Below are 61103 nucleotides of genomic sequence, written 5' to 3'. Positions count from 1 at the left end.
TCAAAAGTACATCATTGACTGTAAAGCACTTTGTGATGTCCTGAGGTCATGAAAGGCGCTATATAAATATCTAGCTTATAGGGAGAAAAGGCAGGAAAATGGAATCAGATAGCTGTAGTTACAGAACTAGCTGAGGGACAGGCACAATGGTCCGAATAGCTACCTCCTATCCTGTAATTTCTGAATCTATAAGCAGTACAATAAATGATAAAGCAGATGTTATGTGCTCTTCGGAAGGAATAGGCTTGATGGCCCGAATGGTTTTTCCATGCTTTTTTGTGTTTTGTTTACTGGATGGTTTCCAGGTAAATATGCACATTCAAAATGACTTGCCTATAGTAAGGTAATGGTTCCTCTAGACACGACTATCCCAATGCTATCCTCGCCAGGCTCCCCAAAATGACTTGCCTATAGTAAGGTAATGGTTCCTCTAGACACGACTATCCCAATGCTATCCTCGCCAGTCTCCCCAAAATGACTTGCCTATAGTAAGGTAATCATGGTTCCTCTAGACACGACTATCCCAATGCTATCCTCGCCAGTCTCCCCAAAACGCTGTTCAGGCTAGTTCATTTGAAAATCTCAAAACTGAGATTGATAGATTTTTGTTAGGCAAGCGTATTAAGGGTTACGGAATCAAGGCGAGTCAATGGAGTTACGATACAGATCAGCCAGGATCTAATTGAATGGCAGAACAGGCTCAAGTGAGTGAATGGCCTTCTCCTGTTCTGGTGTTTCCACCTTGCAGCCTCTGTAAATTTGAGCTCATCCAAGACTCTGCTGCCCAAGTCCTAACTCACACCGAGTCCTGTTCACCCATCACCCCTCTGTTCGCTGACCTACATTGGCTCCTGGTCCGGCAACACCTTGATTTTAAAATTCTCATCCTTGTTTTCAAATCCCTCTATGGCCTCACCCCTCCCTATCTCTGGAATCTCCTCCAGCTGTACAACCCTCAGCTCTCTGTGCTCCTCCAATTGTGGCCCCTTGCGCATCCCTGATTTTCATCACTCCACTATTGTAGGCTGTGCCTTCAGCTGCCTAGGCCGAAAGCTCTTGAATGCCTTCCCTAAACCTCTCCTCCTCTCTACCTCTCTTTCCTCCTTTAAGATGCTCCTTTAAAACCTACATCTTTGACCAAGCTTTTGGTCATCTGTCCTAATATCTTGTTATGTGGCTCGGTGTCAAATTTTGTTTGATAATGCTCCTGTGAAGTGCCTTGGGACATTTTACTATGTTAAAGGCACTATAAAAACACAAGTTCTTTTTGTAATATAACCTCTATTCACTGGAATCCTAATGTACCTCAAATCAAGGGGTTTTGTTCCTAATTGCAAACAACATTGCTTTGTGTGTTTAATGCAACAAGATTTACAAACCTGTTATTTTCTGTGCAATATCTTTATTAAAACAAGTAATTCAAATGCTTTGAAGCATCCTTTGTGGTAAAAGCCAACTGTATTGGAGCACATTACAGGACCCTTCATGTTACCATTTTTTTTCATTAATGCAGCATCTGTATTTTTTGATTTTTAAGCTTTATTTTCTGTACTGAATTTGGTATGATTTCATGCAGAATTTGCATATTAATCACAAATGATAAATTAATCAACTTGAATACAAACACTAATACGATAGCAAAATACTGTGGACGCTGGAAATCCAAAATAACAACAGAAAATGCTGGAAAGACTCAGCAGGCCAGGCAACATCCGTGGAGAGAGAAACAGAGTTAACGGCCCAGGAATTCGGGTCGGGGGCTTCCCGCTGGTGCAAGCCCCCGACCTGCACTTACCTAGCGCGCCGGCCGTTGAGGCCTGGGCCTGCGTGCATTTCCGGTCTGTGGCCCGCTCCAGCTCCCAGCACGCTGTGCTTGCGTGATCCAGCGGCCTATTTCTGTGCTGCAGACTCCATGTAATTCTATTGTGATAGATCTAACAATGTGTTTGTATTAAAGGTGTTGCTATGGGTACCCGCATGAGTCCCAGCTATGCCTGTCTTTTCGTGGGATAGAACTTCAAGATCTTAAAACAAACAGTGCTAAGTTATATTGCCAGATACAGGTCAAGCCTGAGGCTGTCATGCTGAAACTAGAACGTGCTCTGCTAGGCCACACATTAAAATTCTGCTTTTAGTTCTAGCCACTGAGGCACAAGGGAGCCATCTGAGCTCTGGAAGGGGGGCAAAGAATGGCAATAAGGCTGATCCCTAATGTCACAGTGTTAGGAGGAATGGTTAGAAAATGTGGACTCTAGCCTTTAAAGAGGGTGTATGAGAGACAACCGTATAAAGGTATAGAAAGCACTAAGTGGAATTGAAAAGGTTAATATTGAGCACTTTCAAATTATACCACAAATCCACAACATTGGAGCCTAGCTACAAAATGGTAAAAGAGGATTGATACTAGGAAGCAATTCTCCACACGAGCACTGATTAATAAGATGTCAGGTTAGTCTAGTTGGTAGTACTCTTGTCTGAGTCAGAAGGTTCTGTGTTCAAGCCCCACTCCAGACTTGAGCAAATAATAAAGGCTGATACTTAAGGGCCATACTGAGGGAGCGCTGCATTATTGGAGGTGCTGACTTTCAGATGCAACATTAAATTGAGGCCTTGTCTGCCTGCTTGGATGAATTTAAAAAGTGTCTCAGTATGCAGATACACAGATCATTAAAGGTGGCAACACAAGTATACACAGCCGTAAGGACGACAACCTGAATTGTTTGTTTTGTACCTAGAGGCACAGATTACAAAAGCAAGTAAATTATGTTGAATATGTATAAGATCATAATTTAGCTGCAGTTGGAGTATTGTGTGCAGGTTTGGGCAATTATAGGAAGGATATAAAACCAATGTAAAAGTTACAGTATAGATTCACTGGAATGTTATTGGGAATGAGCAGATATGGTTACTTGAGAAGTTAAGGCTTTTTTCACCCCACTAAAGCTGAGAAGGTTAAGAAGTGATCTGATAGAGGATTTCCAGATCATGAAGGGCTATAATGCGGTAGATCATAAACATTGTTTCTACTGGTTAGAGAGATTAAGATAATCCAACAAAGAATTTGGGTGGGGTGGGGAAGGGGGGAGAATGTTCTTTCCACAGAGGATGCTTAGATTGTGGAATATGGAATGCTCTGTCATAAATCATTGTTGAAGCAGAATCCATAAATTCTTTAAAAAGGGAATTAGATAGTTGCTTGAAAACGAGGAGTATTAAAGGGTACGGGGGGTGCGATTAGATTAGGTGGCTCCCCTCTCCTCTACCAAACTCCTGCCCCCTCTGACTCCCTGCCACACCTGCCCCTCATGCAATTTTAATGTTCTTTGATAGATACTGGCAAGGGGACTTGCCATCTCCTCAGCCAATTCCACCAGCATCCTTGGATAGAAATTGTCAGAGTTCTTCATTTAGTTTAAGCATTCTTTAACTTGTTGACTATGCTTTCCATTGTGATGCTAAAGATTTCCAGTTTGTCCTGTCCCATATGCTGTGCCCTCAATTCAGGAATCTCCTCCACCTTTAGTAGTGGTAAAAGTGACCACAAAATAATGATTTAATAATTCTGTCACTTTTCTGTCCTCAGCCACCACTTCTATACTGCCATTGGTAAATGGTTCAACTTCACTATGCACCTTTCTCTTGATGTTGATGTACCTAAAGAATGTTTTGTTGTTGTCCTTTATATGTTCTGATGTATCCTGCCCATGCTTCCTCTTTGTGTCTCCTCTTGGCATTCCTCACATTGATTCTGTAGTCCTCCCTAACCTGTTCCTTCCCTCTACAGTTAGAATATTTTCTTGGAATAAAACAAAGTCCTGAGTAGGCAAAATAAGTATTAATAGTACTTCTCATGCTTCTTGATAACAGCACCTGTCATATCCCTCATACCTGACATCACCTGTCATATCCTTCAGGTAGGAGCTTTCATATGAAATATGTAAACCATATGCTCCATGCATAGCCATCAGAATTCAAAAAGACCTACAGAATCTGAAGATAGACTTTACTTTTATTCTCTTTGTTGTGGCGAAATAAAATTAATTAAATCCGCACACTAGTCTGTAAACGGTAAAAAAGCCAAGCAGTTTATTTAAAACACAAAACTATTCAACAGTACAATACAAACAGTCCGCGGCGGTATCTAAAGGCTGATCAGGGAGTACAGCTAGAGCTCCTTAGCTCGTTCCTGGCTGTCTCCTCGATTGACTTCAGTTTCTGTTATTTAAGTGTACAAAAGCCGTGGATACCTCATGCACAGCTCATGACATTGTTCTAATTGGCTTAAAGCCCACATGCACAATTTGTTACATTGTTCTAATTGGCTTGAAGCCCGCATGCACAATTGCTGATTGTCACATGATCTTTATGATCTCATCAGTTGTTCCCTACGTGATTTTACTTCCCTAGTTCGCGGCTGGTGCTTCTGTCTCCGCTGTCATCCTGTGTGCAAGCTGCACTGTTAACCCGTTAAGTCCTGAAGGGCACCTATGTTACCCTTCACTAAAATTCCACTTCACTCTTATTTTCTTTGAAGAAGAAAGGCAGCTGCTTTAAAGCTAATACCAAACAAAAATACAAGGGAAATGATGCTTTGTAGCTTTAGGACAGTCCATGCCCACATTCACACATATTAGTTAGCCTTTTAACCACAAAGAATCTGCATTTGAATCCAATATCACAATGCTGAAATTAATATAAACAATTCCTAATTCTGAATTTAATGGCTGGGGCTACTTTACTGTGTCCCATCCTGTTAACAAAGTACTTTGCATTCACACTTACTGCATTAATCCAGTAAATTAAGCAAAGAAAGAACTTGCATTTATGTAATGCCTTATCGTTTCCTCAAGACGTCCCAATGCACTTTACAGCCAATGGATTACTTTTGAATCACGGTTATGTAAACAATCGTGGCAGCCAATTTGCCCACAAGATTCTAAAAACAGCCAATGAATAACCAGAGAATCTATTTTTTGTGGGGTTGGCTGAGGGAGTCTATTGGTGACTACACTGGAAGAATTTGCTGTGTTTCTTGAAATAGTAGCATGTGATGTTTTACTCCCACATGAGCAGGCCTTGATTTTAATTTTAATTTGAAAGCTGTCACCTCTAACAATGCAGCACTCGCGCAGTAAGTACTGCACTGAAATGTCAACCGAGGTTATGTGCACAAAACATAATGGGCTTGAACCCAACATTTTCTGATTCAAAGGGGACAGTACAACTAAATGAGCCAAGCTCAGCTTAACTTTTAGCAGGATTGCCAACACAAAATCTGTTTCTATAGAAACCGATAAAGGCCATAAAGTAGAGAAACATTCTGAGGAATTCTGCATTTTTTTTCTTCTTCATATATACAGTTAGGTCAGTGTTGTCCAATAGAAATCGCTGATTACCCACAGGTGTGGCTACGGTGACACCATTTTAGCCACATGCACTAATTTTAAAAGAAAGACTTGCATTTATATAGCGCCTTTCACGACCTCAGGACATCCCAAAGTGCTTTACAGCCAATGAAGTACTTTTTGAAGTGTAGTCACTGTTGTATTGTAGGAAGTGTAGGAAACATTAGTGGAAAACACCTTACACATAATATAAGTAGATGTACTCCCGCATCTTTGCACTCTTTCTCTTTCACCAAAGTTTGGAGTTCTGATATGAATTTACCAGACACAGTACATCTTAGTGCAGCTTCTTGGAGCTGTTCTTCCAATTCGTCAAACTGACCATGTTGACAGCTCTCCTCTTTATATAATGTTGCTGGTGTTTCCCGTGTTGCACAACATTTTAGCGGATATCCAGTAAATGGTAACTAAGGAAGTAAAGCACACCCAACAATCAAAAAACACTTGCACACTCTGCTTTTAGTCTTACCAATTTTATCAATACATGTCCAGAAAGGTTAAAGTACAAGTGCATACGTTGTGTGGATATGAGTATTGAGATGCCCAATAAGGGTGTCTATTTATTTTTTATTTACTAATCAAAAATGCAGTTAGCTGGATTCCCAATTAACCACATGTGGCTAGTGGATAACATATTGGACAACACTGAACTAGGAGAACTGTTATTTTCACAACAAAGGTCATCTCCAGATATTGCCCTTAAAATAGAATGTGCTATGTGCCTGATGATCTTTTCCACTTGGCTGCGTATAGGTCCTCAACTGGCTACATCCTTCTTCTGTTGCCAGCAGCTGCTTCAACTGTTGTATCAGAAAGAGTTGTTGTCACTAGGCTTATTTAGCACATGGTTACCAATACAGGGGAAGTGGTACTTAAGGCAATACAGTTTAACATTGTGAGATATGCTCATTGTGCAATGCACTTAATCACCTAAAATGGCTCCTGTTCACTACTACCGCTAGTGACAGACCTATAACCACAGTACTTTATCTTAATGTTGTGCAATTGAAAATATTTTCTCCAGATGCAACCTAAGGGCAACCGAAGGGCAAAATCTTAATTGTACTATTGGCAATAAGAGACCAGAGTACATGCACGTTTCATATACCCCTTAGCAGAGGGGTCAAAACCAGGGGGCACAGATTTAAAGTAATTGGTGGAAGGTTTAGAGGAAATTTGAGGGGAAATTTCTTCACCCAGAGGGTTGTGGGTATCTGGAACTCACTGCCTGAAAGGGTGGTAGAGGCAGAAACCCTAACCACATTTAAAAAGTACTTGGATGTGCACTTGGGATGCTGTAACCTGCAGGGCTATGGACCAAGAGCTGGGAAATGGGCTTAGGCTGGATAGCTCTTTGTTGGCCGGCACGGACATGATGGGCCGAAATGGCCTCTTTCCGTGCTGTAACTTTCTATGATTCTATGATACCAACTCTAGTGCTTCACTGAAATCCTACTGATACCAATGGAAAGTTTGATTTCCATCATGTACTAGTCACAGATTTTTCAGGCTTTTTCTTAATTCTGCTGTTTTTGTTTTGCAAGTTTCAATACGTTTAGGACCCCTTTACTGGGAAACTTGAGAAGGAATTTCTGGAGGCAGTGGCTTCCGTTATTATTACTAAGCTCTTCAAGCAAATGGCAGGTTCTGTTGGCAGCTATTGTCTCAACCTCTGCACCATGCATGATACAGACGAGCACTGACATCAGTGTTTAAAGTCATTAGATGGTCACTGAGTCTGATGCTGAAGAACCAAGTCAATTCACCTGGGGTTTAGTGTTTATTATCCTGAGCTACCAGTGCTTATTCTATCTTGAAACATGATGAGGAAGCAGGTGAGGAAGAAGGGGAATATACCCTCTGAGTAGTCAAGGCAGACGCAGGCAACTATTTTGCAGTACATTTATATTCTTGACTCTAGTAACATTTCCTTTAACTCTCTCCCCAGTTGTGGATCCAGATAGTGAGAGCCCTTCTTTAAGAAATCATTTCCTTATTTTTTCCTTCTGTCGTCTTCTGAAGCCACTCACTTATGTTGGAGTATAGTTCCATGAACACCAACTGTGCTCTAGTATCTTGTCCAAGTAGCCATTCCTGATGTGACCCTAGATAGTAAATGTCAACAGATTATTCAACTATAGGGACATCATAATGAAGCTTTATCCTGTCTTCACTCCACATTCACAACCATGCACTTTTTAGCAAGAGACTCTGGATAATGACCAGGACTGGGGATCGAGGCTAATATTTTTCACTTCTCCAGCCTAAAGGCACTGAGGCCAATTGTATCGTCCCTTATGATGCCCTGGCTGAAATCCCCTAACTCACCACAAACCAGAAATTGAATCTGGACCTTCCTGTTGGTCTGACTTAGTGACTCAGCATTTTTACCAACTGAGCTAATGAGGAACTTAGTTGACCTATGACCTAATGGAGATTCTGCTGTGTCAAGTCTTTTCAAGCTTTCAACTCCCTCTTCCGATGTGGGCTGTTAAAATTATTATTTCTGCCTAGGCTGCTTCAGCGGCAGCAACTCCTGACAGTTTGTATCGGAATACTATGATATCAGAAGGAGGCCCTATTAATACAACCTATTGCTGAATATCCAGTGGTTTTCCATGTTTTTATATAATGTTAAAAAAATCTGGCATGCAAAATGTCTATGACTTTACCTTCTGAGACTGTGTTGAAATGTTTTGGATTCATGTGGTCGATATATTCAAAGGTGCATACACTTTATTCAAGGACTTCTGGTACAAATTATACATAAGCAGACTGCCTAAGAGGGTAGCTCTAGTTCAAGCTTCTCTGGTTAGTCATAGCCAAATTGGTTAAGCTTAAAACAAAATTATGCCTGGATGTTTTAGACACAAGTACCTGAAGTTAGAACAGCAGCTCCTGAGTATTTCAGGTTCTCACTTGAATTATCTACAATGCTGTTAAGCATTTCTACTTACAGGGAAGAAGGTAATCCGCAAACAAGCCCAGTCCAATTTACAGCTCTAAGCAACAGCTCTAAACAACATATGCAGAGTGTGAATGCTAATTGTGGCACAGGGCCCAAGTCCAATCCAGATTATTATCTGAACGACAATAGATTGGGAAAAGGGGAAGTGCAATGAGACCTGGGTATCCTTCTGCACCAGTCGCTGAAGGTGACACATGCAGGTGCAGCAGGTGGTTAAGAAGGCAAATGGTATAAGAACATAAGAAATAGGAGCAGGAGTAGGCCAATCGGCCCCTCGAGCCTGCTCCACCATTCAATAAGATCATGGCTGATCTGATCCTAACCTCAAATCTTCTATCACTCTCCATCCACCCGAACCCATGTGATCTCCTGGGAGAGGCGAAAAACCAGATAAAAGACCCAATGGCCAATTTGGGAGAAAAAAATCTGGGAAATTCCTCTCCGACCCATCTAAGCGATCGAAATTCTTCCAGGAGATCACTCTGTCCCTATATTTTCTACAGTACTTAACTTCTGTAAAGGCGATCTCCACCCCAGGCAGGAACAGGAATAAAACCATCTCCTGAAATCTAACACAGAATTAGAACACAGTAGGAGCAGAACCAGGCTACACGGCCCCTGTGCCCACTCCACTACCCACAGGGCCATGACCATTCCGAACCTAGACTCATGTCCAATTTCCTGCCTGCTCCCCGTAACCCTTAATTCCCTTTACTTCTAGGAAACTATCTATTTCTGTTTTAAATTTATTTAATGATGTAGCTTCCACAGCTTTCTGGGGCAGCAAATTCCACAAACCTACCACCCTCTGAGTGAAGAAGTTTCTCCTCATCTCAGTTTTGAAAGAGCAGCCCTTTATTCTAAGATTATGCCCCCTAGTTCTAGTTTCACCCATCATTGAGAACATCCTCACCGCATCCACCCTTCACAATCTTGTATGTTTCAATAAGATCGCCTCTCATTCTTCTGAACTCCAATGAGTAGAGTCCCAATCTACTCAACCTCTCCTCATATGACCACCCCCTCATCCCCGGGATTAACTGAGTGAACCTTCTTTGTACTGACTCGAGAGCAAGTATGTCTTTTCTTAAGTATGGACACCAAAACTGTATGCAGTATTCCAGGTGCGGTCTCACCAATACCTTGTACAACTGCAGCAATACCTCCCTGTTTTTATATTCCATCCCCCTAGCAATAAAAGCCAACATTCCATTGGCCTTCTTGATCACTTGCTGCACCTGCATACTAACCTTTAGAGTTTCATGCACCAGGACCCCCAGATCCCTTTGTACTACAGTACTTTCCAGTTTCTTGCCATTAAGATAATAACTTGCTCTATGATTTTTCCTGCCAAAGTGCATAACCTCACACTTTCCAGCATTGTATTCCATCTGCCAAATCTCTGCCCACTTATGTTGGCCTTCATAGCGAGAGGATTCGAGTACAGGAGCAAGGATGTCTTGCTGCAGTTGTACAGGGCCTTGGTGAGACCACACCTTGAGTATTGTGTGCAGTTTTGGTTGCCTTATCTGAGGAAGGATGTTCTTGCCATGGAGAGAGTGCAGCGAAGATTCACCAGACCGATACCTGGGATGGCAGGAATGACATATGAGGAGAGATTGGGTCGATTAAGCTTATATTCGCTAGAATTTAGAAGAATGAGAGGGGATCTCATTGAAACTTATAAAATTCTAACAGAACTAGACAGACTAGATGCAGGAAGGATGTTCCCGATGGTGGGGGAGTCCAGAACCAGGGGTCACAGTCTAAGAGTAAGGGGTAAGCCATTTAGGACTGAGATGAGGAGGAATTTCTTCACCCAGAGAGTGGTGAACCTGTGGAATTCTCTACCACACAAGGCAGTTGAGGCCAATTCATTAAATATATTCAAGAAGGAGTTAGATATATTTCTTAAGGCTAAAGGGATCAAGGGATATGGGGAGAAAGCAGGGACAGGGTACTGAATTTGGATGATCAGCCATGATCTCATTAAATGGCGGAACAGGCTCGAGGGGCCGAATGGCCTACTCCTGCTCCTATCTTCCATGAATCTCAGTGCCCCAGTCAAGCAGTGCCTGAAAATTTTGGGGGGGTGGGGGCGGTAATTCCTGTGTATCCCTGGAGCCAAGGGGGCCAAACAGAGTGGATAGCAATAAGCCGGGTACAGTGTTTGAAGCATTTTATTTGTCTGTCAGTCAAACTCATCCACAAGTTTCTTTGAAGGGAACAACGTTTTACAATTTTTTCTTGCTCCCACTCCAAATGCTTGTTTTTTTTAATCCAGTTATTTGTGTTTCTTAAATCCTGTTCCCCCTCTCACATTTATTTCTTTATTTTTAAACATTAATGTTCCACACTTTAACTATACCATCACAATTAATACATCCTGCATTAAACCATATAATCCTCCTCATCAAACATATCCTCCAACTTCCCATGAGAAATGTTATGACAGATCAACAATAACAACAGCAACTTGAATTTATATAGCACCTTCAAAATAGTAAAATGTCCCAAAACGTCCAAAAATCCACACAATATAAAGAAAACGTATATGTTTACATTTTATCATACTTATACTGTCTACTCCACTTAATTCAGATTTGTTTTTTGCTAGTAATTTGAATTAAGCAATGTAAATGAAACTGCACATGACATTTTGTGCTTGAAAAAAATTCTAATAAACAGATAGTTTGAATTAAGTTTGAATTAATGGTAGGTGTATTTAATTTTATGTAATTTCACAGTGATAGGGCCATACCAATTTCTTCATTTTTCTTCAACAGCGATGCCTAGTACTTAAAAAAAAAAAGATAAATGTTACTATTTTCAAAAAGCAGCAAATGCTTTAACTGTTGGGAGATGTGCCTTGCTGCTCGCCTGGTTCATAACATTGTTGATTCAGAGCTATCCTAGAGGAGCTCTGTTGATTGTAATGAGGTCCACATCTTTGGCCCAACCTGGGAACTGAGCCTAAACCATCACATCCAGGAAGAGCATGCTATCAGCTGAGTGTGCAGGCCAGTCTGAAGTTAAGGCACTAGCTGTTTTCAATTGAGCGACTCTAAGCACAAAGAATTGATTCCTGTTACTAACAGTACCAGAGCGGAATATTAGGTGCCTCACCTCTTCTGGTCTTTGTTTGAACCCTCGTTAACTGTACCCTTTCTTAACTTCACCATTTAGGCACCATCTGGTAGAGTGTTTGGCTTGCATACTTCACTCATGTCCTAAGGTAAAATAGCAAAATTACCGCAAGAACATGTCAAACAGTATGTATGCCTGATCACATGTTTTATGGAGGAGGCCGGTAGTTTTACCCCTTTAACTTAAATAATGAGCTCCAGTAAAATCTCACCTGACATATTTCAGAGAGCTTAGTTATAGCCACCTCCTACAAGCGATGAATTGGCACAAATTTTGGATAATGGGTCTTTTTAATTTATTTCTAATCAGAAACTTTTAAAACTTTGAGTTTTTATGAATTAGGGATTTTGCCTAATGTATGACGATATCTACATGAAGGGAATAATTATAATGAGAGACTAGTTACATTTGGGTTATATTACCTGGAGGTGAATACAGCTAAAGGTGATTTGATCTCAGTGTTTAAAATAATGAAGAGAATCAATAGGTAGAGAGGAAATGATTGACCTTTAATAGGAGAATCCAGAACAAGGGAAAAGAATCTTAAATTTGAGCAAAGATTATTTTAGTGAACCGAGGCCAAACATCAAACAACGGGTTGTGAGAATGTGGAAAACACTGCCACAGAAGACCATAGATGCAAAATTGAGGTTTTTAAAAGTCGAATAGGTACTTGGGAAGTAATGGAATTAAGGGATATGGAGAAAGGGCAAGGAATTGTATTTAAAACGATATGCTGCCATACCTAACAAAATGATAAAGCAGACTTCTGTTCCTGTGTATCTATCATTGCTAATCATGATCATCTTATGCAATTTTTTTATTTCGAAAGCCACAGAGAGTGAAGCTAGGGACATGGACCTGAGTGGCCTGCCAGTAGACGCTGAAGATGATAACAAGGAGGACATTGAGAAACCATCAGATCTACTGATGAGCATGGACATTGTCAGAGACTGCCTGGCGAAAGATCCTATAGACAGAACAGATGATGACATTGGTGAGTCAGTATGAAATTGGGAATAGGCAACGAGATCTAAATTTGAAAACGAGGATAAATTTGGATGATCAGCCATGATCTCATTAAATGGCGGAGCAGGCTCGAGGGGCCGAATGGCCTACTCCTGCCCCTATCTTCTATGTTTCTATGTTTCTACCCTAAAGCCCTCCCCCATTACAGCATCCATTTGGTTATTAAACAGTTCCAGAGTTTTCATCTCCAGTACTCTATTTGAAAGATCATTACATGTATTGATCACTCTTGAAGTGAAGAATAACTTCCTGATATCAGACTGAACTGTACTTTTTCTAGTTTGAACCAGTATCCACTTGTCTTACTCACGCAATTTGCTTCAAAGTGGTTTTCTGGAATTAGTTTTTCCATACTGTTAACTATGTTACATACTTCCATAAGTTCATCTCTTAGATGTTTCATTTCCAGATTGAAAGGCCCACATTGCTCCAATCTTTCCTCGTAGCTCAAGTCTCTGACACCAGGAATCGGCCTTGTGGCTGTTGGCTGCATTGCCTCCAATACTTGAATGTCTCTATGTTTCTTGGCAACCAAAATGGACACATTACTCAAGTTGTGGTCTGACCAGAGCATTGTACAGTTGGATCACATCTTCCTCTGACATATTCTTCTATTTCAGCTATGTAATTCAGCATTCTATTGGCTTTGTTGACTGCTGCTCTGCATTGAGTATTGAGGCTATGAAGGCTCCTAGGCCTCTTTCAACCTCATCCGTAACTATTTCAGTACCATTCAAGGAGTGTATGTGATTTATTCATGTGTGAGCTTTGACGGTGAATGGAAAGTGACTATTTTAACATGGGGATATCACAGCCAAGCCTGATCCTGTTTTCATCTGATGTCCACATGTGTGTACTTCCAATATGCCCTTTATGAAATGTGTATCCTCACACGAGCAAATATACAAAAACCAAATGTAAAATGAATTTCCTTAACACAGTTTGTAGCGCAGGTCTATACCAGAATACACACAATCTGGTTTTAAGTTTGGGTTGGGAGCAAAGTGATTAAACTGTGTGTGGTGTGATGTGATGCAATGTGTATATATCAATTTAATTAGTTTGCTGCCAAGTATTTTTCTAGTATATGTTTATTTTCTCCTGTCTGTGTGGTGCATTAATGTCCAGAAAGAGTTAGGCTGCGATTTTACAAACCTCAGCGAGACCGTGGCGGGTGACATCGGTGGCGGGTCCCGACCCTGCTGCTGGCTCCATCCTGGCCTCTGAAATTAATTTCCCCTGATTGGGCTTGTTAAGCCAGCCCAGCACGTTCCCCGGCCAATTAGAGGAAGCGGGTCTGGTGACTTCATTTGATGACGCGTCATCAGCCGGTTTCCTTAAAGGGACCATGGCCAACTTTATTTTGCCGTTGTGCTGTCAATGTTCTACAGCATTGAGGTGCTGCAAACACTGACAATCACTGCACAGAGGTGCAGGGCTACACCAAGGCTCTCCCATGACTCCCTCCATATGCTTATGGAGGGAGTCACAGCACGCAGGGAGGTCCTCTTCCCTTCCCATGGGTGGTAGAAACCTCCCCAGGAGATCAACACATTGCAGAGGAGGGCACAAACAGGGACGTGGTCAGGAGGACCTGGGTGCAGTGCCGCATCAATGATCTTATTAGATCACAAAAAGCCACACTCAACCTTATCCTGCTGTGCCTCCCATCACTCCTTACTCACACCAACTTACCTTGCACCTCCACCCATCCCTCTCTACCTACATTGTCACATCCCCATCTCACTAGCCACCTCTCACACTCACCCTCATCCTAGTGCAATGATACCAACTAACAACACACAAGGGTAGGCACTTGGGTGTTTTATGCAATGTTCATGTAAAGTTTCTGTTAATGTGGTGTCAAACATTGAAACCTTTATTTTCAACACTTTATGTTCTTAGACAGATTTGTGTGCTCCTTTGGAAGTGGCTTAGTGAGTTGCAGTGAATGGTGAGACATAACGGTACCCCCTGCAATGGTGATGAGTGTAAAAGGAATGGCTTGGGCATTGTAGGGAGGCTTTATGGTGTTGGTGTGGGGTGGTGCCAACCTGGCACATCATGTGGCAGCCAGGGTGTACAAGTGTCAAGTGAAGTAAATCTGGCCATGGTGAGGCCATCCCTGGCCTGCCGGGCAGCAATGTGGTCGGGTGCTGATGCCCTCTGTCCTGTGCAACATCAGATGATTACGGAGAAGGTTGGTGGTGGTGTTGTTGGTGCTGCTGGTGTGCCTGGTGCTCCTGATGTTGGGGCTGATCGTGGTGGGATTCTGAGGACCAAGGTGAGAGGGTATAAAGGGCAACCATGCTGATGGAATACATGGCAGGTGAAGCAGAGATGACAGAAGTGATCTGTCAATGGTGAGAGAGGTAATGAGGTCAGACTGGATGGAGACTTGTGTAAAAACTTGCAGCATAGTGAATCTGTTGTGGAAATGCAGTGAGGAAGAGTTTGTGGCTGAGGGAAGATATCTGTGTAAGGTGGGAGCTTTTACTATACATTTGAATCTCTCAACTCAACAACTGATTCAATGGCCACTGACCTCCTGCCTCAGCTTGACAGACACGGTCCACGACTCATGGACGAGTTGTCAAATGCAGGTGGTGAGTAGATATTCATTCTTAAGTGGCTCTAAACAAGCCACTAATTACCTGAATTGGGTCCCTGGCTGCGAACCCGCCGCTGCGTGTCGGATCTGCCCAGCGCTGACAGACCCGACACTGGGGAAAGGCGTGTGGCGGCGGGTTCACAGCGGGGTCCTGACCCATTGGGGAAAAAAACACTTTCCCACCCGAGCCATTACTGATCGCGCCCGCTGACCCCCCGCAAAATCCAGCCCTTAGTAATTGGTGAACATAGCCGAAGATGATCTAAGCCTAAATGCTAATTCTATGTCTTGATTTACTGTATGTACTTTTATTTTTCAATTATTTTTTTCATGTCTTTCACAAGTTTAACCAACAGCTAACACCTCTTGCCTTGATAGCTCCACTCTTAGGCCGGAATTTTGCCAGTCCTCAGAGTGCGGGATTGGAGGCGGGACTGCTGTCAACCTGCCTCCAATCAATCTTCCCAAGTGTCGGGTCCCCGATTTGCGCATGGACCCGGCACCTAGTGGCGGGAAGAGGATTATAGCCACTTACCTTCCTGTTAACAGGTACTTGATACTTGTTAACAGGCTCTTTTTCAATTTTGCTGCTTCTGCCTCGGGTTCCCCGATGTCCGGACACCACGCCAGGTAAGTGTGGCATGTTGTGAGTGTGCTGTAATGTTTCTGCATTGATGACAGCTGCAGAAGTGTTGTGAAGGATCCAATGGTGCACTGGTGAGTTTCAGAGGTAAGAAAATGTTGGGAAAATAATTTTTAATGCATTTACACTTTTCTGCAGGTAACAAGTTTTGAATTGGCTGTCTAGTCCCACCTCATTGGGAGAACCTCTCTCACCAGTGACAGATTGCTTCTGTAACCCCACTTGCAGCTGCCATCTGTTCTAGCCTATGGAGGGAGTCATTGGCAAGCCTGGGTGCAAGAGCTCACCTTTGTACAGTGATTGTCAGTGTTTGCAGCAGCTCAATGCTGTCAAACACTGAAAAATGAGCTGTCAAAGAAAAATTGTGCATGGTCCCTTTAAGAAAACTGGCAGATGATGCATCATCAAATGACATCATCTGACTGGCTTCCTCTTAATTGGCTGGCAAGCCCGCAGGGTGGGCTTAACAAGGCCAATCGACGTAAAATCATGTCCGTTAGCCGGATACAGTTGGGGGCGGGACTGGAACCCGGAAACCAGCTGACCTGCTCCCAAGCCATATCCATTTGCAAAATCGTGGCCTTAGTCTTTCTTCATATATTGACATTCCTGGCCTCACTGTCTCCCTGACCTCAAATGGAACTTCCACATCCCTTCCATTTTTAAAGCTGCCTCCGAGTAGAGGCTTTCCTCATTCATGGCTAGCATTGCTTTTCGTCTTGACCTTTCTTCACTTTTTATAAAGCCCATGTCTGTTCAAGACTTGAATACGCTGTATGGAGGCTCTTCTTGTGCCTATCTCGCATTCATTACTAGAACAACAAAAAAAGCCTGTCCTCTGATGGGCATTCCTTCTCTTACATCTAGCTTCTGAACTCCCTTTCTTCATCAGAGCCTCTTCTGTCTTTATTTTATCAACACTATTATAATTTATGCTCCTTTATCGCTTGTTCCTTTTAAAATGGAAAGATGCTGTCGAACACACTTCTCCTGTGTTTCAATCCAGATTAATCGCACCATCTTCTACTTTAACTCATTATTTTCCTCGGAGTTCAAAACTGTGGAACACCTTTAGTCTTTCACTCCACCTACATTCTGTAGGCTTTTAAAACTCGAGCTTGGCATCACCCAGTTGCTACTTCCTGGTTTACTTCATCTTTTTAATTCTTTTTGGCCTTGGTGACCTGCACTATTGATCTTTACCCTTCACTTTTGTTTCTCAGTTTTGGGGGGGAAAGTCCTAGAAATTGTCAGGTCTTTGTACACTTTTTTTAAATGTTCTATTTTTATGCGTCACAACATCACTGCACAGTGAAGTAAGCGATTACCAATGAGAAGAGAAACACTACCCATGAGAATGGATGAGTTGTGTGGTGGGAAATTCCATAATTAGAGATTAGCAACTGTGACTGGGGTCGCAAATGATATGTGTCCTCCCTGGTGCCAGGGTAAGAGATGTAGTGCAACAGGTGGAAACATTTCTAGAAAGGCAGGGAAACCAACCAGAAATTGCCCATCAAAATGATTTAGGGAAGAGTAGGATGGAGATGTCGGACAGATGTAGAATGGAGTTTGAAGAGTTAGGTTCCAGATTAAAGTGTAAGTCGTTGAGAGTGGTAATCTCACGCTTCTTTGCCATCTCATATGCTGAATGAGTAATGGAGGAGCAATTAGATATTAGAAAGATGGTGTAGAGGGGAGGGTTTTAGATTCCTAGGACATTGAGGCAAGTTTGGGGCAGGAGGAGGCTTTTTGAGATAAGATGAGAGTCACCTAAACTGGATGAGTACCAATATTTTTGCAGAAAGGGTAAATGAAACAGTGGGGGAGGATTTAAACTAGTAAGGCAGGCCTAGGACAAACAAAAAAAAGGAAATTAATAACACTATCAGAAAGGTCAATTAAGAATTTTTTAATATTTATGATGCAAAGAGCATTAAGAATAAAGTAAACAAAAAATAAATGACAGCAGTAGGGTTTAGGGATAGGAGTTAATAAAATTGTGATGATAGAGAAGCCTAAAACAACTCCCATTTATGTAAGTGCCTCCCCTTAATCATCGCGACACGACCAAAATTCAGGCTGGGTCTGGCTCACCTGTAACTTGAAAGGGTTCGATTTCATTAGGCCAATGGAATTGTGGGTTCAGGCAAACCAAAGCCCACAAGTGTCTCCCCTGATAAGGGAACACCACTAAAATTCAAGAAGGGGCTGGTCCCACCAAGCTGATTTGTAAAACAAAAATAACAAATTAAATTAGAACAGTAAGGCAGACAGTTGGCTTTTAAGAGTCACCCGAGCACAAACTATAGCTCAAAAATGCACAGTAAAGAGTTCTTTTTTAAGTAGGTGAGTGAAGTCATAGGGCTAGATTAGCTTTTCCCCTATGGGATCTGTCCAAGTTCCTTCCCTTAAAATGGGCAATACCAAAAAAAATGAAAGAGTCCCCAATGGCAGAGACTAAAAAAAGAAAATGATTGGTGGGTGGTCATATTTATATTGATCATATTTTGAAAGCATCTGGTTAGTGTGAGGCATTTGGCTAATAAAGCTGATCAGATGCTGGGTTACTTCTGAAGTATATTATGATCAATGATGAGGGCAACTCTGGAGTATGATGTGCAGTTTTGAACCACTCTATGTCAAAGAAAGACCTGAAATGCTTTCGAAAGGATTCAGTGAAGAATGGTCAGAAGGATTGCAGGCCTCCAGGGACTAAGTCATAAGTAAAACTCAAGCACTAACTTATTGTCACTAGCAAAAAGACAGGAGGGATATGAAACAGGTATTCAAAATAACAAAAGGCACAGGTGAGGTGGAAGAAAAACTGCTATTTAACTTGGAGTTAGTGTTGGACTGGAGGACACAAGTACAAAATTCACAACCCTAGAAATTAGCAACAACAAAGAAATTCTCAGATTAGATAGCTTATTTCAGTGCAATTTGCAGATTTAAAAAGGAGCTGAATCGATATTTGTGAAGAAGCAGGATTGACAGTTGTAGAGACAATTAACAAAACTGTCAGGAGAAGTCGGGAAAGAAATTTAGTGCTTCCTTAAACTGGGGATCAACAGGTGATGTGGGAGAGAAGTCCATGATGGAATAATTGTAAATGGACTGTAGATGGAGTGGGCTTGATTGGCTGAAAGTCCTTTTCTTGCTCTAGATTTTCTTATTTCTGCTTTGCCACACTGATATTGAGGGCCTACTTATGTTCTTGTGAATTATAAAGTTCATAACATTGGTGATAGTAGGATATTGTAACATCCATCTGTTGTGTTCTTCCCTAGGGCAGGTCCTAACACATTAGACTCTTGAGCCACTTACTGGAGAAGAGTAGCTAAGGTGGTTTCTCGTTGTGATCTTCATAGTTTTTATCTTCAGAGTTCTTTCCATGTCAGCCGTGGCTACGTTGATAGCACTTTCACCTTTGAGTCAGAAGGTTGTGGGTTCAAGACCCACCCCAGAGATTTGAGCACCAAAATCTAGGCTGACACTCCAGTACAGTACTGAGGTAGTGCTGCACTGTCAGAGGTTCCATATTTCAGATAAGATGTTAAACTGACCCCTCAGGTGGACGTAAAAGATCCCATGGCACTATTTTGAAGAGGCACTGGGGAATTCTCCCCGGTGTACTGACCAATATTTATCACTCAATCAACATCAATTAGAAAAAGATGATTTGGTCATTATCATGTTGCTGTTTGTGAGTGCTTGCTGTGTGCAAATTGCTGCCGCGTTTCCTACATTACACCAGTGACTATACTTCATTGGCTGTAAAGCGCTTTGTGACTCCTGAGGTCGTGAAAGGCGTTATATGGCCTTAGAGAGAGTGCAGAAAAGATTTACGAGAATGATTCCAGGGATGAGGGACTTCAGTTACGTGGATAGACAAGAGAAGCTGGGGTTGTTCTCCTTAGAGCAGAGAAGGTTGAGAGGAGATTTGATAGAGGTGTTCAAAATCATGAGTGGCCTACACAGTAGATAGAGAGAAACTGTTCCCATTGGCGAAGGATCAAGAACTAGAAGACACAGATTTAAGGTGATTGGCAAAAGAACCAAAGGCGACATGAGGAAAAACTTTTTTACGCAGCGAGTGGTTAGGATGTGGAATGCACTGCCTGAAAGGGTGGTGGAGGCAGACTCAATTGTGGCTTTCAAAAGGGAATTGGATAAGTACCTGAAGGAAAAAAATGTGCAGGGCTACAGGGAAAGGGCGGGTGAGTGGGACTAGCTGAAGTGCTCTTGCAGAGAACTGGCACGGGCTGAATGGCCTCCTTCGGTGTTGTACCTATTCTATGATTCGATATAAATGCAAGTTTTTCTTTCTCCTAGGTGGGCTGCAACCAAGGCTAAAGAGCCCCACATACACTTTACAATGTTGGGGGGGGGGTAGTTTGGAGGGCCACATGCACCCATTGGAAGCTGGGTGTCAATTCAGTATTCAGATCAGTGCTCTGGTCTTCGCTCCCCGTGGCTGGCTGGAGTGGGGCATGAATCCTTCACCTTCTGACTCAGAGGCAGGAATGCCAAAGGCTCACTCCTACTCAGACATACATCCATAATTTATTAAAATTCCTGAGTTAATACTATCACACCTACAAGTCCATTGAAATCACAGGGCAACCCTGTAACAGTGACGCCTTTTGTTCTTTCTTACTCCACAGGTACTGCTGTACCCCCTCTCGGGATGTTTAAAAAAAAAATGTATTTGTTTATGGGATATGGGCATCACTGGCAAGGCCAGCTTTTATTGCCCATCCATATTTGCCCTTGAGAAGGTGGTGGTGAGCCGCCTTCTTCAACCGCTGCAGTCCGTGTGGTGAACGTTGTGATTGATCTTCAACCACCACAACCATCTTCCTTTGTGCTAGGCATGACTCCAGCCAGTGGACCGTTCCCACCCCCACCCCCCCCCCCCGCCCCCGATTCCCACTGACTTCAGTTTTACTAGGGCTCCTTGATGCCACACTCGGTCAAATGCTGCCCTGATGTCAAGTGCAGTCACTCTCACCTGACCTCTGGAATTCAGCTCCTTTGTCCATGTTTGGATAAAGGCTGTAATGAGGTCGGGAACCGAGTGGTCCCGGCGGAACCCAAACTGGGCGTCAGTGAGCAGGTTATTGGTGAGTAAGTGCCGCTTGATAGCACTGTCGACGACACCTTCCATCACTTTGCTGATGATTGAGAGTAGACTGATGGGGCGGTAATTGGCCGGGTTGGATTTGTCCTGCTTTTTGTGGACATGACATACCTGGGCAGTTTTCCACATTGTCGGATAGATGCCAGTGTTGTAGCTGGAACAGCTTGGCTAGAGGCACGGCTAGTTCTGGAGCATAAGTCTTCAGCACATTAGCCGGAAAGTTGTCGGGGCCCATAGTCTTTGCTGTATCCAGTGCGCTCAGCTGTTTCTTGATATCACGTGGAGTGAATCGAATTGGCTGAAGACTGGCTTCTGTGATGGTGGGGACCTCAGGAGGACGCCGATATGGATCATCCACTCGGCACTTCTGGCTGAAGATGGTTGCAAATGCTTCAGCCATGTCTTTTGCACTCACGTGCTGGGCTCCACCATAATTGAGGATGGGGATATTCATGGAGCCTCCTACTCCCGTTAGTTGTTTAATGGTCCACCATATTCACGACTGGATGTGGCAGGACAGCAGAGCTTTGACCTGATCCGTTGTTTGTGGGATCGCTTAGCCCTGTCTATATCATGCTGCTTCTGCTTTTTAGCATGCAGTCCTGTGTTGCAGCTTCCCCAGGTTGGCACCTCATTTTTAGGTATGCCTGGTGCTGCTCCTGGCATGCTCTTCTGCACTCCTCATTGAACCAGGGTTGGTCCCCTGGCTTGATGGTAATGGTAGAGTGAGGGATATGCCGGGCCATGAGGTTACAAATTGTGGTGGAATACAATTCTGCTGCTGCTGATGGCCCACAGCGCCTCATGGATGCCCAGTTTTGAGCTGCTGCTGGACCTGTTCTGAATCTATCCCATTTAGCACGGTGGTAGTGCCACACAACACGATGGAGGGTGCCCTCCGTGTGAAGACGGGACTTCGTCTCCACAATGGCTGTGCGGTGGTCACTGTTAACAATACTGTCATGGACAGATGCATCTGCAACAGGTAAGGACGAGGTCAAGTAGTTTTTTCCCTCATGTTGTTTTTCTCACCACCTGTCGTAGGCCCAGACTGGCAGCTATATCCTTCAGGACTCGGTCAGTAGTGGTGCTACTGAGCCACTCTTGGTGATTGTCATTGAAGTCCCCCACCCAGAGTACATTCTGTGCCCTTACTACTCTCTGTGCTTCTTCCAAGTGGCGTTCAACATGGAGGAGTACTGATTCATCAGCTGAGGGAGGGCGGTAAGTGGTAATCAGCTGGAGGCTTCCTTGCCCATGCTTGGCCTGAACCCATGAGACTTCATGGGGTCCGGAGTCAATGTTGAGGACTCCCAGGGTCACTCCTTCCCGACTGTATACCACCCCTGGTGGGTCTGTCCTGCCAGTGGGACAGGACATATCCAGGGATGGTGATGGAGGAGTTTGGGACATTGATTCTGTGATTATGACTATGTCAGGCTGTTGCTTGACTAGTCTGTGGGACAGACTCTCCCAATTTTGGCACAGGTCTGTAAGATTTGCAAAATTTCTGCATTTCCCCGAAGGCTGTTATTAATAAACGGGACCCTGCGTGGACATTTTAATTCAAAAAGGGTACCCAAGATGGCGTCTGTGCCTTGTGGCAGAAAGCCTGTGAGATTTTAAAATGGACTCTGCAACGCAGACAGCTTGTGGTTCAAAACCAAAGCTGCAGGCTTCTGTGAAGAGAGACTTTGTATTTTGGAACCAGACAGGAATCTGAATTATGCATTAGGCCGAATTGGAGACAAATCTAAATTCAGTTTAGGCCTATAGTTAAGGCCATCAAGCAGTCTACATATATTATCGGAAACAGATTAACAGAGCCATCGAGGCCGGACAGGCCCTTCAAGGTACTTTCAGGACAATACAAGTCAATTATCGGGCCGGTAGATGCGAATACCGGCCATCTAAAAACAGTTAGTATGGATTGCTACCATTATTTAAAATAGCCTCCCAAGATTAAAACAAAGAACTAACCTGATTTGGCACGCAGATAAGGGTTTTCGATGAAGGTATAATTGAAGGACCCCGGGTAGCAATTGGTGTGGTCGGTGGTGTGTTCTTTGTTGGTTGGTGTGCTGGTGCTGCTGCACTTCGGTCCCTCGCCCTCGTGGCTGCCGCTCTTTCCTCGTCCCGTGCTTACCCCCTGGCCTTTGCCCGTGCCCTTTCCCACTCCATCTGGAACTAGCCCCGGCACCGGGTCGGGCGGACACGGACAATTCAGGCCAGGCAAGGCGGGACGCGACGAGGGGAGGAGGGAAGACCACCGGAGGGAAGGCCACCTGAGGAAGACCAGCTGAAGAAGACCAACTGAGGAGACGAACTGAGGGGAGGCTTCGAATTATCGGGCCTTCAGCCTCAGCCGACCTTCGAATATCTGCACACCAACTCAATCTGGCGGCTGGCGGCGAAGAATCATCCCTGCAAGGTAAAGTACCCAAACAGAGACTTTAACTTTGGGGTACTCGAACCTGGACAACACCCTTGCAGCACCTGGAGGCCACGTGACGACGGCAGGCTCCAGAGAGCACCAAGAGCGAACCCCGAACCCAACCGCTGTTTTGAGTCTAACAACCCTTTTGATTGGTGAGCATGAAGTTCTGACCCCTCATAGCTTAATCTAGTTAGGTATAGGAGGTGGGATAAGGATAAGGGGATTGTTAAGATAGTTGTTTTCCCTCGATGTGCCGTGTGTTCCCCATTCCCTGTATAATTATAGTTATTCTTCTTCTGTATTTTTGCCTGTAGAAGTGTACACTAGTAATTTTTCCCATAAGATTGTATCAAGTTTTTCCTCTTCAATAAAATCTTGGTTTTTGTTTACATCCAACCACCTGTCTACTCGAGTCTTCTCTGTACCGCCGCCTTGTACCTAAGTCCGGTGTCTAGAACCCAGGGGCGTGGGAGCGATTCGAACCGCTCACAAAACAGTCAGGGGCATAACTGACTGGGCGCACGTGCCAAACAACACCGCCACACCCTACAGGTCCCCAGATGTTGCTGAGGATTTTGCAGGGTCGATCGGGCCGGGTCAGGGTCGGTCGGGGCCGGGTCGCTGGGGTCGGCCGTTGCCATGTCTGTAATCCGTGCTGGGTGGTCCGTCCAGTTTCAGTTTTATGATTGTGTTTTGGGCAGTTTGTTACAACTGAGTGATTTGCGGCCATTTCAGGGGCAGTTCAGAGTCATCCACATTGTTGTGGGTTTGGAATCACATATAGGCCAGAACAAGTAAGGACGGCAGATTTCCTTCCCTAAAGGACATTAGTGAACCAGATGGGTTTTTACAACAATCCGATTGTTACCATTACTGATACTTGTAATTATTGCAGATTTATTTAATTAACTGAATTTAAATTCCCCAGCTGCCATGGTGGGATTTGAACTCACATCTCTGAATCATTAGTCCAGCAGTGTTGTGGATTACTAGCCCAGTGACATTACCACTATGCTACCATTCCCTAGATGTTACAGCAAACACAACTGAAAACATACTATTGCCACTATCTAACCATGAGCACTGCCACAGGAGAAATAAAGAAATTTTATGATTTGTTAATATAAACATATAGGCCTAGAAATTCGGTTGGTAGCGCCAGCGATTAGCGCCTAAAGAGCCCGAGAATTGGGGCGTTACCCAATTTTCGGGCGGGCGCAGTGAATATAGCGTATCCTTTTAGCGCCGGCGCTAACTCTTTGCGCGCGCCCGCGGGCGCAGGCAGATCATGACGTCATTTCAGTCTGCAACGCCTTTTTGGCGCCCCGGACCAGATATTCGGTGGCACCCGCAACCTTTCCGCCTGGCGCTATTAGTGACAGTTGGATGGAACGTTCCCAGGCCCTTCTCGGACTCGGGGGGGCGCTATTTAAAGGGGACAGCACTAGTATAAATGCTGCAGCCATTTGGGCTGGCCATTCTGATCGTTGCTGGAGAGAGTTGCTGACCTTCTGTTGGACAGTAATTTTCTCATTGAGCCTTCAGAGGCACTGGCACTGGCAGCTTGAGGGCCCGGCTCCCGAGCTGGTGATGCAGCATCTGAAAGCAGGGATGTGGAAGAGTGGCTTTAGCAAAAGGACAGCTTGGCAGCAAGGGATGCCAGATTGCGGCAAGGCTATGACATGGGTCCACAGTGAGAAAGCATGCTGGTGGGGGGAACAAGTGGAAGGAGATAGTTGTAAAAGGTGAGAACCTTACCATCGCTGTCAACAATGGGGTCAGCAGCTGCAGTGGTTACAGGACCACTCAGACGTCCTCCAAGAATCTGGTGGACTCTCTCCTCGAGATCCGTCAGAGTGACCACTTGTGGAGGTCCTCCACCGGTGCCAAGCTGGTCTTTGCCAATCCTCGCCAGCTAGGACTGCAGGAGAAAGGAGGGGAAGTTATGTTACCTGATGCCCTGAGTGATCATCTCATGCCCCCCATGGTGGAAGAGCCCTTACATGATGCCCTGAGTGATCATCTCATGCCCCCCATGGTGCAAGAACCCTTACATGATGCCTTGAGTCAAAAGTGCATGTGTGTGCCCAGAAAGGGCCATGGGTGCTTGCTGGCAGATGGCCAATGGGGCACAGGCCACCCCGTAGCCATAAAGTCAGGTGCAAATGAAGGGATGCAGAAGTTTGCAGAAACAACACCCACCCTCACGACCCGAGTGAGGTCGTTGAATTTCTTTCTGCATTGGACAGGGCTCCTGGTCACCATGCTGCTGGAGTTGACCCTCTGGCATACATCCCTCCAAGCTCGTCGGTAGTCCTTATGATTCGGCCTCCTGCCATTGTCTGGGTAGAGAACATCTCGCCGGCACTCCACTGCGGCCACCAATTGCACCAGAGCCTCATTGGTCAAGCGCTCTGCTCTCTGTCTCACCTTCTCCATCTGGTCCAAGATTTTAGCGTCAGAGAAGGGCCTGCGCCGATTCTGAGGCCTGCAAGGCGCAGAATGTGGATGCTGAAGCTGACTGACCCACCCCTTTAAGAGCTGGCCGGCGCCTGGAAGTCTCGTGGTCATCAGTAATTGAGAGCACCTGCGCTGCGCCCATCCGCTCCGATATTGGGTTGCGCCGGAAGTTTTGCTCCTTAGGAGTCCCGTGTAACGCCTGAATTCGCGCCTCAATCACCTTTAGGGGCGATGCAACCCAATATCGCGCCAGGTGGCGATAAGTTGCGTCTGGCTATAAACTTTGCGCTTTGCCAATTCTAACGCTCCAAGCGGGGCTATACCCAATTTCTAGGCCTGAATCTGTAAATGCATAATATCTTAGCACTCTGCACCAGACATGCCTAATACTGTAACACTTTCTGTGCTCCTTGGCAATTGCTGTGCATAGCCCACCAAGACTATTGTCGAATCCTCAACCAGGTGGAAAAGAATATGCGGAAAGTCGAGAAGGAGGGAGAGATTGTTATACCTGTAGTAAAAGAACACCGAGAGTTGGATCGGACTGGAACCAGGAAAGGCGATAAAGTCATAAAGGTAAGCAGAATGTTTAAATACATCAGAAACTAACACTGGTCTAAAAAAGGTGCTCATGATGCCCATTGTATTTCTCATGTAAAAGTTTATTCTGCAGCTCTAATTAAATGTAGTTTTACTAATGATCTGTTCCATTGAACTATATTAGGGAACACCTGAGCAGTTAACAATGCACCTGCTGGAAGTGCACTCAGTGGTGGATCCCACATATATAGAAGATTTTCTTTTAACCTGCAGAACCTTCTTATCAAACCCAATGGAAGTTGGGAAGAAATTGCTGGAGTGGTTTAATGACCCAAGTCTCAGGGACAAGGTTAGCCAAAACTTTTAAGATTGTAATAATTCAGTACTTAACAAGCAATTTATTTTAACCAGTAAACTGTGTGGTGATCTTTCCCCTCACCAGCTGTTAATATGACAAGAATCCAATATGTACCTCTGAGTAACTAAATATAGATGCACATAAATTGGAAAGAAAAAGGTTCATTTGTAATTGTGTTCATTGATAGTATGCCTTCGGCAGGGAAAAAATCTACACCGCTTCTTATTTGACTTGGAATAAATATTCATTTGTCATGACTTTTAGCCTGTATCTATATCTATATATATATATTATATATATAGATAGATAGATAGATAGCTTTATCACTCCTGTGCAGTATTCGCATTGATCAGTCACTTGGCAGCCATTTTCAGGAATTATGCAACCCTGTTTTTAAATAATGTGCATGTCTCTTGTCATTACTGTAAAAGTTGTAGAGCTATTATTTACTCTGCATTAAAATTTAAAAAAAATAACAAAATAATTTCATCCGTCTACCTTCTGTCCTAAATTAAACCGCAACTTCCTTCATAAGACCCTAACCTCAAACTAAAAGATTTCACTAAACTTCTAAAGATAAATTAAGAGTAGGAATAAATGCTTCTGTAATTGAGGCAATCAAGCTTCATTTGCAATAAAAACAGAAAATTCCCGAAATACTCAGCCGGTCAGGCAGCATCTGTGGAGAGAGAAACAGAATTAATGTTTTAGGTCGATGACCTTTTGTCAGAACTGAAAAAAGTTTTCGAGATATAACAGGTTTTAAGCAAGTGTAGAGACAGGGAAAGGGGGGAGGGGAGGAAAGAACAAAAGGGAAGGTCTGTGATAGGGTGGAAGGCAGGAGAGATTCAAAGACAAAAGGGATGATGGTACAAGGCAAAAGGAGATGGTAATGGGACAAGTAAAAGAACAAAAGATGGGTCTAGAAGAAGAGTAAATGGGAATAAGAAAATCATCAACAGCTGTTGTTGGAAAAAATGGGGGCAGAGGTTATGGTCTGAAATTGTTGAACTCAATGTTGGCTGTAAAGTGCCTCATCGAAAGACGAGGTGCTGTTCCTTGAGCTTACGTTGAGCTTCATTGGAACAGTGTAGGAGGCCGAGGACAGAGAAGTCAGAGTGGGAATGGAGCGGAGAGTTAAAGTGACAGGCGACCGGAAGCTCGGGGTCACGCTTGCGGACTGAACACAGGTGTTCCACAAAGCGGTCATTCAATCTGCGTTTGGTCTCCCCAATGTAGAGGAGACTGCATCATGAGCAGTGAATACAGTCGACTAAATTGCAAGAAGTACAAGTAAATCACTGTTTCACCTGGAAGGAGTGTTTGGGACCCTGGACAGTGGGAAGAGAGGAAGTAAAAGGGCAGGTGTAGCATCTCCAGCACTTGCACGGGAAGGTGCCGTGGGAAGAGGAGGGGCTTTTGGGGGTGATAGAGGAGTGGATCAGGGTGTGGCGGAGGGAGTTGTCCCTTTTGGAATGCTGAAAGGGGAGGGGAGGGGAAGATGTGTTTGGTGGTGGGATCACGCTGGAGGTGGCGGAAATGGCGGAGAATGATCCGTTGAATGTGGAGGCTGGTGGGGTGGAAGGTGAGGACAAGGGGAACCCTGTCATGGTTCTGGGAGGGAGGGGAAGGGGAGAGGGCAGAAGTGCGGGAAATGGAACAGACACGGTCGAGGGCCATGTCAAGCGCGGTGGAGGGGAATCCTCGGTTGAGGGAAAAGGAAGACATATCGGATGCACTTGTGTGGAAGATGGCATCGTCAGAACAGAGGCAACGGAGATGAAGAAACTGGGAGAATGGAATCGAGTCCTTACAGGAAGCAGGGTGGGAATCAGTGGGCTTAGAGTGAATATTGGTTGATAGCCTATCCCCAGAAATGGAGACAGAGAAGTCAAGGAAGGGAAGGGAAGCTTCATTTGCACATTCTTAATTCTATACATTGAAGTTAAGTCAGCATATGTTGCATACATCAAGCATACAATGCCTTTAATGGTGCAAAATACATTTCTCTGAACACTTTCCAGGTTACACGGGTAGTATTGCTGTGGGTAAACAGTCACTTCAATGGTTTTGAAGGCAATCCTGCAATGACCGCATTTCTAGAAGAACTTGAAAACAATTTGGAACAAGAGGTTAGTTATCTCATTTAAGGTAGTTAACACCTGATTATTTTTGAAGCCCCCTCTCTTAAGAAACATTAAACAACTATCATCAGAAGTTGAATTTCAGTTTGTAAATGATATTTTTTTATGTTGTGTAGAAAATGGGTCATCAGCTCAGACTGTTGAAAATCGCTTGTACAGTTAAGGCCAAACAGCGGCTAATAACTCTAATGAAGCCATCACAAGAAGCCCCTTTGCCATTTATCCTGTTGGGAGGCACTGAGAAAGGTTTTGGGATTTTCCTCGACAGCGTAGAGCCTGGTAGCAAAGCTACTGAAGCTGGGCTGAAACGTGGTGATCAGGTTTGTCTTGCTTTTTCTTTAAATAATTTTTATGGAAAAAAATAATTTCTGCCAACAAATGTATTAAATGTCTGCACAGAATGTCAGCGGCAAAACTTCACACCTCATTGCTGTTGACTGTTGAATAGTCTCTCAGACCTTGTTGTCTGGAGCTCTGAGCTTTTCTGATGCAGAATTAAATATTCCATTGATGAACCAGAATTACTGGAATATGCATCAGTCTATAAGATAACTGTGACAGCCCATTGATACCCAAGCATAATTTTACCACAAGTTTCTGTGCTCCTGCTAACTGTAAGTATGAGATTTGAAAGACGTCATCCCTTGTTATCATTTTCTCCAGGGATGGTGTGGTGAGCTTGTGAAGGAATAAGCCACAAAACCTATTCAGAAAAATACACCATTCAATGAAAGAATTCTGGCCTTATTAAAACATGACAAACTGGGTTTGGAAATCTAGAAACCTTAACTATGGAAAAGCTGTGATAGCATTCTGGCTATAGAGACAAGACAGTTGTTGACACTGAAACAGAAGGTTAAAGGGTCCTGACAGTCTGAATCTTTGGAAACAAACAATGGTTCACCCTGTACAAAGTGTTCTAATTTACACTTCGTAAAGAAGCACAAACATCTGCCTTAGTAAAAATGACATCAAATAAAACGCACCTGCTGTTACACCGTTTTTTATGGTAAACTTACAACACCTAGAGAAGAGACATGATTCTGTATTGCTACCAGCTGAGGTGACTAAGAATTGCAGAAGTCAGCAGAAAAATGACTAAAGATAATTAGCTTACATCAGCAGAAAACCTTAAAGGAAATACCACTGGAAAAGGGTATAAATATTGAACTCTCAAATGGGATAGTAGACTCGCTGTAAAGGGGCAAAGTGATTCTCAACTTCAGAGGCAGGCTCTGTAAGTCTACAACTCTTTGTACCTTGGGGATCAAAGGTACTGTATTTGATTTTGGTGGATATCCTGAATAAAACGAAGAACTACAAAGCTGTAGCAAAGTTAAGATCTGAGAGTAAGGATCTCTGATAAGATTGTAAAGCTTTCTCTTTTTGGAACTGTTAATGTTGCGATTGATTCACCAACTGTAAATTACATGTCGGTTCTTTAATAAATCTATATATTTTTAGAATTGTCTCATATAATACTTCTGTATCAAACTCGTGAACTCAATCTCTGTACACTCTTTGGTGAGGAGTTACAGAATTCTGGGGGAGTTTTCCGGACCCTCATAATATCTGGAACGTTACAGTCTAGCTAAACTTATTAAAAGTGTCCGGATGGTAACATTTTCAGGTTGTTCCTTTAGGGAGAGATAGTCCGGACCTTTAGACCCAATTAAGCGTCTTTAGGATTTGGCAAGCACAAACTTTAGTTGAAAGTGAATATCCGAGGAATATGCCTGATCCGGGGTATGACTAGTAATTATCCCTTCAAGCTGACCATTCACTTATCAATACAGGAAACTTTTTTTATCCGGCACGGACGGGACCGACGTGGTGCCGGTTCATCAAAAATTCCGGATAACCGAAAGCTATAGTAAAAGATACGGAGCTGAGAGCTCCGTATAAAGCAACAAACCCTGTTGCTTCAACAGGTTCAAAACAATGGCCACAAGTTGCAAGCGTCTCTGTAGCTTAGCAACAGCTGCAGCCACACCTTTGCACAACAACACATGGAGGAAGGCAAGTAATAAAAGTTACCTGAACCTACTCCTGAATTTTGCCGGTTAACCGACATTTCCTGTTATTTAGGTGCCGGTTAATCGAAAGTTTCCTGTATATGTTTCCCTATCAGAAAGGTGTCAGCATCGACTATAGGCTCCTGCGCGCCATGTCAAGTCTTCATTTACTAAAGGTCATTTACAAAAGAATAAATGCCAGGGCAAATGCCCAGGAGGATACAAATGGTTGAAGGCCTGGCAAATTTTGGGACTTTTTGGTTGCTGGCATTGAGAAAGATTGGGAGACCACTGATTTGAAAAAGAAAATCTTTGTTTTATTTATGAAAAGGCCTACTATCTCTTGAGGGTCGATTTTCATCTCGTCAACTTCCTTTGTGCACCAGTTCACAGTGCTATGGCACAGAAAAAGGCTCAGAGATCTGCAATGCTGGGTGTCTGCCCCTTTTGCATGTGGCGTGCATGGCCAGGCAGTGGGTGGTATAATAATGCCTCCCATGTCTTTTTAAAGCCTTCACACTGGGTGCATGGCACTTCCAAATTTTGCTTATATAAATAGACATCCACAGTTCCTAGGGAACTGAATTGCACAGGAAAATAAGTAGAAAGAGCCAGTAAAAGAATTCATTCAGCAGTTTTTAGACTGTTTCTGGCCTGTTTTATTTTCCTTTTTGGCACTTAGCTTGTCATAAGTCTTTGTGCCATTTATTCTATTTTTGTTTCCCCCAGTACCATTACTGGTACTAATGGAGGAAAACCACTGAAGTGATGCAAAGAAGGAAAGTCTGCACAAACGATGATCTGTGCTCACCCACCTATGCAGCTACATCCTCCAAGATGCAGCAAAAGATTGGCGCAGCCATTAGTGCCAGTCTGGTGCGACTTCAAACTTACCTCTAACACCTTTCAGGCATGCTGCAATATGAACTTTAAAGGATGCTGCTGTGGAGTGGCACAGTAGGCAATCCTTCCTTCCTACCATCTTATGCAGTGCTATTTCCAATTAGCAGCCATTAAACAGAGAGTTGGGTGTTGGCTGCTCTTTCACTTGCCTGCAGATTCCTGCCTGTGTATGGGGTTTCTTTTCCTTTCAATTTTCCCTGTCATTTCTTAATCTTCTGTTGGTTAAGTCTTGGCAAAAGTCTCTTAATGGGTTGAAATCATTTCAAGATCGGATGGCCTCGATTTTACAATTCTCCTCCTTGTTTCCAAATCCCTCCATGGCCTTGCCACTCCCTATCTCTGTAATCTCTTTCAGCCCCACAACCCTCCCGAGAGATCTGTGTTCCTCTAATTCTGGCCTCTTGAGCATCCCCGATTTTAACCACTCAACTATTGGTAGCTGTGCCTTCAGCTGCCTAGGCCCTAAACTCTGGAATTCCCTCCCTAAATCTCTCTGGCTCTCTACCACTCTTTCCTCCTTTAAGATGCTCCTTAAAACCTACTTTTTTGACCAAGCTTTTGGTCATCTGCCCTAATATGCTCTTATATGGCTCGGTGTCCAATTTTGTTTTATAACGCTCCTGTGAAGTGCCTTGGGACGTTTTATTATGTGAAAGGCACTATATAAATACAAGTTGGTATTGAGATATTTTTGAGCCTTTCTAAAGCCTTTCAGAATTTTGTCTCCCTATTGTGACATTTACCTTGAATTGTCCTGTTCCTTTAAAATTCATTTGCATGCAGTTTTCTGCTTCCTAGAATGCTCCATGCACCTGCCCAAAATCTGCATTGGAATCTGTGAATAATTATGCAAATGTGGATCTATGAAACTTGAGTGCTATTAGCACAATCCCAGTCTGGTACCATTAGTACCAATTCCTAACCATTTAAAACTGATTTAGATCAGTCGGCCCTATGTCCCTGCACTCATGAAATGAAAGCTGGAAATTCATTGTTGATTTTATCTTTTGTTTCTAGCAGTAGTGGTGTTTAGAATGATATTTTTGTAAGTACAACCATCACAATCACAAAGTGACATCATAAAGCAGACTTTCTTGGGTGACAAAATTGAAAAAGCACTAATTGAAGCATGTTGTGTTTGGAAACATACAAGAAGTATTATGAAGAGAATATATCACATAGCCGACCATTTGATGTAATTCTGTCACCACCTTCATACTGACTTTTTCACTAATCAACTAGAAGAATTTTGTTCCCATAAAGTAACAGCTACAATAAGCTTCACTTGTGAAGTTATTCATTGTATTGCATGGTGAGCTATGACTTGTCCTCTCTTTATGATACATTTTAAGTTAGGGTCAGTCTTTATTACCTTCTTGAGGAGCCAATGGGCCCTATTTTCCGATCGGAGGCTTCCCGCGTGCGGAAGCCTCCGATCTGGAAAAAATCTATGCACTTACCTGAGGGCTCCCGAGGTTTGTATAGTTCCGATGCTGGGCCTCTCGAACTCCAAGTGTGCAGGGCCCACGTATCCCAGGGGTGCATGTGGTTCGCAAGTGTCCCTGGGATCACGTGGGCCATGGGGAGACAATCAAAGAAGGGAATCTCCCTTCATACACTTGACAGATAGACCTGTCAAATATATCAATGGAGATCACCCCAAAAACACTTCAAAACATTAAATACATTTTTTTAAAGCACATTTTAAAAATTAATTGAAATTACAATAAATTAAATATTTTAAACAAATAATTAAAGTTTTTTACAGGGCTAAAAATAAATTTAACTTTTTTAAAAGTATTTTTAAATGATAAATCACTGAAATTAAAAAAATATATATTTTCATCTCTTACCCTGGTAAAATGAGGCCTTACGCCTGCTTTTACCAGGCGTAAGAATTCTAAAGGTTATCTGCGGGCAGAGGGGCTCCAGAAAACTATTTGCCCGCAGAGGCCCTTCTCCAGGGCAGGCGTCCGATCTGTCGAGAGCAGTCTGCATGCCTGAAACAGGCATTTCCGATGTCCCTACGGGTGGGTATACAGCGTGTACCCACCTGTAGGGATCGGAATGTCTGGGCCAATGTTTTTAGAATTATGCTTTTGGGATTTTCTCGCTGACCTATAACAGTTCTGAAGGAGAAAATGGAACGCAGGAATGGCAATGTTAGCTTGTATGACAGTCTTTTGAAATTTAATTACACATTTGACGCCAATCAAGAGTAAAGGCTATCTTGTTTTTCAGATACTGGAAGTTAATGGACAAAACTTTAAGAATATTCAGCTACCTAAAGCCTTGGAAATTCTTAGGAACAACATTCATTTGTCTATCACTGTGAAAACAAACTTGTTTGGTAGGTTTTTATATACAGCTATAATTTCATAGATGCAATTTACATGAACAGTTTTTTTTAATATACATTATTTTCACAGTAGCTGCATTTCTTAAGACCAGCAAAGATATATGGTTGACTGAAATAATGATGCAGTGGTGTGAAGTGATATTCTGGGCTATTGCAGATATTGTAAATTAAAGAAGTATTTATTTCCTGCCTCGTTTCCTGGTCTCTCTGAGGCTCAGTGGATAACCAGTCCCCTTCAGTTGTTGCTCTAGAAGACCCAGTTAAGATTTTTTTGTCCAATCTTCCTTCCCTGTGGTTTAGCCTGTGTTTGGCTGTTGAATAATTTTAATATTTAGCAACTGTTTATAAATCAGTTGTACCCTGATACCAAAGCTTTGTTTAGTAGTGATTGTAGTGCATCCAAAAAGCCTCCGCACAGTCGCACTTCGGTTGCTGTGTTTGCAGTGCATTGATAAGGAATGGCCTCAGGGGTTGTTCAGCAATGTCTGGACTGGATGCTGCATTAATGTAGCACATAATCATTCCACTTCTAGGACCAGGATTAAAATCCACGCTGGACTGACGGACTGAGTCGTTACTGCTGAATGTAAGGGGCCTACATAAAATGAATTTAGGCCATCTTGATCCAGTTCCAAGAAGTCTATACCACAGAAAAACCCATCATTCACACCCTGTTGGTTCATCTTTTTGTATTCATTCTCAGGATGTGGGCGTCGCTGGAAAGGCCAGCATTTATTGCCCATCTAATTGTCCTTGAGCCACCTTGAACCGCTGCAGTCCATGTGGTGAAGGTGTTCCCACAGGGCTGTTGAGGAGGGAGTTCCAGGATTTTGATCCAGCGACGATGAAGGAACGATGATATATTTCCAAGTCAGGATGTGACTTGGAAGGGGTGGTGTTCCCATGCGTCTGCTACCCTTGTCCTTCTAGATGCGAGATGGCACGGGTTTGGGAGCTGCTGTCGAAGAAGCCTTGGCGAGTTGCTGCTGTGCATCTTGTAGATGGTCCACACTGTAGCCTGGTAGTGCTGGTGGTGGGGGGAGTGAATGTTTAACGTGGTGGATGGGGTGCCAATCAAGCAGGCTGCTTTGTCCTGGATGGTGTCGAGCTTCTTGAGTGTTGTTGCCGCTGCACTCACCCAGGCAAGTGGAGAGTATTCCATCAGATTCCTGACTTATGCCTTGTAGGTGGTGGAAAGGCTTTGGGTCGTCACGGGGTGAGTCACTTGCCGCAGAATACCCAGCCTCTGACTCTTATGTTCATTAATAAATAGACATTCTTATTATGAACACAGCTAGCTTTTGCTAGACACTTTTACTGAGCCCATGTGGACTAGGTACAGTATCTGTAGAGGCTTCCATCTTGACTGTTGCCTTGTGGGTAGCTTAGTGCCTCATGGGTAATGTAGTCTTAATATATATACAGCTGGGTAGTGTAGTCTTATACATACAGCTATATACAGCTCTACACAGCTCTACAGCTCCACCTAGTGTCCACTATAGAATGACATGTTATTGATCATTACACTGACCTGCTCCTGTAGCCTCAGTATGTGGATGGTCCAGTTAAGTTTCTTTTCAAGGGGGATCCCCAAGTTGTTGATGGTGGGGGTAATGCCATTGAATGTCACAGGGTAGTGGTTAGACCATCTCTTATTGAAGATGGTCATTGCCTGGCACTTGTGTGGCATGAATGTTACTTGCCACTTATCAGCCCAAGCCTGGATATTGTCCAGGTATTGCTGGATGTGGCCACGGATTGCTTCATTATCTGAGGAATTTCACTCATTATAGAAGGATAATGCATAAGAAGTTGTTGAATGCAGTGAGTGAGACCACCTAACTCGTACTCCGTTTTCCATTCAATTATTATATTGTGCTTTGCACCAGAGCACGTGTAATAAATTGAGCTTCAAGTCTTTTCAGCTTCAATGTCAATGATGTGCATTGCACCTGTCAGCTATTGATTGTACTGGCCATATAAATTCTATGGTTCTTGTATGAGTTCCGAATATAGCATTGTACAGATTTTCCCCCCTGAAATCTGTGTTGTAGCAGAAACCTCTTTGGTTATAAAATCAAAAAAATCATCAGTGATCAGAAAACTTCTTTGGTTAATTCAATGTTATGCCTTTTACACAGTATTTAAAGAACTTCTGTCCAGACTTGCAGAAGAGAAGAGAAATGGTTCCCCACACTTCCCTAAAATTGGTGACAAGAAAGGCAGCCGTTATTCCATTCCACATCTTGCTGAACAGGTGATTGGGTTCGATAAAACAAATAAGAAGGCAAAGGCAAACACAGTGGCAGGACGGAACAAATTGAAGAAAAAACTGGACAAGACTCAAATCCGCATTCTTCCGCAAAAACCTTACAAGTAAGTGGATGCTTTTTGCTGTGAATTTCAGTGAAAATGACTGATTCATAAATGTTTTCATAAGCACTGTGTAATTTGCAATAAGTTGAGGCTACATAATGGCAACCGTAAAATACTCTGACTGTTCCACAAGTTAGCAAGACCTGATAATTGATAATTCATGAATGACTAAGGTCTTTCTCTGGTGAAATAAATAGGTTATTAGTAAGGTTGAGATGGTCCAGTGGAATTATTTCCAAATATTGATCTTTCAGCAATATATCAAGGAGTTAATAGAATCATGGAATTTGCAGCACAGAAAGTGACAATTAGACCAATCATGCTAGCTTTTCACTGCAGCTGTCTGTCGATTTCACTGCCCTTTCCCCATATTCTTTTATATTTTCAAAACTTATTCAATTTGCTTTTAAATGACCTTATTGACTCTGCCATAATAGTCACTTGGGGTAAATTATTCCACGTTGTAATAACCCGCTATGTGGCAAAAATGTCTTCTAACTTCCTCCTCTATTGAAATAATCCTATCCTTTCCTTGGCTCTAATATACTTCCTGTAGTGGGGTGTCCAAAACTGCACGCAATGTTCCAACTGTGGGCCTAACCAATCTCTTGTACAAATTTTACATTAGATAATCAGCAAATTCTGTATAAAGCTCAATATCCCTTTTGTCTTTTTATCGCCAGTTTCCCCATCGTTGGAGCTCTGTATATCTGCACTCCTCGATCTCTCTGTTCCTTCACTCTGTAAGAGGCTCACTGTTGGGGTATACTTGCTTTCACTTTTATTTCATAGAAATCATAGAAAGTTGCAGCATGGAAGGAGGCCATTTCGGCCCATCGTGTCCGTACTGGCCAACAAAGAGCTATCTAGCCTAACCACACTTCCCAGCTCTTGGTCTATAGCCCTGCAGGTTACAGCATCCCAAGTGCACATCCAAGTATTTTTAAATGTGGTTAGGGTTTCTGCCTCTACCAACCTTTCAGGCAGTGAGTTCCAGACCCCCAAAGCCCTCTGGGTGAAGAAATTTCCCCTTCACCCCCCTCTAAACTTTCCACCAATTACTTTAAATCTGTGCCCCCTGGTTTTTGACCCCTCTGTTAAGGGAAATAGGTCCTTTCTATCCACTTTATCTAGGCCCCTCATAATTTTATACACCTCAATAAGGTCTCCCCTCAGCCTCCTCTGTTCCAAGGGAAACAAACCCAGCCTATCCAGTCTTTCCTCATAGCTAGATTCTCTACTCCCGGCAACATCCTTGTAAATCTCCTTTGTACCTTCTCTAGTGCAATCACATCTTTCCTGTAATGTGGTGACCAGAACTGCACGCCGTACTCTAGCTGAGGCCTAACTAGTGTTTTATACAGTTGAAGCATATCCCCCCTGCTCTTGTATTCTATGTCACAGCTAATAAAGGCAAGCATTCCGTATGCCTTCTTAACCACCTTATCTACCTGGTCTGCTACCTTCAGCGATCTGTGGACATGCACTCCAAGGTCCCTTTGTTCCTCTACACTACTCAGTGTCCTACCATTTAAATGTGTATTCCCTTTCCTTGTTAGCCCTCCCCAAATGCATTACCTCACACTTCTCCGGATTGAATTCCATTTGCCACTGTTCTGCCCACCTGACCAATTTATTGATATCTTCCTGCAGTCTACAGCTTCCTTCTTCAGTATCAACCACACAGCCGATTTTAGTATCATCTGCAAACTTATTAATCATACCCCCTATATTCAAGTCTAGATCATTGACATATACCACAAAAAGCAAGGGATCTAGTACTGAGCCCTGTGGAACCCCACTGGAAACAGCCTTATAGTCACTAAAACACCCATCAGCCATTACCCTCTGCTTCCTGACTCTGAGCCAGTTTTGAATCCAACTTGACACTTTGCCCTGGATCCCATGGGCTTTTAACTTCGTGACCAGTCTGCCATGTGGAACCTTATCAAAAGCCTTGCTAAAGTCCATATACACTACATCAAATGCACTACCCTCATCTACCCTCCTTGTTACCGCCTCAAAAAATTCAATCAAATTTGTCAGACACGACCTTCCCTTAACAAATCCGTGCTGACTATCCTTGATTAATCTGTGTCTTTCTAAATGAAGATTTATCCTTTTAGCAACCTTTTATGTGGCACCTTATCAAGTGCCTTTTGGAAATCCAAATGTACTACAACCACTGATTCCCCTTTATCTACCTTGTTAGTTACATTCTCAAAAAAATTTGTTAAACACAATTTCCCTTTCATAAATCCATGTTGACTCTGCCTAATCATATTATGATTTTCTAAATGCCTTGTTACTACTTCCTTAATAATGGATTCCAGCATTTTCCTGACGACTGATGTCAGGCTAACTGGCCTGTAGTTCCCTGTTTTCTCTCTTCCTCCTTTCTTGAATAGCAGGGTTATATTTGCTACCTTCCAATCTGCTGGGACTGTTCTAGAATCAAGGGAATTTTGGAAGATCACAACCAATGCATCCACTATTTCTGCAGCTACCTCTTTAGAACCCTAGGATGTAGGCCATCTGGTCCAGGGGATTTGTCGGCTTTTAGTCCCATTAGTTTCTCAAGTACTTTTCCCCGACAGATATTAATTAGTTTAAGTTCCTCATTCCCATTAGCCCCTTGGTTCCCCACTATTTTTGGTATGCTTTTTGTGTCTTCTACTCTGAAGACAGATACAAAATATTTGTTTAAATTCTCTGCCATTTCTTTATTCTCCATTATAATTTCATTGGTCTCAGTGTCTGAGGGACTAACATTTACTTTTGATACTCTCTTGCTTTTTACATACTTGTAGAAGCTGTTACAATCTGCTTTTATATTTCTTGCTAGTTTACTCTCATAATCTATTTTCTCCCTTTTTATCAATTTTTTGGTCATCCTTTGTTGGTTTCTAAAGCTCTCCCAATCCTCAGGCTTACTACTATTCTTCGCAATATTATAAGCCTCTTCTTATAATCTAATACTATCCTTAACTTCTTCAGTTAGCCACGGATGAAGTACTTTTCCCGTGGAGTTTTTACTTCTCAATGGAATGTATTTTCATTGAGAATGTTGATGTTTAAATGTTTTCCACTGCTTATCTACCTTCATACCTTTTGATTTAATTTTCCAATCTATCTTAGCCAACTCGCCCCTCATACCTATGTAATTGGCTTTATTTATGTTTAAGACTCTCGTTTCGGACTGAAGTATTTCACTCTCAAACTCAATGTGAAATTCTATGATATGATTACTCTTCCCCAGAGGATCCTTTACTTTGAGATTACCAAATAACCCTGTCTCATATGTAGTGTTTCTGTCAGCCAGCTTTTAAGTCCTCCACTCAATGCATAATTTTTGATGGTTATACATCACTTGTAACTGCTGTTTTAATTTCATATTTAAAATATCTTTAACCCTTACAGGATAAGTTATTTTTAGCGCAAAGTGTACTCCAAAATTTTTGATAGTGCATCAAAAAAAGTGTGAAAAATCAAATTTTTCCAGAGGTGGCACACCCCCAGATTCCCTGCAGAAAATAAATCTTACACCTTCAGCACTTGCAAATGCTTTCCGCAATGTCCAATTTCACCACTGTTGCAAAATACATTTCCATGGAATTATATTTTTTCTGTGCACTAGAAGTGATGAAACTTTTCATCTGCAGCTTAAGTTACAAAAAGCAAGTGTCCCATTGCAATTTCAGTACAATTACTTGTTTTCAGACTTGATTCCCTATAATCAGGTGCTGTTCTTGAATTGTCAGCTTTTCTGAGACAACATAATTTTTTTGAAACTGATGGCCAGCTTTTGCTGGTTTTCTAGGTTGGCAGAAGTACAAAGATATCTAATGAGAGGAAAGAAAAATACATTAATTTGTATGATTCACAACCTCATCACCCATTCCCAGCTAGACTCATACAGCAATTGGTAGGGCCCATGAAGATGAATTTGGTGATTGTTAGAATATCTTAAAATGGTCAAAGTATCCCAGCAAGCTTTGGTTAGCATTTTTAGCTCTCTAGCTAATGTATGACCAAAGACCGTTTGGAAAGTAGACAGAATAATAAACACCCAGGTCAAGAAATGGCCAAGACACCATATACCACAGTAAAGGATAAAGATTGGCCTACATACTTAAAAGTACAATAAACAAAACTTGTGGAACAGAATTGGAGGCCGAAAAGATTAGAAGCGGGGTAAACACCTAAATATGCGGCCTCTGCAAACGTGCACCTACATATTATGTTGTACGTAGGCACAGCCCAAGGTATCCGATAGTATAAGAATAGAACCTGTCTCCCTCCGACCTGCTCCTCCCACCCTCCATGAGCAGAGCATTATCGGGGTGGTCAGGAGCCTGGAGGGCTGGAGCTGGTCGCTTGAGGCCTTAGGAACCAAAATCTGTTGTTCTCTTGGGGTTTGGAGCACTCTCAGGGTCAGTCGGAAGCCACAGCAATGCAGGCAGCCTAGAGAGCCAAACGTGATTACTCCAGGCCTGGGAACCAGTTTATATTATTTGCATGTCACCTTGTCCATTTAATATAATATTGTAGAACAGTTATATAAAACCTAATACTCTTATTAGTCAATGCAAATAAAGCTTGTTGATTATAAAACTACTCGGGCTAAAAGCTGAGCAGAGTTATTGTCGCTGGACTAACAACCCTTTATTACGACAGTTACTACGGGAAAATCCGCTAACAGTGATCCATTTATATTTTCATGGTGGGTGGCACAATATACCATGAAGGAGAGAAAATGAAAATTTTCAAATGGGTAAGGCTGCAGCATTTGGCACCATACTAAAGTACTTTGGTGCCATGCTAATACAAAACAAAACTAAGATATATACAAATAATGATGCAGTTTAAAATTTCATAATAGAAATAATTAAATTGCATTTCCTACACCTATAAGCAGAGGTGTTAAATATAACAAATGTTCATAGTATCATCACTAAACTGCTCACAAATTTTCATATAATTCACACTTAAAATTTAACATTTGCACTCAACATATTAATTTAATCAGGTGTCATTATTTTGTAAAGGTGACACCCTTGTAAAACTGTATTGGCCTCTGTGTCATTTGAGAACAGTGAAATCACTACTAGAATAGTCCAAGCATTTTCAATGGGAATTTTTGAAAATTTATGCTAACAGGTTGAAAGCAAAGGCAAGTCCCTACATACAGAGACAAGAGGACAAAACATTGTCCTTTAAGCTTATGAAGCTAATCTTGTGAATAATTTGGCTGCTTATATAATAATCACACTAATTAAGAGATTTCAGCACTGAGAAAAGCTGAGCTCACCTAGCAATTATTAGGTTATTATGCTATGGAGATGTTCACATAAAATTCCCTCAAAATACAATCGATCATAGATCCTTTTTCTTAAGTACCATTTACTCATCCTTAATTCCAGGGTGAACAAAAAGCAGATTATTTATGGAAGCACTATGCGCAAGTTGCTACTGAACACAATTCTTTATGAATGAAGGGGAACACAACTCATAATGAATTGTAGAGGTCTTTGTCACAAGAACAAATATGCAGTATTACATTTATACAATGTGTATGTGACCTTCATTTCAATTTTAAATTTATCTTTTAAAGTCTTGGTCCAGTATTTATTTATTTTTTCTCTTGCATAGTACACATCACCACAAAGCAGTGTTCTCAGATACACTATATAAGCATATGATGGTCACTATATGGCGAGGGTGCTTTGCTTCTGAAAGCGACACCACAAAAAAGCTTATTAGATTGGCACAGCTGCGCTTACAGCTAATGTTAGTTGCCATTGAGCTTTAACATTGAGCTTCACTCCTTTCTTAAATATATGGTGGCCTGAGGTGAAGTAGCTCCATGTGAGGTTGTTATCTCATGTCACAGAGTCATAACGGCACATCGAGTCCGTGCCGGCTCTCTGTAGAGCAATCCAGTCAGTTCCATTCCCCCGCTCTATCCCCATAGCCCTGCAAGTTTATTTCCCTCAAGTGCCTATCCAGTCTCCCCTTGAAAACATTGAGGGCTAAAAATTCAGTTGGGCGCCGTTTGGGGCGCCAAGCTCGCCTGGGCGCCGGAATTACCGCTGCGAGCGGAGCCACTTGCGCCATCCCGATATTCAGTTTCTGCGCCCCAAACGGAAGCGGGCCGCTACTTGAGGCTCCCCGCGCCCCGCTTGGGGCGCTCACCCTGAATATCGGCGCGCTAAGGGCCGCAGCGCCACACGCTGCGGCACGGCACGCTGCGGTACTGCAGGCCTTCCTCCCGCTGTTAAGGGGGAGGTACCTGCAACAGCGCGATCCCCGATCGCGAGTGCCGGCAAATGAGCCTGGCACCAAGGAGAAGTGCCGGGCTCTCGGGAAACAGCCGGCAATGCCGCGGGGGGGGGGGGGTTTAGGAGGCCGGGGACGGAGGTGCTGGCAGGCGGCCGCCGAAAAAGCAGCCGCCCCGCACCTCCACCTTAACTAGCGCCACTACCGCCACAGGTAGGCCCTGTGAACCGGTCGCGATTTGCGACTGGCGTTAAAGAGGCGGGCGCGACCAAATATGGTCATCGGGGCGGGAGCGGGGTGCTGCGCACACCGATGACGTCATCGGTGGTGGCGCAGCGCTACAGGCTAACGCTGCCATTAGCGCCCCGCTAAATATCGCCGGAGGTGTGGCCAGTGGCGCTAAAGCCACTGAGTGCCCTCTTTGGGCGCAAACTGGTGGCGCAGCCCACTGAATTTCTAGGCCTGAGTGTCTCCGCTTCCACTACTTCCGTCGGCAGTGAGTTCCAGATCCTCACCACTCGCTACGTAAAAAAGTTTTCCCTCACGTCCCTCCTGTATCTCTTGCCCAAAACCTTAAATCTGTGTCCCCTAGTCCTTGTAACATCAATTAGTGGGAACAGCCTTTCCCCGTCTAGCCTATCCAAACCCATCATAATCTTGTACACCTCTATCAAATCATCCCTCAATCTCTAATGAAAACAAATCCAGCTTCTCCAACCTGTCCTTGTAGCTAAGCTCCCCCATGCCCGGAACCATTCTGGTAAATCTCCTCTTCACCCTCTCAAGGGCCTTCACATCCTTCCTAAAGGGTGATGACCAGAACTGGATGCAACACTCCAGTTGTGGCCTAACCAGCGCTTTATAAAGGTTCAGCATAACTTCTCTACTTTTGTACTCATTACCTCAATTTATGAAGCCCATATGCTTTGCTAACCACTCTCTCAATATGTCCCACCACCTTCAGGGTCCTATGCACATTAACTCGCAGGTCCCTCTGTCCCTGCACACTCTTTAAAACTGTGCCATTAAGTGTATATAGCCTCTCCCTGTTCCTTCTGCCAAAATGCATCACCTCACACTTCTCTGTATTAAATTCCATCTGCCACTTGTCTGCCCATTCTGCTAGCCTTTCTATGTCCTGTTGCAGTCGATTGGTATCATCCTCACTGTTTGCCACACCCCCAAGTTTGGTGTCATCGGCAAATTTAGAAATTCTACTCTGTATTCCAATATCCATGTCATTTATATATATCAAAAAAAGCAGTGGCCGCAGCACTGACCCTTTGGGAACACCACTGTCTACCATCCTCCTGTCTGGAAAACAGCCATTTACCACAACTTGCTGTTTTCTGTCCTTAAGCCAATTCCTTATTCAAGCTGCCACTGACCCACCTATTCAATGAGCCTCAATTTTGTTAACCAGCCTTCTATGTGATACCTTGTCAAATGCCTTCCTAAAATCCATGTGGACAACATCCATTGCATTCCCTTCATCAATCCTACCTGTTACTTCATCAAAAAATTTAATTTGATTAGTCAAACATGATCTGCCTTTTACATATCCATGTTGGCTCTCCTTAATTAGCTGAAACCTATCCAAGTGCCCATTATCTTTTCCTTGATTATTGTTTCTAAAACTTTACTCACCACTGATATTAAACTGACTGGCCTGTAGTTACTAGGATTGTCCTTACACCCTTTCTTGAACAATGGTGTCACATTTGCCACTTTCCAATCCTCAGGCACTTCACCCGCATCTAGGGAAGATTTTAACAGGGCTAAAAATAAACTTACCTTTCTTTAAAGTATTTTAAAATGATAAATCTCTGGAAACATTTTTTTACTTTTACTTTCTTCACCTCTTACCTTGTTAAAAGCAGGCCTTGCGCCTGCTTTTCCAGGCGCAGCTGTTTCAGACTTACCTGGACTGAAGCACTGCTGAAAAAAACGGAAGTTGCAGCCGTACGCGCTGCCTATCCGGTGCAGGCGTTTGACCTGTGAAGACCTTTCTCCTTTCAACGGAAGTTCCAGTTTCCAGCGCATGAGCAGTGCATGCGTAAAACTGGCACTTCCGTTGGCCCTACGGGTGAGTACACATTGCGTACACACCCGTAGGGAACGGAATTTCAGGACCAATCATTGTGTTTCCTTTGAAGTTCTACATTGATTTGCTTTGGAAAATGTTTCTAACTCTCGTATTTCTTCCAAGTTCAAAATGAATGAAAAATATTTTTAAATGAATGCAGTAGAACTTCAGGGTTTGCCTGTATATTTTGCTTTCTTTATTTTCTCAATTTTCTCCTCCATCTCCCTTCCTTCTTTGAAAGTGTCATCGGTCCTCACATTGGCTATTCTTCTTGTGTCAGCCTAAAGAGTGTGACAGGTGGTTTATTAGCCGGAACATCATTGTTCTTATCCGGTGTCCACACATCTGCCCATTTCAGCAAGGGTCACTGAAGAGGTCTTGACAGTGGAAAGTCTGGCTGATTGTTTTTCATCTTGCTAGTCTAGGAACACAGAAGCCAGTTGTCACATTTTTCTGGGAAAACTGCATAAATCTAGGAATTAAAACAATACAACTTAACTGTAGACACAAAGGGAGAGATAGACACTGGGACTTAAACAAAGTTGCCATATGTGCTTTAGATTAGAGATTGTGGATGTATCAATGCAGGAAAAACGAATGAATGTGCTGCTACTAATGACTTTGCAAGTATGAATTAAAAGTTGCTGACAGTTTAAAAGAAGTAGAATCAGATATACCTGCCATAAAAAATTTAAACAAACCTCTGGTTCATTTCTAGAGGAATAGAATTCAAAAGTAGGAAAGTTATGTTAAACTTATGTAGAACCTTGGTCAGATCACAATTAGAGTACTGTGCTCAGTTCTGGTCTCCATTTACCAAAAGTGTACAGAGGCACTGAGGAAGGTTCAATAATGATTTCCAAGGATGATACAAGAACTGAGAGGTTATAACTATCAGCAAAGACTGAACCGTCTTGGGACTCTTTTCTCTAGAGAAGGCTGAGAGGTGACCTGATGGGTTTGATTGGGTAGATGTAGAGAAGACGTTTCCACTTGTAGGGGAGTCCGAAACTAGGGGCCAGAAATGTAAGATACAGGTACAACACCGGTAATCCGGCACCCAACGGTTCGGCACGAGGAAGGTCCTGCTGTCACATTACCTCCCTGGGATGGGTCCGGCTCGGGTCCCGGGACCGCCGCCGGGTCAGGATCAGCACCTGGACTGCGCAGCATCACCGACGGCTCGGCGGAGCGATGGAGCCCAAGCCCGAGCAGCCCGTGGGCGGCGGGGTCGGCGGCGGCACAGGAAGGGCAGCAGTAGGAAGAGGAGGAGCAGGTGGTGGCGGTGTTTGTGGTGACTTTCGACACCTTCAGTGGTTCGGAATTTTCAGTGGTCCGGCACCGGCCTGGTCCTGAGGGTGCCGGATTACCGGTGTTGTACCTGTAATCATCTAAACTTTTGTAAGAAGTCACACAACACCAGGTTATAGTCCAACAGCTTTATTTGAAATCACAAGCTTTCGGAGCGCTGCTCCTTCGTCAGGTGAAGTGGAGAAATGCATAAAGACACAGCTTATATAGTCAGAGAATAATGTCAGATGTTTACAGGTAATCTTTCTGTAAACATCTGACATTATTCTCTGACTATATAAGCTGTGTCTTTATGCATTTCTCTGCTTCACCTGACGAAGGAGCAGCGCTCCGAAAGCTTGTGATTTCAAATAAAGCTGTTGGACTATAACCTGGTGTTGTGTGACTTCTTACATTTGTCCACCCCAGTCCAACTCCGGCATCTCCACACCACATCTAAACTTTGTTATTCAGAGGTGATTAGAATGTGGAACTTGCTACCACATGGAGTAGTTGAGCGAATAACATTGATGAATTTAAGGGGAAGCTAGATAAGTACATGAGGAAGAAAGGAATAGAAGGATATGTTGATAGGGTGAGATGAAGTAAGGTGAGAGGAAGCTCGTGTGGAGCATAAACACCGGCTTGGACCTGTTGTGCCAAATGGCCTGTTTCTGTGCTGTAAATACTATGTGATATGTTTTTTTTACATTAGATTTGTGGTTTAAGATTTGCAACATTGATCCATTATTTACTTGTGTTTCTATTGCTTCTTACAGTGATATTGGTATTGGTCAGTCCCAGGATGACCGCATAGTAGGGCTGAAGCAGTCTAGAAATATAGCACCTGCACTGCCTGTAAGCAGCACCTCATCATTCAGTAATTCTAACCTGCTGCAGTCTCATAATTGCATTCTTGATTTTAACACCACACCAGGTGAGTGTTAGTTTAACACCAAAATGAGATTACTGCTTGTTGTATCAGTTGGACAGATGTTCCATATGCATTCTCTTATGTTATGAGGGGGAAGAAACCTCGTTCTCACTAAATTTATTCTATGTGGTACATAGAAAGTTATTTCAAATCAATGTTTGTGAATTTGAACATAAGAAGTAGGAGCAGGAGTAGGCCATACGGCCCCTCGGGCCTGCTCCGCCATTCAATAGGATCATGGCTGATCCGAATCTAGACTCACGTCCACTTCCCTGCCCTCTCCCCGTAACCCCTAATTCCCTTATCTGCTAGGAAACTGTCTATCTCCATTTTAAATTTATTTAATGTTGCAGCTTCCGCAGCTCTCTGGGGTAGCAAATTCCATAGATTTACTACCCTCTGAGTGAAGAAGTTTCTCCTCATCTCAGTTTTGAAAGGGCAGCCCCTTATTCTTAGATTATGCCCCCTAGTTCTAGTCTCACCCATCAGTGGAAACATCCTCACCGCATCCACCCGATCAAGCCCCCTCACAATCTTATATGTTTCGATAAGATTGCCTCTCATTCTTCTGAACTCCAATGAGTAGAGTCCCAACCTACTCAACCTTTCCTCATACGTCAACCCCCTCACCTCCAGAATCAACCGAGTGAACCTTCTCTGAACTGCCTCGAGAGCAAGTATATCTTTTCTTAAATATGGAAACCAAAATGCACGCAGTATTCCAGGTGTGGCCTCACCAGTACCCTGTATAACTGCAGCAAGACTTCCCTGTTTTTATACTCCATCCCCCTCGCAATAAAAGCCAAGATTCCATTGGCCTTCCTGATCACCTGCTGCACCTGCATACTAACTTTTTGTGTTTCATGCACCAGGACCCCCAGATCCCTTTGTACTGTAGCACTTTGCAGTTTCTCTCCATTTAGATAATAACTTGCTCTTTGATTTTTTCTGCCAAAGTGCATAACCTCACACTTTCCAACATTATATTGCATCTGCCAAATCTCTGCCCACTCACTTAGCCTGTCTATGTCCTTTTGCAGGTTTTTTATGTCCTCCTCACTCACTGCTTTCCCTCCCATCTTTGTATCGTCGGCAAACTTGGATATGTTGCACTCGGTCCCTTCCTCCAAATCGTTAATATAGATTGTAAAGAGTTGGGGTCCCAGCACTGACCCCTGCGGAACACCACTAGTTACTGATTGCCAGCCCAAGAATGAACCATTTATCCCAACTCTTTGTTTTCTGTTAGATAGCCAATCTTCCACCCATGCCAGTATATTACCCCCAATCCCGTGATTTCTTATCTTGATCAGTAATCTTTTGTGTGGAACCTTGTCAAATGCCTTTTGGAAGTCCAAATACACTACATCCACTGGTTCCCCTTTATCCACCCTGTATGTTACATCCTCAAAGAATTCGAGCACATTTGTCAAACATGACTTCCCCTACAGCAAATTCGGCATTGGATTAATATTGCAATTTTTTAATACTCTCTTACAATAAAAAATGGGCTATTATAACTGAATGATAATATGATTAACTCTTATCTGTAGGGGGAAAAAATCCCTGAGAATTGTTAGAATTTAAACACTAATGGTAAAAGTGAGGCACCACATGAACCCAAACGGCTACTTGAATTATTAATGTAATTATTCTACTTCTTTTGACCTTGCCGACCAGTAAATTATTATTCAATTAGCAAAAAAAGAGATTAATAGCCTTGAGACAAAAAATGTATAAATATTTACTGGTAAGTACATCAGAGATATAGATTTAGAGTAACATGTAAACTTTGGTTTTACTGAATCGTGATGTTGCCGCAGGTTAGAATGTTGTGCTCTCACTTCATTTTTGAGTCCAGTGTAGACTGATGGGGTTAGAATGATCTCTCTTACCTGCATAGGGTTTAAGTGTTTGAACCTGCGCAGGCTATGCTTAGTGGCTGCAAATCGGCAGCACAAAACATTCAAACTGGGCAAGCTCACTAAAATGGAGAAGTATAAGATGTATCTGAAATAGAAAAACTCAGCTGGTGCAGTAAAGGGTGTTCTCTTGAATAGGGTTACAACATATTTGGGGCTGATTTCTTTTTTGCTATTTGTTGTAAAGTCATAATTGCATTTTTTACACTCTTGTTTACAATTTCACAAATAGTGATGTAAGGGGTGGTGTGTATGGTCAGCTTTGCCTCTGACTCGCTGAGCGGTTTGAATCGCTCCCACTCCCTTGGTTCTAGACTTTGGACTTATTTGGGGGTTGTAATGAAATTGCAATAGACAACTGAGTTGGTGAAAAGAACTTGGATTTTTATTTGAGACAGGAAAATATACAATACAATAATCTTATCACTTTAAAAGGGGGAACACTTCGGAATATACGAGGGAGAATGACAATAGACAAAATACTTCACCCCTCCCAATCCCACTACACTAACTAGGTTGGATTCCAGAGGACCAGGGAAATGCTCACCAAACGACTTTCTTGACAGTTGTAGAGGTTCGCGATTTCGGGGTTCTCTTTAGGTGTGGCGGTTGGGGCCTGCCATACCCCAGACGTGGTGGAAGACTTCACCTGCATTGGTTTTTCGGTCTTCGCATGTCCGCTGATGCGGTCAGGTGTGTATTGGATCTATCGGGTAAGTACCCAATTTCCTTTGGTTAGGTATAGGGTTTAGAGTCTTTTTCAACAAATCTTACCCAGGGGTAAGTCAGGATAGCTTGTAGAGTGGAAACAAACTTGCGAATCTTTGGTTTCTTCCAGGTTGGTTTCTTGTTGGTCGCGGTGGCCCAATATTACCTAGTTGTTGGTAATATTGTTAATTGTTGGTTTCTTGGGGCCCTTGGTTGCCGCGATTCCTTTCTCCTTTCCTCAAGCCTCCGATTCTCCGACTGCTGTGATGATGAGGATGAATGTTCGATGATGCTGGATGAACTGTTTTCTGTTTAAAAGCAGGCTTCAATTATACCATTTGAGGCTTTGCTTATCTGCCGCCAAATCTTCTCTGGCCCATTGTTAATTTTGGCGGGCTCGTTAACTTTAATAGTTTAAAATTCTTTACTGAGTTTCGACTTGGTCCCATCTACATTTAATTGATTTTACACTAGTTTCGGGATTGCTTCGAAATCGGTTTAAGTGTGTGAAATGGTTTTGGATGTTTCTCTGAGTGGTTTAAACTGTTGTTCGATTGTCTTCTCCTGCTGGGGCCAGGGTCCCCTTTGTTGATTAGTGGCATGAACTGTATTATTCATATTCTTGATGGTTCTGTAATTTTGGCGGGGACTGTCCTTCCGTAGGCCTATTGTCTTTATGTATGAATGACTGAGACGGTCCAGAACATTCCCAGACAATCTGGCCTATGCCAAATACTCAAACTGTTTGTTTTACAGTGCCTCATCCCAACTCCTTTGTCGCAGCCTTCCACAGGCCTGGACATGCCTTTTTAAAATAGCCAAAATCCTGGGATTTTGACTTTAAGCCCCTTTTTCTTTTAAACAGTCCAAAAATCTCTTCTCTTCTTGGTTTGGGGGAATCTGTAGAATTTTGTGAACCTTACAGTGAAGAGAGGAAATCTTCCCCAGTGTTGGAGCAGAACAGAAGAATTTTTACTCTACATCTACCACATGCTATATCTGTAAAGATTGCTGAATGCCTAATTATTTATTCCCTAGTAATCCAATTTCTCACCTTAATGAGCTTCAAAAATCTGTTTAGCTAGCTTTTGAATAACTCACCATCATTTTATGCTTCTAACCTGTTAAATTGAAGAAGAAATAAATGATTAATTTCACGTACTAACGAACTGAATTGCTTGCAGTCCAGGGTGAGAAGTGTTTGATGTGACCTTAATAAACAGCCTTTTACTGGGTGGGATGTTAGCACACAGACTAGACATTCAAGATCTCCATATACAATATCTGTGCTCTAAATGCACCTGCGTCACAACAAAATATAGTCATGTTCTGGAAAGAACCACTTTTCCGTAAAAGTAGATGCATTTGTTGCTTAATGTGCATTTAGTCCAGGAATCCATTCTACATGTTATCCTACTCGATAAGAACACTCTGCTTATTACAGAAACACAGTGACATCACCATGTATTTCTTCTACTTTTGTAGTGTAACTAGTGACCTGCTATTTTATAATACAGAAATCCTTCATGGAATTTTTTTGTGGAAACAAAACCCTAATTCTAGAGTTTGATCAAGGATGTTAAAAATAACATAGAGTGGTGTAAGTTAGAAGTAATTGAAAATAAAATCACTGTTGATAATGAATGTTTTTAAATCTTGAAACATAAATATAGTCAAGTGTCGCTTATCTGCATATCGAATTACCATGTGTTGAATTATACGCATAGCATCCCTTCCTGACAATCCCATTCCTTGCCAGACCTGTAAATGTCTCACTCCTGGCAAATATGCCTTGCCCTCTCGACGTGATCAATGTACTGTATAGAAAGCAAATGATTTACACTGTTTTGTGTTTTCACTTTTCCTCAATTGAATTTCATGAACACATGAATAACCCTGATAATCACTATTTCTGCCATGCCAACTACTGCTTCTGCTGTTTTTAATCTACCATTTCTTATGTAGCTAACAAGCCCAAACCTCCAAACTGATCCTGTTGCTGCTCCATCCAGCTGATTACTTTGGCTGCCCTGCTGACTCCATTAGTATGTATGGGGGGAGCAGCAATATGACTGAGCAATATTGACGGAGTATGTTTGGGGAGTTTGTCATATATGAAGTAGTAGGTGCCTGTTCTGTTGAAACTGCTAATGGACTGTCATCCATCTTTAAAAAAAAGTTATTCATGGGATGTGGATGTCGCTGGCAAGGCCAGCATTTATTGCCCATCCCTAATTGCCCTTGAGAAGGTGGTGGTGAGCTGCCTTCTTGAACCGCTGCCGTCCGTGCAGTGAAGGTACTCCCACAGTGTTGTTAGGGAGGGAGTTCCGGTGACGATGAAAGAACAACGATATAATTTTAAGTCAGGATGGTGTGTGACTTGGAGGGGAACTTGTAGGTGTGGTGTTCCCATGCGCCTGCTGCCCTTGTCCTTCTAGGTGGAAGAGGCCGCGGGTTTGGGAAGTGCTGTCGAAGAAGCCTTGGGGCAGTTGCTGCAGCATCTTGTAGATGGTACACACTGCAGCCAAGCCTCTTGAGTGTTGTTGCGCTCATTCAGGCAAGTGGAGAGTATTTGATCACACTACTGACTTGTGCCTTGTAGATGGTGGAAAGGCTTTGGGGAATCAGGAGGTGAGACACTCGCTGCAGAATACCTAGCATCTGACTTGCTCTTGTTGCCATGGTATTTATGTGGCTGGTCCAGTTAAGTTTCTGGTCAATGGTGACCCCCAGGATGTTGGTGGGGGATTCGGTGATGATAATCCCGTTGAATGTCATGGGGATGTGGCGAGACTCTCTCTTGTTGAAGATGGTCATTGCCTGGCACTTATGTGGCGCGAATGTTACTTGCCACTTATCAGCCCAAGCCTGAATGTTGTCTTGGTCTTGCTGCATGTGAGCATGGACTGCTTCATTATCTGAGGAGCTGTGAATGAAAACAGTATGCAATCATCAGCGAACAACCCACTTCTGAGCTCATGCTGGAGGGAAGGTCATTGATAAAGCAGCTGAAGATGGTTGGGCCTAGGACAATGCCCTGAGGAACTCCTGCAGCGATGTCCTTGGGCTGAGATGATTGGCCTCCAACAACCACAATCATCTTCCTTTGTGCTAGATATGACTCTAGCCAGCGGAGCGATTACCCCCTTATTCCCATTGCCTTCAATTTTACTAGGGCTCCTTGATGCCACACTCGGTCAAATGCTGCCTTAATGTCAAGGGCAGTCACTCTCACCGCACCTCTAGAATTCAGCTCTTTTGTCCATGTTTAGACCAAGGCTGTAGTGAGGTCTGGAGCCGAGTGGTCCTGGTGGAACTCAAACTGAGCATCGGTGAGTAAGGTCCGCTTGATAGCACTGTTGACGACACCTTACATCACTTTGCTGATGATTGAGGGTAGACTGATGGGGCGGTAATTGACCGGGATGGAATTGTCATGTTTATTGTGGACAGGACATACTTGGGCAATTTTTCACTTTGTCAGGTAGATGCCAGTGTTGTAGCTGTACAGGAACAGGATGCAAGTCATGACATATCTGCACATTTACTGTGAGTTGCTGCGCAGTTCTTTTTACCCATCCTAGCCAAAGACAACTGCTACTGGGAAGCATAATACGACTTCCTTAGTAACTCAGGTACTCATGGCTATCTTCCTCTTACTTATTTTCTAATAACCTTTGATTAATATCTATTAAATTCACCTTATTGATATTGTCCATAGCTTACAGAGATGAACAATTTTGGGAGATTACCTGATAACCACATTATTCTCACGTCACAAGGGATGTGAAATAAGCAGAGGAATTGCAGGACTCGATTGGAAAATACTAACACAGACAGATCAGGAAAGGGATCTGGGGTCATAGTAGATTGATCTTTTAAAACATCAAGCCAATATCTGGCTGGTATCAAGAAAACAAATGGTACGTTAAGTTGCAACGTTCCCTATAAGCTGTGCGGCTGCGCAGCTCTCTGTCGTTCCCGCACTGCCCAGGACTGGCTTTTGCAATGTTAAAGTTCAGGCATTCGCGAATCTGTGAATCCTGTGCATCCAAAAAATGTTACGGGGAACATTGTTAGGTTGTGTAAATATTTGAATAGAATGTCGATCAAAGGCGGTTATGCTGTCACTATATAGAGTGCGAATCAATTCGCACTTGTGGGAGTATTGTGTGCAGTTCCTGAAGCGTTACTACAGGGAGGATGTAACTGACCTTGAAACGGCGCAGAGTAGAGCTGATTAGGAAATCAGAGATAAAACATCTGTATAAATTTGCAGAACTAGGACTTTCCTTGTTGGCGAGGAGACAACTGAGGATGAATATAGTGAAGGTATTCAAATTAATAAGACTCAGGGATATAGAGGATCAGTTAGGACTGTTTGATTTGGTGCAGGATTGCAGAACAAGAGTGCATTAGTATAAGCTGAAAAAGGGAAGACTCAAGTGAGACGTAAGAAAGCATTACTTAACTGTGAAGATGGTCAGTTTTTGGACTAGCTTACCGCGGGAGGTTGTAGGGACAAGTAGGTTTGATCTCTAAGCTCAAATTGGACAAGCATCTTGAAGAGAAATCCATCATTGATTACAACTGCAAGGACAGCAGGAAAACTGATTAAATGGAGCTATGGAGGAGTGGATCACCTACCCTTTACAGACACTGTCCAATTTCCATTCTGTTGATTTCAATGGAATGAAAATCAAGCGGGTGCTCCAACGGGTGGGTGATCCATCCTGCCAGATTACCACTGGGGCAGTGAAAGCAAAAAATGTCCGCGTGGCTTTTGCTGGTCTTGAGGTTTTCTGTTTCTGAGAGCCCAGATCCCATATTACTGACAAGTGATTTTCTGTTGTATCCCATTCAATTATTTTCAGGTCAGTTCATTTATTTTACAGTAACTAAAAAACAAAATACTGCAAATGCTGGAAATCTGAAATAAAAACAGAAAATGCTAGAAATATTTAGCAGGACAGGCAGCATCTATGTAGAGAGAAACAAAGTTAACGTTTCAGGTCGATAACCTGAAACAATTCTAGCGACAGGTCATCGACCTGAAATGTTAACTTTGTTTCTCTCTCCACAGGTGTTGCCTGACCTGGTAAGTATTTCCATCATTTTCTGCATTTATTTCACATATTTAGGAAATCATACCATTTGCTGCAGAATGCCTATAAAAGTACAGGTTGGAATGGTCTATTTCAGATCTTTAAGAATAATTACTGTGGTGCAGCAGGCAACTTCGAGCAAAAAGAAGCTTGTACAGTAAATGTATTCTGCAGTTGTGCTGCAAAATTGTTTCACTTGTAGCGAATTAAGTCATAAATATTCAATTGTTTATAAGCATTTCAATGCATTCTCTGCTTTTATGAAAAAATAGCTCTCAACTGTGATGATTCAAATGACTAACTCAATACAGCTAAGCCTACCTCTCTACTGCTGTGGTGATTGAAGATTTGATTGAATTGATAAAAGGAATACTTAATCAACACCATCTTTAAATACCTTTTAATGCTGGTTACTAGTGCTAGTTTGTGTTGAAACAGCAATGTTTTTGTGTGCACCGAGTCTAGGTTTACACTTCATTACAGTATTGAGGGAGCTCCGCTGCACTGTCGGAGGTGCCATCTTTCAGATGAGATGTTAAACCTCTCTCAGGTGGACGTAAAAGGTCCTACGGCACTATTCCAAAAGAGATGGGGAGTTCTCCCAGTGTCCCGGTCATATTTACCCCTCATTGAACACCTGAGAAACAGACAATCTGATCATTCATTTAATTGTTGTTTGTGGGAGCTTACTGTGCGCTTATTGGGTGCCACATTTCCTGCATTACAATAGTGACTACACTTCAAAAGTACTTAATTGGCCCTGCCTTCTGTTACCTGGGCCCTAAGCTCTGGAATTCCCTGCCTAAACCTCTCCGCCTCGCTACCTCTCTTTCTTCCTTTAGTATGCTCCATAAAACCTAACTCTTTGACCAAGCTTTTGGTCACCTGCCCTAATTTATCCTTATGTGGCTCAGTGTCAAATTTTTTGTTTAAAATACTCATGTGCAACGCCTCGTGACATTTTACTACGTTAAAGGTGCTATATAAATACAAGTTATTGTTGTTGTAGTAGTTGTTGTTGTTGTAAAGTGCTTTGGGACATCCTGAGGTTGTGAAAGGCGCTATGTAAATTCCCCTCTTGTTGGGTCTTTATATGACATTGTGATGACTGCATTTGCTGGATTAAAGTTGAGGCTAGAACATTGACCTTGACCACTTGTGTGAGGTCATTAAACTTCTTGCAGCACTGCATCCAGGTCCTCGGGGCTAGACTCCTGGCATTGACCTCCACGGCTATCTGCTCCCACTGCCTTTTCACTGTGTGTCTGTGGCGCCTCCTTGCCCCTTGCGGATACAGGACATCTCTCCTCCTTTCCATCTCCTCCACCAAGGTCCCCAGAGCAGCATCGCCAAATCTGGGTGCCCGTTCTTTCCCATGTTCAGCCGTTAATTCAGTCTTTCCCAGGTCAGAATGTCTTCCACAATGACTTCCAGTACCTGCTCCAGCCACAATGCACCTCCTCTTTAAGTGGTGCAGGCTAGCTTTAAGCAGTGCAGGTTAGCTTTAAGTAGTGCGAGCAATTATCGATTTTGGGTCCCACGCTGATGCATGCAGCCAATCAACAGCGCGTTTAATGCTGGCTGCATGCAGAAATCATGTAAATGAGCAGGCAGCATGAAAATGGCATCCTGTCTGCATTACATCCAACAGACATGGGTTAATCGTGCAGCGTGATCCCCGCACACGTTTTTCGGGGCTATCCAATTTAGCCCCCAGTGTTCCTTTTCAGACTGTTTTCCTTTGAGTTTGTATAGCATAGCCCATTTAATGATGAATAGAGGCAACCAATTGTGTGGGATTATTCTTGGCATTTAGATTTATGTCCAGCCAGATTGCTTTATAGATTGATGGTTGATAACCCCATATTTCAAACCAATTTGATTTTTAACATAATGCGTGTAATTTGTTCTGAAATTTTACTCAAATTCTATTGTGTGCTCACCGTATTGGCAACAGAGATTTCACACCTTAACGTGTGAAACTACTGCTCTCTTATTAGATACTGCCATACATGTATTCAGGCCCTTTGTGGCAGTAACATCACAGTTACTAGCCAGTTGTAGGAAACTGAAGTGATAGGAACAGCTTTTGTTTCTATACATCAGCCAACAATGAATTTTGAAAATAGTTCTCCGTGTTTTTTGTAAGTTTTACCTCGGGTCATGGAGTGATATTTTCACATTGGCTCCTTAAGTCACTGAGACATAGAAACGTAGAACATAGAAAAATAGGAGCAGGAGTAGGCCATTCGGCCCTTCAAGCCTGCTCCGCCATTCAATCTGATCATGGCTGATCATCTCAATACCATATTCCCGCTCTCTCCCCATACCCCTTGATGCCTTTTGTGTCTAGAAATCTATCCATCCCCTTCTTAAATATATTCAGTGACTTGGCCTCCACAGCCTTCTGTGGTAGAGAATTCCACAGGTTCACCACCCTCTGAGACAGCACCATTAATATTATTTGTCTGGGGAACTTTAAAGATAGACATCAGAATATCTTGAGGAGAGAAGCAATTAGCATTGAAGTATCCATTTCACATTTTAATGATCCACCTTTAGCACTAAATAAGAAAATGATTATCCCATGAGTGAACTTAATATACAGTAGGAAACAATGGAATACTGTACTCAGTTTATTTTATTCATGAGAAAGAGCTCACTCAAATTCACAGATCTTGCTCAGTCATAGAATGAAGTAGATGACCCACTGGTTTGAATTGTGTATAGGAACAATTAATGCAGTGAGCAGAATTAGTTTTAATTGATTTTCTGAATTAATTTACGAAGAATTGTACTGGGTTATATTTTAAAATATAAAGCATAAATCTAAATATTTCTTTTCTTTTCTATTCCGCCAGCTGCAAGTTCTTATAGTGAGTATTGTGGCATATGTGTGTATTAATGTTATTCTGGTCTAAGTAATGCAGTGTTTGCTTTTAGCTCGCAGTGGTTTCTGAAATTGCGCATTTAGTCCTTGTATCTGTTTTCTCTGCTTTAGTTACAAAAAAGCTTTTTGGGGAGTAAAGTTGGGAAGATGCGTCCATAACTCCACATAAGTCAACAGAATTCATGTCATTACATGGGCAGTCGCATTTACACTCCTGGAGTTGTAATATCTAATTGCAGGTCAATACCAATTTATTTGGTACGATTATCAACACCATTAATTGCCAAGTAGGGTTGCTGAATCTTAAGTCAAGCTAAGCAAAATCAGCCACTTGGTACCCCAGTACAATTTCTCCAGTTGCTTTGTGCACCCTACAACAAAAAAGGTTCAGATTTATAGAAAGACTTTCTTGTTATAGTTGTCTCAAGCTGCACACTATTGTTATTCCACCTAATCTATATAAAAAGTACATTTTAGAACAATAAAACAGTTCAAGTGTGTTGTTAGCAATGTAACAGAAGCACATAATGGGGTCGATTTTCCTGGAGCCGTCGGGTGGGGTTTCAGGCGTGTGGGGGGGGGGGGGGGAAAAAAAAAATAAAATAAAAAAAAATAAAAAAAAAATAAAAAAAAAATATCGCAAAAATAGGGGGTCACGACCCCCCCCCGCCTGATTCCCTGACCCGACCAGAAATATTTAGATTTATGCTTTATATTTTAAAATATAACCCAGTACAATTCTTCGTAAATTAATTCAGAAAATCAATTAAAACTAATTCTGCTCACTGCATTAATTGTTCCTATACACAATTCAAACCAGTGGGTCATCTACTTCATTCTATGACTGAGGCGGGACTGGTCGTCGGGAGCCTAATCACCAATAATTGACATCTTTAATGCCATTTTAAGGGGCCCTTGCTATTTTCAGCCTTATCCCACGCTAAACACGCCTGGTGGGAACCCCGCTGATGAAACCTGGCGTGAACAATGTCGGCTTGCTTACTTTCAGCTGCAGGTCAATCAGGAAAGAAGAGATTTAATCAGACAGCATTTGTAGGTTGCAGGACCTTGTTGTTTCAGGCTTGGGGCAACTCGTTCAAGGCTTAGGCACAGCAGTGGAAGGTTGGAGCCTCACACACTTCTCCAGTGTGAGCTCCTGGGAAGCCCCTCTCGCCACCCTCACTCAGCGCTTCCTCAACTGAGGCACCTACCAGAAGCATTGGAGGCCTTTTTTTCCTTCCCCCTCTTGGCATTAGAGGACCTCCAGCCCCAATCGCGAAATGACACAACCCACAACTGCAGAAGTTGCCATCTGAAATTTTATTTACAATAACCAACTGATGGCATTTTAAAAATAAACACAACATTTCACCCAAGTGACTACCCTTGTGATTAGTGGTGCTTTATTTTTCTCTTACGCGTGCTCCTACGTAGTGGATTCCCTGTGGCTTCAGCAGATGTGGAGGCCCCTTGCTCACTTTCCTGCTGCTCCTGTCTCGACACCTTTGGCGGGCGTCCTCTGGGGTGGCGAGCCTGTGAGGGTTCACCAGCAGCCTGCTGCTCCTGTGGCTGTGCAGGAGTTGAGACGTCTATCTCCGTTGGGTGTGGACTCCGGCGGGGCTCTGACCGAGGGCTCTGCAGTGGCATGGAAGTGTGAGCGCTTGGAGAGGAGCCCCCACTTCCTTGAGGTCTGCCACCAACCTCCCTCTCATGGGTCAGGTCCCCCTCAGTGCCTGCAAGTGGCTTGAGAGCAGCTTGCTGCACATCAGGGGGGCCATGGGGACCCGTTTCTACAATGGCAGTCCTACTCAGAGGGCCTGCCATGAAGGTCTGCTTTCTCTGCTCAATAGCTGACCATCGCTCCTCCAGAGATGGCAGTCTATTCTGAGCACTCACCATGTTTTCAACACTCTTGCGACTTAGCTCCTCCATAGCCGTAGCCATCCTCTCCTCTACTGTAGCCATCCTTTCCGTGGCGATGCGTTCATGCGCCAATGACTCCACAAATGCTCTGCTCATGTTCGCTATGGACTCCTCCATTCGCTCCACACTCGCAGCGACCCTGGAGACAAAACCTGCCAGACACTCCTGCATCTGTGCATGGAGATCCATCACCTCTTCTCTTGCCGATGGACCCAGAGGCAGAGGGTTGACATGCAGCAGAGCTGAGCTGGCAGAGTCCTGCGCCCTCTGACGAGGACTCTCCACTGCTGTCCCTGTCTCCACCATCTGCTGATGCTCACTTGTGAGCTGTGATACACCAGGTGACAACACTACTCTATCTCGCGAAGGTCCCACTGAGGTGTGAGTGTCTGCGCTGGTGCTGGGTGCACTGAATTCTGCTGACGCTGCGCCCTCAGAGGTCGGAGCTTCCTCTGAGGCGTCTGGCTGCTCAGCCTCTTCCTCCTCCGCAGTGGGGATGGGGGCTTCGGATGGTCCTGTGGGGGAGTAAAGGAAAGAGTTAGAGATGTGATGCCAAGGTTACATGCACATTGGATTTTGCAGATGTTCATAAGTCCAAATGATGTAGCTTCAGAATCATAACAGCGACTCATGCTATGTCAATGAGAGAGATGGAAAACTATTCTGTCACCAGCTTGCGGGCCTGCCCCTGTCTCTCCTTCCCCAGCTTCCACATCCACATCAGCCCCAACAATTTCCAGGACTCCGTCCTCCCAGGGGGTCAGGTGGGCTATTGAGGGTGGGCCTCCTCCAGTCCTGGCTCGCTCTCTGTTGTTGTGAGCTCTCTTTTCCTGCAATGAGGGAGACAAGTGGAGTTTGAGTGAGAATGAAGGAGTGAGTGTAGAGATTGCATAGCATAGATACTTAGAGGGAGACAAAGATGGTGTGAGGCTGCAAGACCAAGGGCCCTCCCTGTGTGTTGTCAGTTGGGCTCAAAGCATCAGAGTGAGAGGGAGTGTGAGGGCTGCATGGTGGAATAGTTATGTGAACGTTAGCATAGAGAGAGGGGGAATGGGTAAGGGTGCATGGATGTGACTGTGAAGTGGGATGTGGAGGAAGAGAGTGCTAAAGCTGAGTGCTGGTGGGGAAAGGCAATGGGGATCAGTTTGAGGGTGATGGAAACTTCATACTTACTTTTCCTGTACGGTGAAGGTCATGGAATCGCTTCCGACACTGTATCCAGGTTCTTCTGGTGACTCCTAGCGAGTTGACATCTGCTGCCACCTGCATCCATGCAGCCTAGGTCTCAGTGGGAGGCCTCTTCCTCCCTGACCTAGGGAAGAGGACCTCCCTGTGGGCCCTCACCCCATCCAATAATGCCTGCAGTGAAGCCTCATTGAATTTGCTGCCAGCTCGGGGTCTGGCACTGGCCACAGCTGCTGCAGGCTC

At 43.2% G+C, this 61103-nt stretch overlaps 1 protein-coding gene across 1 annotated transcript; it reads left to right on the top strand.

Annotated features, from left to right (window-relative positions):
- Positions 1–12105: 12105 nt before the first annotated feature.
- LOC147109813 (rap guanine nucleotide exchange factor 2-like) lies at positions 12106–26906 on the top strand. Its single transcript, XM_086003891.1, has 3 exons — positions 12106–12517; positions 26274–26419; positions 26568–26906. The coding sequence occupies exons 1-3, from the start codon at positions 12274–12276 to the stop codon at positions 26748–26750; spliced, it is 573 nt and encodes a 190-aa protein (XP_085860017.1). The 5' UTR covers positions 12106–12273; the 3' UTR covers positions 26751–26906.
- The last annotated feature ends 34197 nt before the right edge of the window (positions 26907–61103 follow it).

Source organism: Somniosus microcephalus, chromosome 12, assembly GCF_052327205.1.
Source record: "Somniosus microcephalus isolate GS21.2 chromosome 12, FLI_Smic_1.0, whole genome shotgun sequence".
NCBI classification, from domain to species: domain Eukaryota; kingdom Metazoa; phylum Chordata; class Chondrichthyes; order Squaliformes; family Somniosidae; genus Somniosus; species Somniosus microcephalus.
The sequence above is the reverse complement of the archived record's forward strand: the minus strand, read 5'-3'. Positions and strand labels throughout refer to the sequence as shown.

Coding starts and splice junctions, on each gene's coding strand:
- LOC147109813 (XM_086003891.1), top strand. CDS start 12,274: ATGATAAAGCAGACTTCTGTTCCTGTGTATCTATCATTGCTAATCATG. Junction 12,518..26,273: donor CAGAACAGATGATGACATTG/GTGAGTCAGTAT, acceptor TGCTGTGCATAG/CCCACCAAGACTATTGTCGA. Junction 26,420..26,567: donor AAGGCGATAAAGTCATAAAG/GTAAGCAGAATG, acceptor GAACTATATTAG/GGAACACCTGAGCAGTTAAC.